The sequence below is a fragment of the Gavia stellata genome, chromosome 6 (genome assembly GCF_030936135.1).
Source record: "Gavia stellata isolate bGavSte3 chromosome 6, bGavSte3.hap2, whole genome shotgun sequence".
Classification (NCBI taxonomy): domain Eukaryota; kingdom Metazoa; phylum Chordata; class Aves; order Gaviiformes; family Gaviidae; genus Gavia; species Gavia stellata.
In genome coordinates this window covers 58,384,409-58,455,522 of record NC_082599.1, presented here as the reverse complement: position 1 = coordinate 58,455,522, position 71,114 = coordinate 58,384,409, and the positions used below count along the sequence as shown (strand labels likewise).

The following is a 71,114-nucleotide window of genomic DNA, read 5'->3' as shown; positions in this document are numbered from 1 at the left end:
AATGCACGTTTTTTCACATTCCCCTTTTAACGCAGCTTGATCCTACAGCTAAATCACCGCTCGCTGTTTATGTTATCACCGTGGAAAAGTTTGTGAAATCACAGATTTGGCAGCACGGTTTCACAAACATCCTCGAACAGGAGAGCACCGTCTGGGAAAAGTGAAACGTTTTATAACAAGTTGAGCTCTCAGCTTCGATGTCTGCAATATCTGCTGAAACGCCTCCACCCCCTGAGAAAGACGGGAGTTAGACTGATCTGCCGGCGCTTACGGTATCATCTTAAAGTCTCCTTTGCATTTTTTATTTCAGCCGTCGCCTGGGCTACTTTTGGCACCGTTAGCATAAAAGTTGGGTTTACCTCCCTTAATTTCTGGCGGTTTTTAGCCAGGGGTAGACGAGGGTATCAACCGCGCACGAGAGCGGTGTCTCGGAGCAATAAGGCCGTGTCGCAGGTGTAGCCCCGTGGGTCTGTCCTGGGGACACGGCGAAAGGGACAGAAACCATCGCCCCCCTCGTTAGAGCGAGCGGAGGCGCCAGCGAGAGGTTAGCAAAAGGTTGCAGAAGTTGTTGGTCGGGTGCGACGTGCGTTGCGCTGCAGAAATATTTTGTTGCTTGCTCCTTGGAAGCAGCCAGTAGGAAAGAAAAAAACCCCAGAATTGGTCAGTAGCAGCGCAGTGAATTTTAAAATGTTTTCGTCGACCAGTCTCGAAAACAGCTTTTTGTCTCCCTGAAACATGGGAGTGGATTACATACCACCGTGCAAATTATACCTCTTTAAGAAAGCCAATAATGAACAAAAAATTACGGTTCTGGTCTTCCACTTATCTCCCTCTAATTTCCAACCAGCAATAATGAACAAATTACTGCCTGTGGAAATAGAGCCTTATTGCTCCCCCTGGCCTCTCTGACCTTGCCTGAGACAACATTTGCATTTGGCTTACTGAATAAGTTTTGTTTTTCTGATAAATATTTGGTTGGGTTGGAAAGCAAAACCCCATCAGGTTAATGGTGGTTAATAGTTAGCCAAACAGTGACAGGTAAGCAAACAGAGCTTTACAAACAAGGTGTACAGGAGGCAGCACTAAGTATTTTCCAAGGCATTGCAGGCAGGTAATTTCTCAGGTACAGCTCATAGAGCCTCAGTGACACAAATATGACTGTCTGGGTTTTGGTTTGTTGGTTTTTTTTTTAATCATATTTGCCCTTAAAAATTAACTTGGATTTAAAAGACCAACCTTCCTTATTTCTCTGCAGAGGGTGTGAACGCCACAAAGTTGCCTCGATTAAGAAGGAAATGAATCAGAGGTTCACTCGAAATTGTGTCAGGTTGGATTTTGCCACCATGAAAAGGAGACACACAGGATGTTTAAGTGTACAGTAAAAGGTGCACGGCCAGGAGACTCTCTGTAGGAAAGTAATTCTCGTTGGAATTTCTCAAGCTTAAATCTTTGCTGAGAGAAATGTATCACCTCCAGTTTTCCCATCACTCCCCAGTCACAGCATACCCGGGTCAAGCTCCTATTATGTATAGTTTAGGAGTAATAAATACTTTATTTAAAAATCAAGCAATTTAATCTGTCATCAGGCATTCATGATTCTACTTGCCTGTGCAATAAAATGAGGTCCCCGTATTTTCAAGGGATGAAGAAAGCCACACAGCTATAGAACCTTTATTCTGCCTTTGAGGCGAGGCTTAGCTTCAGAAAGTGTTTTTTGAGGAGAGGAAAATAGAAGTTAATAAAGTAAATAGAAAACAGTCAAAAGCTTTAGTTGCGTTAGCGAAGATCAGTCCTACCACGTTGTCTCTCTTGTTGAGATAGTTGGGTTTTTGTGTTTGTTTTATTTTAGGGAGATAATTACTTACTTGGACTTCAGTAACCCAAGTAAAATAATGAAACGATGGAAGTTACTATGTATCTTGAAGGAGGTGAAGTTTAGTAGAAGTGTTTAAAGGTGGATGAAGAGCTGATTAAAGAGGACACAACAGATTGTATCAGAAAAGCTCTGGAGACAGGTGTCTACTGGGTATCCTTAAGGACTGATTTTTGGGACATGTCTAATTATTTTCACTAAGGATCTTGGCGTAGGAGGTAAGTTTGTCCCAGTGACATTTCATGACGGAGAGCTGAGAGATACTGAGAAGGAAGAGGAAGGTCTGGATGGCATTGAAGTAGAATTGGAGGATGCTAAGAAATGGAATAAAAGTTAGATAAAGTTGCGCAGAACCCAAACGTACATACTGACTCTGCTTTAAGCTGGAAGAACAGTGGAGCCCTTGTGTATATGCAGAAAATAAGGATACACTGTGCAGAATATCCCAGTAGGGATAAAGCATTAATACCATTTACTATGCACTGCTAAGTTCTCTCCAGGAATACTGTGTACAGTTCTGGTCCCCAGCTTAATGGAAGACGGATATTAACTAGAAGAGATATAATAAAAAGAAAATAAGGGAAAATACACTGTTTTACGAGACAGGGCTAAGCAAGTCCAGCTAGTTGAATAAATCGGGTTCTTCTGGGACTTGATATACGCATTGGAAAAGATAATAGCAGGCTGGGGAACAAGCTACTTTAACGTAAAGAGCAATGCTAGCGCAATTTATACAGGTAGTCTGAAAGGTAAAGCCCAAGTTTAGGCTGAACATTTAGAAGCAAATTTCGTAAATGTCGGAGGGATGAAGGTCTGGAGCAACCTCCCAAGAGGCGGGAGGGCCCTGCCCCCTCGCTGGAGCTCCAGCGGAGCATTACACAAGGAACCTACAGGAACATTATATGACCCTTTAGGCTCCAATGGATAAGTAATTTGCTTATAGCTATCACTGATGTCATTCAGTGCTATTAATCTACTAGTTGTTTCTAAATTAATAAATCACGGGCAAGTTAGGTCTCATTATAACCCAGATGTTTGTAGTGAAATATGATTTATGTTGCGTCTCTATTGAAATTGTTAGCTTTCTACAAAAAAGGAACACGGTATCATGTGCAGAGGGGATGAATAGTTCTCTGGGTTCGCTTGTCTCCCCCCATTGACTGCAAAGGGTCCAGCGACAGCTCATGTTGAGGAGTCCATTGAAAGCAACTGTGCCCGTTGCTTCCTTTTCCCCGGCGCAGGGTGATTCAGCAGCACCCAGTCGGTAGGAGCGGTAAGCTTGGGGCGTGACGTGGGTTTTCTGCCCTTGCAGAGGCAGGGATTGAGCCCTCCCGGCAGGGAATTGGTGGAGCTTGTGTATATTTGCAGTACGGTTGGACTCGGTATTTGTTTGTCCTATGGCCGGCGTAACGATGGGTGATCTCTTCCTCCATCTGCAGCGCTTTGCATATAGTATCGCATGTTACGATGTTTTGGGACCGATGTTACAGTCCCTTTGGCGCTTCCAGGAGGGGAAATACCTCGATAGCTGCCCTTGACCACTTAAAGTACACATTCATTAAGGCACTCTGTGCTAATGTAAAGTGGTCAGAGGAAGCGTTGATTTTTTTTAAATCCCATGTGAGTGAATCACTTTGAGAAATACCTCAGAGTCTTCAGGAATATTTGTAAGATTGCGAAATCGAAATGTTTCCTGCAATTAGAAGGCACTCAGAAAGCATATGTTATATGTCAAACCCATATCATAAGCTTACAGTGTAACTTTTGACCTCTTAGCCCTCTTGAGCAAGAGATTCCCAGGCTATTAAATTGTCTTTATTGCTCTGTCATATATTTGTAGCATGTGTTCAGTAGTAAATATAACAGAACTAAAGAAAATCCTGTGCTTTCCTCAACAAAACCCCAAACAAACAAACAAAAAACAAACCCTTTTTCTTTTTTCTTAATCAAGACAGGCGCGTGACCCTAGAGGAAAAAAACACTGGCTGAAGAATTCAAGCTTTGTTTTGAGTCATGGTATTGTGCCATAGAGGATAAAGTACATTTTTAAGTCACTGATAAATGTGCTGACTACTTTCATTTAGGGACACACTGTTACAATACTAGTGCTAAGAAATAATTATTGCACTAACTTGGGCGTTTGTCGTAGGGGGACATAAGAAAAAAAACCAACCTGTAATTTCCCCCCTTCTTTTCTTTCAAGCAATTGGTGAACAAGGGAAGAAGCTTTTCATGTCATGGCAAGGAAGCAGTTACTGCGTCTGGGTTATGTGATGATAAACTCCTGTGGAAATCGAGACGGCGTTGGTTTTCACTCGCAGCGGTGTCTGTGTTAGTATCACGTATAGCTGTAAAATATATTGAGTCTCTGTTCTTTCTGAAACTGTTCCAGAGCACTTCCTAGCCCGCTGCGTCTTCAACATCGGGATTTTCATTATACTGTTAGAGGGTTGTTTATGCATCTGATCTGGAACTTTAATTGCTCTGTATAAATTAAAGCTGATGACATGCATTCGTTGAAAATAAGAGAGAAGGAATGACAGCGGCTCCATGGGGAGACTCGTGTAAGCACGTGCACGACTGGGAGTGTTTGCTTGTTAAGGGGACTGCGCGTTAGCACCCGAGACTTTATGGGAGACTGGTAGGCACTGTGCATGCTCGGGGAGAGCTCGGAAATCAAAGTGCAATGCTTATACAGCCTGTCTGCCCCAGGCCAGCCCTGAGGAACATCTGCCCAGGCTGCTGGAGCATGGCTTTGGGTGAGCAGCACCGTGCTGCTACCACCTACCCGAGGCTGGGCTGGGGTGGGACCCTCCGGGGAAGGGGTACGGCACTTGGGGGTGTGCTGCCTGCCTCCCAAAAGCAGGCTGTTGGTTGCTGTGGGGTCAAGGAAGGGTTTGTGCATTCAGAAGATGTCAGCTTCTTTATGTGGGTCAGGACATGAAGCTTCACGTTAGGAATGGGAGACAGGGTTAGGATATCGTTACTGCGCTATTTCTTTTTTGGCACTGGGCTATTGGGGTGAGACAAAGTTTTTTCACCTTTGAGAACTGCAGTCCTTAAGATACATACATATATTGGCTCAACAGGATATAAATAGCCTGTTCACCTATTGCTGATCTTCACTGTTGCAAATTCAAGTCTCACCTTGCCTCTGCAGTCTGCTTATGCGTCATTTCCTGAGCAAGAGGTGTATTAAAATGGGATAAAGAGCATTTAGCACTATCTGGCAAATAAAAAGTGCCTAACAGTGCCTCTTTGAGAATAAAACATGCTTTTCTTTGGCCAACCTGACTCCATGGGAGTGGAGGTGCCATGGTGGGAGTAGGACTGTCGCGGTGCAGCAGTGGTAGCTCTGCAGCCCTGTGCCTTCATGGGGAGTATCGATGGGGTCAGTGAGCAGGGATGCCAGGGGCTTGCAATGGCTAAATGGAGCAGAGCTGACGTTCTAGCAACTAAGTTGTTTATTCCCCACATTCACTTTTCTATTTTTAATCATAATTAGGCAAGTGTATTCCCTTCATCTATGAAATAAGAATTTATGCTTATCTTCCAAGCCCAAGAATTGCAAGTTTAGTCTCACTTTTAAATACTTCAGGTAGACTTAGAGTGGCTTCAAGAGGCCACTTAATATACTATCTACATAAAATACATATATATGTATATGTGTGTGTATGCAATGCCGTGGAGGGAAGGCAGTGGCAGGAGTTGCTTCGAAGGAGTTCACAGTACATTTGGAGTGGGATTATGCATACCAGTGGCTTCCAGCCTCGCTCAATATGCAGGCACCTACAGTATTTCTAAGGGAGATGTGGCACAGATCTCTGTCTAGAGAATGTGAGCCTGCTTTTCATTATTTACGTTTCATGGGCATGAAAGTAGTGCAGGGACTCCCAGGGAGATGCAGAGCACAGGCTGAAAATCACTGGTGAGGAAGCACTTTAAATGATGCCTTGGAATGAATAAGATAATATGCTTTTGTAGTAATAACCCCAGAGACCTAATAACATCCCTCTACTAAAATACAGGCAAAAAATAAGTTTCCAGTCTGAGAGATGTGCATATTTATTCACTGCTTTTGAAATCCTGTTACCTCTCTGTAAGTTTTCACATAATGACCACGATGAAAAGCTTTCCATCAAGAGATGGCCTTCCAGTTCTGTGGTATAGGGTGTGATTACTTATAGCCAAGTTTCAGTCTAAAAAAGAGCCTAAACCCAAAAAGAACAGAGTAAGGCAGAAGTTTCAAAAGTGGCAGTATTGCCATCAAAGCTTCAGCAACATCATCTTTACATGGTCACTGATCTAGGCCAAGGCAGATTTTCCACCATGTGAGTTTTTTATTCTTGAAGCGTGAAACTTGTTTTACCTTGCTGATGGAAAGCCAAATTTTGAGATGAAGGCAATTAAATGGCAAAAGAAGAGCAGACAATGTTGCGTGCTTGAAGACACGTGTTATTAGGAGCAGGTAAGGCGACTGTGTGTGCTGTTTATGAGCATCTCCACAGTTCTGGGTAGGATTGCTTCCTCCCAAGAACGCGACCTCAATCCTGAGGTTTCAGAAAACCAGTATTTTGCTCTGTCCCAGTGTCCTGCAGTGTATGATGTGACATCTTGCAGTCACATCATGCGAAGTGCAGTTGCAAGAGTTGTGGGACTCCTCCGTGCAGCTGTCGGCTCCAACGTGAGGACAGAAGAGCAGCACCCTACAAACCACGTTGGAGTTGCTATTGGACCCACATTTTCTTTCTTGGGTTGTGTTAGTAGCACATTTTCTGGAATAGAGGCACACTGACAGAGCTTCTTCCCGCAAGGATAATCTGTATTGCCATTTATTGGGAGAGTTCAGTAGAGTATAGCAGAAACTTTCCACAGACTGTTTTGAGACTTTTAATGGAAACTTCTCTTGGCAAAGCTCTGAAAGCACTAAGTAATTTTGATTATGAGATCCGAGAGCTAAAACACAAAACCCTTTTATCGGAGGCTGCCTCATAAAAGCAAACCTGGTGACAGCAGAGACATCCCGTAGCTGTATAACATATTCTGATCATAAGCTAGATTTTCCCAGGGGTTTTCTCAACTCCTGTACCAGAACCTTTTGGGAGCTTGTAAGCTGAGTGAGGACGTAATGCATCTACCAGCAGCTGGTTTCTGTCTCTTCTAAGCCCATCTTTCTTTTTTATTATTATTTTTAAGGCTGTGTTGCGTTCTGCTTAATAACGAGGAGACCGCTTCAAGGTAGTGCAGCCCAGTGCAAGGAAGCGAAGTCATTTTGGAGTGAGACAGGCTCTTGAAATATCCTAATGCTGCATTGATATCAACACAGTAATTTGGTGTTTGGAGCAAACTTTGTGCTCTTGTTCCTTCAAAAAGTTCCTTCACAAAGACACAGTAGGTTTGGAAACTTTACTTTTGAGTGGCAGAACTTCCATCCTTGCTTGAACAGTATTGATCCACCTTAAAGAGGAGATTTTCAAAAGCCAGTTCTGATGTCTACATCCCACTGCATGCCGTATAATTTGCATGCCGAACTCCTATTCCTACTAGGGAAAACCTCCACCTAAATTTTGTAATGCAGACCTTTATTTCTACTTTTGGGATGAGGATTGTTCTGCTTTATTTTTCCGAGACTGGCCATACAATCTGATGTAGCACCACGGTCTCACATTCAGCACTGCAAAATTTATTTCCCAGCCCATGGAAGAAATAGCTTGATTTGTTCGAGATGGGTATTTCTTTCCAAGTTTGTTGGGAGGGTGAAGACGAGGGCAACACAAAGCTGCTAAAACACAAAGCTGCTCTGTTCTCCGGAGCTGGTAGCATTTCATCGCTTGCAGCTAGGTGATTTACTGGCCTCCCAAGAGCTGCTGCAACTCCTCCATGAAGCGATAGATAGCGATGGGAGACTGGCAAACGCATCAAAGGCAGCCAGACAGACCTACGGCTTTAAAAACTTGCTAGGTGTCATTTTTCCCAGATAAGATGGCTCTGGTTTTAGTAAGGCTTATCAGAAGTTACTTAAGGCAGGGAGCAGCTTCGCAACGGAGTGGGAGAGTTGGCGGGGTGACGTGCGTATTTGCTCAGAAGGCGACTCTTTTGCAATTTTGGAAACTTTCTGGGATGCAACGGCCAAAGCCAGATCCTTCCGAAGTTAATGTCAAGTTGTGGAAAACTAAGTGTGATTTATTCTGTTTTTTCAACTGAGGTTCATGAGTGCCTGCCTTGCATAATTTTTTTTCTAATATTTTTAGTATTCAGAAAAAGTCTTTGAAAGCTTAAAGATTCAAGCATGCAAATTCTTGGAGTGGTGGATCTCAAATCTTAACATCGCTTGCCTTTAATTTCTTCACAGCTTGCTACTCCACCAAGTCTTTCTTTCTGTGAATTTCCACATAAGAGACGGGCTAGGCAAAAACGTGGCACCTCCGCAGGCTGTACCAGAAATACGCCAAAATGCAATTTTAATTCTCCTGCTACAGAAACGTCTCACAACAAAAAGTTGAAGGCAAGGAAACGCCAGGGACACGGAGTGCGGTGGGTTTCCTAGGCAGATGCAGTTGTAGCGGGAGGCATCCTAGCAGTGTTTGGGTGGTAAGTGTGTACCCGGTGTATGCGCTTGCAGATGAGCAAGGGCCATCCTCCTGCCACACCGCCGAGACGCCCCGCAGAGGTAATTCTGGTGCTGGAGTTTACGCTGGGATGTTCCCAGCTCTCTTCCCCTCCGTTTTCTTCTAGAAAACCAAAAAACTTTGTGGAGGAGAGGACTAGTTCTGCTCCTCCCTGGCGCACCCCCACTGCACGCCGGGGAGGGACTGGGGTGCAGCAGGGCTTGCACGCCCGCTCTCACCCTCCCGTTGCCCGCAGGTCGGCGATCGCTTCGCTGCCCAGGGACCCAAACTCGTGTACAGCAGCGAGTTTCCAAAATGCTGTAATATAGTAAAAGACAGAAGTCGATTATTTCTAGTCGGAGAGTAGAAAAAAGAGGAAGAAAAAAACCACGGCGTATTACATAAAACCCTCCATCCATCAAAATACTTAAGCGCAATCTATTGCAGAAGAAACGCTGCGGGGACGGCGGAGCAGATGGGAACACGAGAGAATGAGATCAGTTTTACAGTAAGGCTTTCATGTCTCTACATGAATTCTGCTGCACTAGTAAAAAGTTTCTTTTTTTTTTTTCTTCTCCCCCCCTCAAGACAACTTTGGTAAAGATAAGCACAGTCCAACCGACTGCTGCCGATAACATTTTTACATTCTGGGCCGTAGCTTAGGTTGTAGCTAATTTACCAGCTTTTTGTATAAAGGGGGATGTTTATTCCCCCCTAAACTGAACTGGTGGAACAGTTTCTTTGTGGCAACTTTCTCTGCAGGGAGTGGAATGTGTTAAAGCAGGTTTGTGGCATTTATGTAAGGGTGGATTTTTTTTAATCCTTATCTGCATGTCATCTTCTGAATTTTCATATTTGCCTGTAGGTTTTTCAGTGTTTGAGAAAGCTGCACGGCGCTTTGCCAGCCTCGTTGCTTCGAACAGGTCCATGAGGAAGACAAAGCTGGTAATGTCCCTCCAACTTTGGGGACAAAGGAGTTACAAGATCAAGTTTAGCAGCTGCACTCATCTTCATGATGATTTTAAACAGCCACAAATTCTGAGTATGTTTGAATTGATAATTTGACCTAAACAGACTAGTACAGGATGATGGCACGGCTTTTGACAAATCCGTGCTTTTGTTCTTTTCAGGAAGGAAAACCCGTTTGTTAATGTGTTTCTTTTATTAGTGTTTTCAAAGACGAGATAAATAAAGGGCCCTCAAAAGCCTGCCTCAGTAACAGTGGCTTTACAGGCTTTTGCGTAGCCCATTGAATGTATGGGCCTCAAAATACTTCATGCAGAATCGGAAATGTTTATTTCAAAGAACTGGGGAAAAAGCAACACGAGGCAGTGGAAGGGCTATTTTGGCAAGGTCAGAGAAAAATAAAACCTATGCCTCATCTCTATTCTAAAACCAATCAAAAAAAAAAGATAAAACTCCATCATCTCATTTTCTGGGACCTGTGCGAGTGGGTATTATGAAGGTACAACCCTTGAGAGCATTAGCGGAGGTTTATCTAGTAGAACATTATATTTCTGGAGTTCAGATTGCAGCATTTCTGGGCTCAGTACTAAGCCGTGGAGCAGTTGCTTTGCTGAAGAGGGTGAAATAGTGTGAGGAAGGCTGCCTGCCTTCAAGCTCGCGTCGCATAGGTGAGGTTAACCGTGCAAATCAAGAGATCGAGAGGGAGCTTTTACAGAGTTTGAACAGCATGAAACGTACTGTAATCGTGCATTTCAAGTACTTTTTAAAATGTTCAAACTTGTTTACATTTCTTCACAGAAGTAAAATCTGGCATTAAATGTGGCTGAGATTCCCTCTTGCTAAATAAGACCGACTCTAAAAGCAATCCACTTGCTGTAACATGCAACTTTTATAGTACCGACGACTAAATTCAGTGTTTTTTCTTCCCAGACTTTTGAAGATAAATTGGTCTCCATCTTCAAAACTTACCCAGGTGCTGTTAAATCACTTTGTGGCTTTTGAGCTGTGCTTTCAAAACTTAATTGTAGTTCTCCTCGTTCCAGAAAAAAGGGCGGTAGAAAGTCTATTTACCTCATTTATTGAATTTCACACAGTTAAATTAAGTGAAATAAGAGCTTGATTCAGATCCCATTGGTTTCAATAGCAGTCTTTCCATTGAGTTTTAGTCAAGGCTTAAATGAAGATCAGAAGGTGATCCAGAGCTCATTTACATTTAATATGCTCTTCAGCTATTCCTTTTAAACTTAAATATTATTGGAGGCTTTTCAAACCCAGCAGCTTGTATTAACTTGCTTGCTTGTGAACATGTGCAAATATCCAAATTTCTGCTGGAAGCCCTAATGTAAGTGTTAACCGTAGCATTCATTCCCATGAAGCTAGAGACAAGCTTTTAAAGTTTTTTATCGGCTTTTACTTGTTCTTTGTAGTTAGTTGACAGGACCTTTGCTACTTTAGTACAGATAACTTAACAGTACCTTTATTGTTTGAAGCAGCAAATATTGTTTATCTTAGTCCCGTCTGCATTTTTTTGTCTTGTTTTAGCCTCGCTCGAGAAGGCAATCTCATTCCGAAGGGACACGATGTCTCCTGGGGCATTTTGGGGTATAAACCCTTCTTTCTGTAGCTTTCCAACATGAATCTGTATGGGGCTGGAACTTCCTATAGTTCCTTGCTGCGGACCAGCTTCAGAGGAAGCATCATGCGGTGATGCAGCTATACGGGCCCAGAGGTTTGATGCAGCATCCACTGTGGCTGCTGGCAACATTTACCGTGACTTCAGTGGGCAGAACCGCATGCAGAAGTAGATGCGGTTATCGTGGAGGTGGGCACGCATAGTTCAAGGCAGCGAACAAAACTTGCGCGGTTGCTATTGTGTTTTCAGCAGTTCTCCAGATTTATTGCAGTCTCTAGAGATGTCAGTCTAGTCATCTGGAAGACCCACCTATATATGTGTATGTGTGCATATATATATATTGGTAAAAAAAATAAGAATGTGTTGCATTTGTAATAGCAAGCTTTTAGTCTTCTACTTGGAATCAGATGCAAGTGGTTTCTCTTGCCCTCTTTGAGTTAGTGTGTGAGTGCTCACGTAGAATTTACACCTCAAGGGATTCATAAGTACATGTATGAGCACCACAGCTTATTTCAACATAAGACTTGATTTAATATATAAAGAAAAACACGTGATTTCTTTTCATTGGGAAGCACAAGTGAAAATATGCAATCACAGTGTCTTAAGAAATCCCATGTGGTAAAATGTTCATAGTGCAGTTTAATGCTTTTAAATCTCATTTCTCAAATTAGGTCATTTTGAAACAATTTTAAACAATTCAGTGCTGATGTAAGTAGAAACTGGTCCCACATTTTCATGGGCACACATCTTCAGTTTCTTTTTATTGTGCTATAAAATCCTGCTGCTCCGTAGATGTTGCCAGAACGAACAACAATGACGAATGTAATTTTTTTAGATCACAGAGCACAAGCTCACGTATCTGTTGTCATCTGCTTGTTTTCTCAAATATCCCAGTGTAAATCTTGAGATGCCACACCCCTGCCACATGTATCTCCCCAGATTAAAGGCTTGGTGAGCCATGCCTGTTGTTGGGGGTCTCTCGGCCGCTTGCTGCTGCGCTCTACACAGGCTTTTTACACCACTTGCGGCAACACGGTAATACAAAATTCACCGTGGATGCCAAGAACTGTTGCATTTCTCTGAGCTGTTTCCCAGGGCCTGAACCTTGCGTGGATGGGGTTGTATGACGGCCCTTCTCCCACTCCAGAGCTCTGCCCGGCAGATGCATACGGCTTTTTTTCTGATGGGCATAGTAGCTATGCCAGTGTGTGAAGCTGGAGGGCAGGAAGGCTGCAGCCATGGACTGTTAGCCAGAGGCTGTGCTACCTGGTGGGCCCATCCTTGGGGGAAACCATTGGAGGGCATGGAGCCTGCTGGGGCTGACATCGGGGTCTTTTGCTCCTTGCATGGTCTTGTTTGGGGCTGTCTTCCACACTACAAGACAGACTTACTTTGGTCAGTATGTGGATTTCACACAGCATAAAGATTACTGTCCTGAAACACAGGCATGGGCAACGCTTTCTCTTGGAAGACGCAGCGTAAGTGGGATGGCATGCTTCTATCCAGTGTTACCACCGACTCTGCCTTCCCCCCCTCCCCGATTTCCTCCACAGCGGTTTCCAAAGTCTCGTTCCTCTCCATAGCACTTGGAGGTGTTTCCCTGTGCTGTATGCCGCTTGGATGTCTAAGCTGCTACTGGCGTTTTGACATGAAGAGCCGCATTTTGCATCTTAGAGCATCCACCTGCAGTCGCTCTGCTGTATGTAGGGAACCATGGGCCTAAAACTGGCAAGCTATGGCATGAACTCATCGCTTTGCCCATCCTGGTCTTGATAGATTTGTAGGGCCAAGCTCATCAGCCTGCTCCGTCGGGCTCACGTGGAGAAACTTCGGGGGGGGGACCTCAAAGTTGATGTTGACTTCAAATAACACAGTCAGTGTGGCCTGAGTTTCTATAAAGATGGTTAAAAAGGGGGGGAAGGAGCCTGTGTGGTTTTCTGTACAAAATTTATTAAGTGGTGTGTATAAAATCTAGAAACTGTTATCATTCGTGTATATATGTATGCGTATGTTTGCATAGCAGTTGATAGATATGAAGTTCCCTTATTCTTGGGTTTTCCTCACTAATAAATCATAGGAACAGCTCATTATTTGAGTTCATTGGTGATTGCAATAGACCTGGCCATTAACCTTGAGCAACAGCTCAACAGAGAAAGCCCCATGCAAGCTCTTGGTTTCCTTTATAGCAGCCTCCCCAAAGGATGCCAGTGAGAGGAACAACCCAGCAGCAGCACCCCAACTGCTGGTGAGGACATCTTGGGGAGCTTGACTTTCCAGGCATCACTCTCAATAAATAGCCTGCAAAACTCAAGGCAAAGTCATACTGCACTAGCCATAGTCCGGGTGACGGGGACATGGGCTGAAATGCAACTTGGAGAAGGGTTGAAGCCCAAGTGGAGCATCCTGGTGCCGTTGGGAGCGGGAGCTGCGCCCGGTGGCACCCGCGTTGCTGGGGGAGGAGAGCCCTCTAGTGCAGAGGCCACCACTCTCGGGCATGCCGGGGCACCGCTGGCAATTAATGTGTTTTCTTGCTGATACACCCAATAGCTGCAGTTTTCTGTTGCGTCAAGCGAGGCACTGGTCACCTCTTACTATCCCCAAGTCCTTTTCAGGGCAATTGCATCCCAGCTACCTGTTTTCTGTCTAGTATGTGTTCTGCAGTCTTTGATGTAAGACCTTGCCTTTGGCTATATTTCAAATTAATGTTGTTCAGAGGGCTTATTTTCCTAAACGATACAAACCAGCCTGTGCAGATCAACTGTCCCTCTTTGTTATTTAGAACCCCGGCAATGTTTGTGTCATATGCAGGCATCCTCAGCAGAGATTTAATGTCTTCTTACAGACCACTGACAAAGCCATCAGAAGAAAACTGATCTAAAACTGCGTTATTTTTCAGTGCCTCGCTGAAACACCCCCTCCAAAGATTACGATCTATTATTCACCTTTAGAAATCTACCTTTTCCCAAACTGTAGAAAATTGCAAGGTGACAATTCCTATTTCTTTGAAATTCTGCTGGTGTTTTCAGAAAATATTGGTATCCCTCCCACAGTTGCATCCTAAGGCATTTAGAGGGTAAAGCTCAAAATCTGGGCTAGCCCACCATGTCATTGTAGTTGCTCCAAATTTACACCAGCATCCGTGAGAGAAGAATTTAATCCCCCATCTAGTCCGCATTGAAGCCAGGGGAAAGACTGATTTCAGCACATCCCGGTCTGGCCTTAATCTGGAGGATTAATGAAGATACATGCTGAATTAAATAATGGCAACAGAGAAGGAAAATAGAAATATTACTAAATGATATTGGGGAGGGGACAAAAAAAACCACCCTAGGGAATTAATAAGGCTGAATCCCTTGTTGTCAGAAATGCTCTGACTTTGGAGAGGTCTTCATTCAAGAGCAGGTTGGTTTGTATATAATTCTTTATTCTTTCGGGTGAAGGCACTTCCCAACAATCGGCCCATCCAGCTGTCATGCTGCCTTCATCCCTTGCAATTCAGGATGTGACTTTTGCCATCGGAGGGCGGGTCTCCACTCCTAACTGGAGCAAGGGAAACGTAAAATTAAATTTAGCTGGAAAAGTTGCTTTCGTCAAGTAAATAGAAATCAGAAGCCATCTGGGAAGGCTTTCCCTTAAGGCATATTCTTTTTCTCCGCTATGGCGTTAGTTTTGGGTAACTTTTGCAATTACAGTTTCCGTGTACGTATTTTTTAAGAGCTCTGTCATTGTTTTGTTCCCAGCGTGTCTAAAAGTTGGAATTAATCTCTGTAACTTCATTACTTTACACCACGCAGTTTGAGCAGGGACTTAGTGCAGCCACACGAGGCTGTTTTTCACAATGTTTTGAATTAAAGTATTTTAATATGTGCAAAAATTATTACCTTCTGCGGCAGCATTTCCAGTACCCGAATGCTGCTGTCGTTAAGCTGAAACTGGACTTTTTAGGCATCGTATGTGTTTGCAACCACTGTTCTCAAGGGAAAACATCTGCCTGCGTCTGAGCACTGTTTGTACCCCTCACCTGTTTTCTAGCTTTTCCTTTCCTTTTTGTGACTTCCCACAGCACGTCACAGCAGATTGGGTTTTCTTTTTGTATCGTGTGGACTTTCCTCCCTCTTGAAATTCTTACTCGGTATGTAAAACACACTCAACCCAGTAATACCAAATCTTCTCCATCACATCTCTCTCTAGTGTTGAGGAACTGGTTAATGTATGAAGTGTTTAAATGGTATTTAAATGCTTAATCACGTATAACAAAATGTCGCTTTCTTTTTCCGACCTCTGACATTTCATACCCTGTTTTCTTTAGGGAAAGCATTGCATGGTTCTTTTTCTTTCTATCAGAAATAAGGTTAGTCGTGATGACAAATGTCCTGTCTGCTCTAGTACTTCCTTGTAAGCTTAAATGCCGTTATTTTGATCATTTGACTGTAGTAGCTGCACTTTTCTGGTTTCCACAGTAGGGTATGCGGATCTGTTCGATAGCTGTGAGGGAATGCTTTGAGACCGGTTAAAAAAATACCAGATCTACAGGACCTGCCCTTATAGCTGAGGTACAGATTTGTGCTTCAATGACATGCAGAAAAAGTATATAAATTTATTACGCTAGGTCGTACGGAGTTATAAGTGATATACGAAGCATGGAAATGGGCTTGCGTGTCTCTGAAATTCCCTTTGCAAGTGATAATTTTGAGGGGTCTGTCAGAGCTGCAGGGAGACCACCACAGGCTAAGCAAGGACAGAAACAGCTGATGATTTGGGGATTGGTGGTAATTTGGTTTCAAAGCATTCTCTGGGGTTTTTCTCAAGTCTGGGACAAATACGCGTGACAGGATTGGGGCTTCAGTAATCAGATTTTCTGGGGAAAAGATGAAAACGGATTTCACTTGTATCAGGGCAATTGCTGTAGAGACCAGTTTGTTTTATCTGAGCTCTTATGGATTTGGGGGAATACAGTCGCCTAACGTTACGGCTGGACAGATGCATTCTCTCTCCCTACCATCACTCGTGGAAAATGCCATTTAGGAAATGCTTTGGTTTCACTCCACTTCTTCGGGCTGCACAAGAAAAGAAAGGCCAAGGAGCAGAGGGTTGCAGAGGGTGAACCCTTTTGCGTCGCCGAGAAATACTTCTCTAAGGCCAAGTTTGAGGCAGATGAAGGGGAGCAAGCACGTCTGTGGACAGAGAGAGGATTTTAGTATCCAGGGCAGCCAACCCTGCGCTTTTCAGAAGCACTAAAATTCAGCGAGTTTGCATCTATCAGTAGTGTGCGATCACTGCTGTCTTATACAGCACCTGACATTTTGGCTCATTTCAGCAATATCTGCCTTTTTTTCTAGGCTGTCTGCCAAGGTAATACCATAACTGATTCAAGATCAAGATTACTTCGGCATTTAGGAAGCACAGCATGTGTGCTAAGAGCAGTATCGTATAGAAATAAAATGCTCGGCGGTGGTAATCCCATGCTGCTGCCCCGCAAACTTTTTGGGTTGCCTCCGTGGTGCCGGGGTGATGGCTGGTGCTCTGGGGGTCCGACGGGTCGCCTGGGCTGGGGCGGGAGAGCCTTATGCTCCCGACAGGCAGCCCCGCTCTCAGCGCTGCTGCAAACGGCAGCCTCCTGGGACGTCCTCTCTGTGTCAGAACTTTCCAGACGGGCTGTGTTTTTATTATATTAACATCACAGATAAGAGCAAAGCTTTCTTCTTTTAGGGATCAGCCCATGCCCTGAAGTTCAGTTCTGGAACTCTGCTTTTCTACCGGTCAGGGACATTCTTACCCTGAATTTTCATCAGGAAACTTCTCTGGTTTTGTTTACTCTCCTTTATAGCTAAAATGTGCTGCAGCCATGTGTATCACTGGAGGTGTTCAACAAACGTGTAGACGTGGCACTGTGGGACATGGTTTAGTGGGAATGGTTGGATGGGGCATGGCGTTGGATTGATGGTTGGACTTGATGATCTCACAGGTCTTTACCAACCTTAATTATTCTGTGATTCTGTGAAGTGTTCACATGGGACATATATTATGTGGTACATACTACCACAGCCCCCAGCAGTACCATGTAAGTATCCATACCCACCATTGACTCCTAAACCTAGATAGCGCTGGCTTTGCTGCACATTGAAACAAAAATATATACTGAATGTATATGGCATCAAAATCTGTCCTTTGGAGGGCAAATAGGTCAAGCTCACTAGAGGTTAAATCGTAATGTAACCCATCCACTCATGCATGCACGTCCCACTTAAAACTCTGCGGAGCGAGGTGAGCGCTGCATTGCCTGTGCTTTTCCCTCTGGCCAGAAAGGCATTCACACTGTAGTGCTCTATACAGATAATTATAGCATGTATCTTTTCAGAACACGTTTTTTGTAAGTGAAGAAATTGCAGGAATGGTATTATTCATCAGCTGCAAGCAGGCCATTTTCTTTTCTTTCCAAATGTTCTGGTTGGACAATTATTCAGCACCTTTGCCCGAGTTCAGTAATACTGCTGCAGGGGTTTAGCTTGTTTTGTTTGATTTGGGTTTTATTTGCTCAGCATATACTGCTCGTGACCCAGGTTCTCATTTGGTCAATACTGCTGTGATGAAGTTCACTTTTTTGGAGGTACTTAGATCTCTTTGCGGCAAACAAGGATTTGGCTTTGTATCTCTTTGAGCAAACAAAAAATTGTGCATGAGGGGGAAAGCTCCTATAGGGTGGTCTGACTGATGCTAGCCATATACTGTTGAGATCTTAACAGAAGCAATCCATTTTCTTTTGCTTTCTGGATCTTAACTAACATCTCATCTGCTGTTTACCGTGTAGGGGATGTGATGACCCTGATGGAGGGATCAGGTGGTTTTGCATGTGGCTTAAGACACCTTTGGTAGAGAGCCATCAAAGCGCTCTTTACTCACAGAACAGGGGAAGAAAGTAGGTCCTGGAGGACCAACCTGAAGCCTCTTCAGAGCTCGTTATGTCTGGGTTTCCCTCTGAAGCTTAGCAAGCTGGCAAGCTCCTTCTCTTGACTATTTGCTCCTGCCTCCTCGCTGTCCTTGGAGCTGTTTCCAATGTAGCAGTTCATGGGCCACCATGAACCAAATCAATGAGCTTTCCTTGGCTAAAAAATACCCTCTGTCCATTTATTTATTTATTGTTCTGCATTATTTGTAGCTGGGATCAACTCTTTGGCATGGTTCACTGAGCAGCCCCATGGGAAAGGGAGAAGTGCAAGAGTAACCATGCTCTCTGCCTGCAGCGTCAGCCTTGACCTAGTAAGCAGTGAAGAAGTCTATGTTTCTCGAGGCGGCTGAGCCAAATTCAGAGCTCCAGCACTTGTCCGATCCCAAGGGAAATGCGTTCAAGCGTGTGCAGTTTCTCCTAGGGCTTGTTTCAGTGAGCTGGACTGTGCAATCCAACCAGTGCCAAGCCGCAAAGGGTCGATGGTGGGTATGGGTGGCCAGGAGGATGCTGCCGCAGACAGCTCCTCCTTCCACCCTTCCTTCGGTTCGGACGTAGCATAAACACTGCAGCTTTTGCGCAGGGCCTGTCTCAAGTACCAGGGCAGATCTTTGCTCTTAACACCAGGGATGCAGCGAGAGCATCAGGCCATTTGTGGACCTTGAAGACCAGAACGGGCTGACTTAACGTGTCTTCATCTCTCTGAGCAGTCTAAACTGTACCTGCTTCTGCATTGTATTTCAGTGCGTTTCAAAATCACACCATTTTATAGATCAGATCTGAGATGCCTAAACTGAGCATCCAAGCTGACGTTTTGAACCATCTGAGAATCTTTTGTTACTGGCCTTTTCCTTCGTTGGAGGAACGCAAATACTGATTTTAAGCACGAGCAGGTTGGAACAGTTAAGTTGGAAACTGGAATAGAAAATTCTGCTTAGGAATTTCTTGTCCATTGCAGAAATTCAAGACAAACGCAAAAAGGCTCATTTTCTACACTTGATGCTCATGTAGTAACAAGCGACTTAGGCGGTGTAATCACAACCCCTGTTAAACTGTCCCCTTTTACTAGCAGTTGCCATTCTGATCCCAAACACCATAATGTTTATCTAGACGTGTAGTGAGAAATTACTGAGGAATGTGAGTGAACGGCTTTTCTTTAAACATGGACAAAGAGCATTTAATCTGTTATCACTGTAGCTCCTTAATGGTGATGATTGTACTGAGAAGTAAGACATGCTCAGCGAATGGTTTTGACGATTGATAAGTGTGTCTTTCTCACTGCGTATTAAGTTATTTTTCCTACTAATAAAACATCGATTCAGTAAATCTTCAACAGGTGTTGTTTTATGTTACTAGCTCTGAAACTGATTTCCAGCTTTGTCAGGAGTCTTAGGTTTTTTGCTTTATAGCACCCCACACAATGGTGTTCCAGTTTGTGACTGGCGCTTCTAGGAATTATGGCTCTACAAAAATATCCTATCATTTATATTTTTTCTTTGAGTTAAAAGAATGCAGTTCTTTCGGTGTCTTACGGAAAGCTATGAGGTCAGGCTTGGGTTGCATTACAGCGACGATGAGATAAAGGCCTCCTTGTGCTCCTGCTGAAGAGCAAGGTTGGGCTCAAGCTTTCCACCTGGAAGGTGTTGTGAAGTCTTTTACCACGTTGCCTTCTGTATCGTTCTCCTTTCCTCTGTATTGGCATAACTCAGAGATGTTTTAATTTTAGCTATGTAGGAATAGGCCAGGGGATGACTGGGAGAGTACGGAGTTTCTAGGGCTTGTGTGTGATGTTTTTTTCTTTAAAGCAATTTGCATTTTGCTCTTTTATTGTAATCGAATACAGCGGTGATAACTTGACAGTTCCTCTAGGTTTGGTAAGGCCGAGTAACGGAACTTCAGGTGGGGACTCATTTTTCCACCATGCCATTATTCAATGTTTGTAACCTCAGTGGTGCTTTGTACGGCACTGCTTCCTTCCCCACCAGCAAAGCAGGCTTAGGTGGATTTGTGTGTCAAAGCTGAATATGCCAGGAAATCTCCTGACACCACTATCCTCCCATATGTCAGGGTGGCAAGAGATGTGTGAGCCCCAGGGCTCAGTTTGCTCTTAAAACCCAGACTTGTAGCTTGAGGGGTCCTGCAGGAAACGACCGCTCCCTCCCTGTAAACTTACAAGGAGACCAATGCCCCCCAAAGTACTGTAAATGGGTCCTCAGGGAAGTCGCCTTCGGTGATACCGGGCAGCATACCCCTTTCAAATAGTGTTTGATGGCATTGTATCAATGCCCCCTCCTCAGGAACTGAGTTATGTTTGTGGCGCAGAAAACTTAGTGCTACTTGTGTGCGAAAGCCTCATCTTGGAGTTTTTGTATATAACAGAAGGTGATGGAGGGTTATTCCAGCTCTTAATTCTGGTACATCTCTGTGCCTGGGAAACGTCGCATGCTCCCTACATTATTGCCATTAGGGTCATGCAAGATAACATTCTTGTTTCTTATTAATCTGTGCTGATGCTGCACTTTCTGTGGTGCTTGTAAAGATAGGTGGGCAACTTATTGTACTTGTTGTACTTATTCTTGCTTTCCTTCACGGGGCTTTCTTCTTTCCTCCGCAGTTTGTCAAGGGACAAATAACAAGTTGACCCAGCTGGGACATGTGGAAGACCATTTCACCAGCCTGCAGAGGATGTACAACAACTGCGAGGTGGTGCTGAGTAACCTGGAGATTACATACGTGGAGCACAATCGTGACCTCTCTTTCCTGAAGGTTAGTGTTCTTGGCCAATGTGGCCTTCCCTGCTAAAGGAATCTTACTGCGTTTTTTAAGTGCAAAGGATCAGCTACCTATAAAATCCTGTGGTGATCCAAAAACATAGCTAGCTAATGTCAGAGAAATTGCAGATCACAGTCTTGGCATACCTGTAGGCTGCAGGATACACTCAACTCTACTATACTAAAGCAGGTACTTTGAGAAATAGCTTTTCAAGCACCTGCCAACCTCTGCTGGCTGCCATGCAGATGGGTTTCTTCTTATTTATTAATACTGTTACATCCTTACCCATTGCCTCACTCCTCAGAGGGCAAAAGGCTTTGTGGTGCTGTTGGACAAAGCAAATTGCAAAGTGAGTGGCAAGCCACTGACGGCAGATTTTGAAGTGTGGAGGCCCATACCATGCCCTCCAAGCTGTGAGCCCTTCCCCTGCCGTGGTGGTGAGTGCCCCGCCAGCCTGCAGCGCCCGCACCCCAAGCAGGCAGGCAGCGCCTGTGCAATAACTTCCCACGTGGACGCTTCGAGCGGTCTTCACAATAATCCTCCGTGGTTGACGCACGGGCTACTCCCATCTCAACGTTTGCTTTGTGCACAAGTGCGTGAGCGACCGTGGGAAGCTGAGAGCTGAATAGACAGGGGATGATGTTAAAACGCAGCTGCAGCGTGGGGAGGAGCACTGTCTGCCATGGGGACCTCTGGGTTCTCCACCAGCAGAGACTGGGCAAGGGGTACAGTCTGCTGCCAGCGGCAATAACATCGCACCTTAGTTTGTTATGTTTTTTTTTTAAAAGAAGGTGTTTTAAATATATGGCTTTTTGCATGCCTGTTTATCAGATTAGGGGGTTTTCAAAGAAAGAGGCAGGAGAGGAAGAATTTTTTTTGACATGGTAAGTGTAAGTCTGGTATCAAGACCTCTTGTGCGGTAGCTTTGAATAAACAGGTCAGTCCTCAGGGTTGAGAGGAGTAGTCTCTTTGTGTGAGCTTTTCTTCTCAGGGAACAAAGAAAGGGAAAAAAACCCATTTCATTACAGTAACAAGCAAGAACATCAGAAAAGAGATGGTTCAGACATATGGGTTACAAATATGATGGTATTGCCATTTTTCTTTCCCAAGCACAACTTGACCATGGAGCTCAGTGTTCCCAGGAACATAACAGGTCTCTTGAAAACTCACTGGTGGTCTTCATAGAATAGGAAAATATCCTAAGTGGTAGCCTGAGGGTTTTTCATTTACGGTGATTTTTGTAAGAGATAGAAATGCACGCATTTCACAGTACAAGGCAGGATTTAACCTACATCCAGGGACGGTGCCTCACTTGTCTTAAGAGGGAGTAGGTTACCTGATCTTCTCCTCTGCTGAGAATTCGAGGATCCATAAGGGAAGTGGCACAGAAGAGAGAGTATAAAAGTCTCAATCAGATGGCATCTCTGTGCTGCCAGTGGTTGGAGGCTGGGGAAGTATTCAGGGGAATACTTGGAATGCAGGGCAGCTTTGTTGCCTTATCATACATGCTTGCCCTGTTCTCCTGCATCCCCTAGGCAGCCCCACTTGCCCTGGCCTGGGGACAGAACAGGGATAAGCTAGACCTTTAGAATGACCCCCTGGTAGCTGCAAAAAGGGTCAGTTTGTACCTGCTTAGACAGCAAAGTTTTCCACATAGTCCCGTCTTGTTCTCGGATTTATTTATTTTTTAATGAGATTAAATGGTTTATTGTTCCTTAAAATAGAAAGATGGTGGATTGGAGGGATGGGAGGAGGAAAGCGACTCTGTCAAGAGTAGAAGAGTGCTACGGATTAAGCACCTTGTTTCTTCTGTTGTTCTCTCAGACGATACAGGAGGTCGCAGGCTACGTGCTCATCGCGCTTAACATGGTGGATGTCATTCCCCTAGAAAACCTCCAGATCATCCGAGGCAATGTGCTGTATGACAACTCTTACGCCCTGGCAGTTTTATCCAATTACCACATGAATAAAACCCAGGGACTTCGAGAGCTGCCAATGAAACGGCTATCAGGTGAGACAAGGGCAAGAGGTGGAGGCATCTGTAAAGCAAACTTCAACTGTTAGGTTATTGGTGTCAAGATCCGACTGAAGATCTCCTCTCAAAGTCATAGGCCATCAAATCCTGCTTTAAAAACAAGGATCTGAATGTAGTTTCCCAGTTTCCTGATTGCGTTTCTACTAGCCAGCCCTCTTCAGAAGATGAATAAAGTTCATAATTTGTCATTGCAGAAAGATCCAGAAAATCCAAAGCATCAACAGGATGGTGAGATTTAGTTGTGTCCCCCAAAATGGCAAAGAAGTATCCACTCGTTATTTTGCATTATTTGATTCCAGCGCAGGCGCGTCAGTATTTTCTGTTAAATTCCAGTGGGAGCTGGTGGCGTGTGAGTTAGGGTCTTACACCATCTCTGGCTGACGGTCTCTGGCTGTGCACACCAGCAGTGCCATCTCTGCTGAGTGCAGGGGCCTCTGGAGGTGGCACCAGGCAGAAGGCCACATGTAGTGGCATCTTAGTGGCATTCAACAGCAGCCGACCCTCCAGAACCCCTCAGTCTGAGCGTGGTGTTAGTTGCACCATCAGGAGTGCTGGTGCCATGCTCATCGTCCTTTTCTGTCAGCGTAATGTGACTGAGGCGAGGAAACGTGTTTTATTTCCTTTTCTTTAGATCAGAGACAGAAGACTCGGGCAGTTTGCTACACTTACCAGTTTTTTTCCTTCCCTGGCAGAAATTCTCAATGGAGGTGTTAAGATCAGCAACAACCCCAAACTGTGCAACATGGACACTGTTCTCTGGAATGACATCATTGACACGAGCAAGAAACCTCTCACGGTGCTTGAATTTGCAAGCAACCTGTCTTCTTGTGAGTATTAACTTACCAAAAGTGCTATGCGCTCCCCCACTTCAGACAGAAGAACGAATATCCCATCTTCTGTGCAGTGGGTTTCAGGTCCACCAATTCCTGCACGCAGGGCCACCAAGCCCTGTTCCAAGGGAAGCCCATTCGTTTCTTCACCACTGGCCTAAGATGCAGTTTTTCATGGTGGTTAGGTCCTTAACTCATAAGCTCAGCGAAGTTCTTGAGAAAGCTTCTTTTGGTTTCAGACAGTACCCTACATATGTGGTTCTTCAGAGACAGCTCAAAATAATGTGCACTCATTTGTTTTCCAAATCTTCTGTTTACAATATAAGGCTCTGCTCTAGAAGACCCATATGGGTACCTTCATGGAGTTACTGTGGGACTTGAAGCCTTTTTAGCGCTAAGGCCCAAGTTGAGTGCCATAAAACCCCCGTGTTTTGGGCTGGATGGATTATCCTTGCAAAATTAATGATGAACAGGCAGATATATCTGATGCTTTAGATTAGCAGGGAGATGAGCGTCTATTTAAAAGTTTGTGTAATGTGTGCTTTGAGTGGGCTCAAGCTAATCCTTCAGCCTCACAAGTCCCTTGTAAAATCCCCAGTCATTTCACGGAAAGCAGAGTTTATTTTCATTTCTAAGCATTTCATTTCTGGCACTGTAAATTGGCGGAAAAACATATTTTCTTTATCTTCTTCCAGTTGCGTAATTGCCTGAGAGCTAATAGCCAACTTCTGCGTTGACATATTTTTCTGTGGAGCCCTAGCATAATCAAGGGGCTGCGAACGATACAAGTCAGCACAGGAGTTGGGCTCTAAACACCACAGAAATATTAACCTTTAACTTTTCAACTTTAAAAAAAAAGAAAAAATAGCTCTTTGGTCCCGCACTAAATCAATCAACTCTTGGACAAGTATTGGCATTTGTTCAGCTATTTGATATGGCGGGGGGGGAGGCGGAGGGAGAATCACGTGTTGTTAGCAGGAAGAATCACTTTAGTAGGAAGTGCCTCTTAAATGTAGTGAATTCCAGATTAATCTGCTTAGACAGGCATTTATGGTTTTAATAATGATCCCGTAATCTAAAATAAGTTGTTTCTCTGGGACTTTGCTTGTCATTAAGAGAAAGAAAAAGAAAAGAGTAAGGAGGGAGGGATGGGAGAGGGCCTGGCACTGAACCTTTGAGGTCAGGCAGAGTGTCCGTCCATCCTGCCGCCTCTCCATCGATTGTCCATCTGCCGCGTAGTCCTACGCCAAGGAGTATTTTTGGCAGAGGGCGGGAGGAGGGCGCAAAGCAGACAAGTCGGATTACTTTGTGGTCGGAGTAGCTGGCAGTTGCCTGCGAATCCAGTTGGGTTTGTTTTCTTTTTAGAACCACGTTGTTCAGAAACATCGATTTACATGTGGCCTGTAGCGAGCAGCTGGCACATACCCAGCCGCAAGCCGGCCGTGACTTGCTGTTGCATGCAAACTCCAGCAGAAGGGCCAGCCGGACAGTAGCTGAGATTCCTGTTCCTGGGAAAAATACGCCTCTTTCGTAAGCTAGGCTGGCTGGGTATTGCGCTTGCGTGCTCAAAGGTGTGGAGAGCTGCACGTGGGAAACCAGAGATGAGCAAAGGATAAGGATTTAAGGTCCAGCGCTCAAAACTTTTGAGCACTGGTATATAGGTGCTTCCTCCCCTGATTTATCGAGAAGGAAAGCTCAAGTCTTTGTTTTCTGTGACTCACGTGATGTTGTTGTCCACGTTTATAGAATATAATACTCTACTTTCATGTTTTAGGTCCCAAATGCCATCCGAACTGCACAGAAGACCACTGCTGGGGCCCTGGCGAACAGAACTGCCAGACATGTAAGCCTGCAGACTAATTAAGAAATATCTTGTGTTCTGACATACTAGATTTCCACCTGCCAAAAAACTAACCTGTCGAGTGCGAATTAGTGACACGCGTTTCACACCTGTCCTCCTCTGCATCCCGCGGCACTGGGGCGCCGTGAAGCACACCACGGAGGGACGTGGCTTGCAGAACGGCAGTCTCCCCGAGTTGCTCCATTTCTGGAGGGGAAACCTCGAGGTGGTTTGACTTGGGTCTGGGTTTCCCTGCAGATGTGCTGTTCCTCCAGAAAAAGACTGCAGCTGCCTCCCATCTGCACTTGAGAACACTTATTCTTTAAGTTATTTTACCATATAAGAGAGAATGCAGTAGCTGTGTGGTAAACTGTTTGCCTTCCTGCTGCTTCCCGCAGAGCCATTCTGCAGGCTAGTTAACGATACTTTGGATTCATTTCTACTATTAGAAGCAACAACATGACCCGATTGTTGCTGGCTTTAATGCCTCTTTTTGGAATCCCCGTAGGTTTCTTTTGAAAACACAAAAGATGTCACCTTCGTGTGGGTAATTACTCTATACACTGTACTCAGAGGACCTTTGGAAGGCTCTCAGAAAATGGATAGCCATTTTTTAATTTGTAAATGGAGATATTTGGCATTGTGACGTTGTTCAGTTTGGTTGCCTGTGCTTTACTGGAAGATTTTGCAGGGAGGATGCTTGCCTGATACTAAGAGAGCGGCAGAAACATCCATTTAGAAGTGCTTGAGAATTTGCAGGGCTTTGTTTCTCCTGAAGTAAAGGCTGAGGAGGAAGCCCATCTCAATTTGTTTTGATACTTCATTATTTCCTTTTTCTGTAATAAGTAGGGAAATGCACTGTTTCTGATTCTTCTTTCCTGCCGGTTTTGTGTAAAGTTCCGTGGAAAGACTGCTGATCTAGACACAACGCAAGTGAAAGCAACATCTATCTTCAGTTTTGCGTTGCAAATAATCACCTAAACCTAAGTTTCTTCCGTGCAAGTATCAGGCCAAATCTGTACGGCTTCTAGAGCTTAAGGAAACAGGAACATACAGCTTCTCTCTCTTCATTTAGCATAAGCTTTAGGGTTTTTTTGAGTCGGCTGTGCAGTTTGGCTCATGCCTTGAACTGCTCTTGAGGTGAACAGTGGCTGCGCACACAAAGCCCTTCCCAGGTTGGTCCCAGCAGCGGGGATGGCACAGCTGTGCCAGGGGCTGGCCAAACCTCAGGTCTCAGCCCTGCAAGCTTCCAGCATTTACAAACTCTTGCTGTCTTCGGGAGGATGAGTAGGAGTGCATGAAACGAAGCCATTCGCAGGCTCTGGCTCTCCTCTCGATGCATTTCAGAATCTGGCCAGCTGAAAATGTATCCCACATTTCCATATGCGGGAAAGTTTGGAGTGATATGTATCTTTCTCCTTCAACGAACATGAGATACTCTGTATGAAATATAAACATTTGCCGTGATATATCTTTCCAGCAGGAAGCTCTAGTCAATAGCTATCAAAGTGATGAGCTGGTTTACTCCCCAGCTGATGCTTATGAAAAAAATGATATCAAAATGCTGTTTGTGTAGAACAACGTGCCTTTTATTCCCCTGTTTCTAGTTGAACGGAGGAGTTGCTATCAGAGAAGCTATGCATTTTGTGCAAATAATCTGTTTCCTTGAAAATAGAATATCTTGCTTACAGGCCTACAAGAAAAATAAAATAATACAGTTTGGATATAAAAGTGTCTAATGGAAAAAGATAAGAAATACGATTTTTAAAAAATCAGTTAGATACCCTGTAGCAGGGTACATTTTCCAATAATCTTCTGTTAATTAACAACCATCTGCTTCAGACTTACAGGAATTCCCGGTGATATTGTAACTCATTTGTGCTAACTGGGAAGTTGATAAAAGTTACCATGCTGCACAGCCGAAATGCTCAGGGTGCTGTAATGCAGCAGATTAGCCATCACGTTTCTCTGACGCTTAATGCCAGGGTCTGTGGATCGGGAATTTTTTTGTAGAGAACAAACAATCCCATTTGGGGTCTCTGGTACAAACACATGCTAGCCATTGATTTCTGGTTTGTTTGTTTTTTTTTAATTGTTCTGATTATCATTTTCTCTGCTTTCATATTCAAATGGAGATGATTTCCAGATTCTCAACAAAATCATAGAATCATGGAATCATTTAGGTTGGAAAAGACCTTTAAGATCATCAAGTCCAACCGTTAACCTAACACTGCCAAGTCCACCACTAAACCATGTCCCTCAACGCCTCATCCACATGTCTTTTAAATACCTCCAGGGATGGTGACTCATCCACCTCCCTGGGCAGCCTCTTCCAATGTCTGACAACCCTTTCAGTGAAGAAGTTTTTCCTAATACCCAATCTATGTTGCAGGCGGTTTTTGCTTCCCTGCAAAAAGCTGAATCGGGGCCAGTTCTTCCTCCGGGTTGCTGCACTGGTGCAAACCCTGTGGGAGTTGAGTAATGAAGATAAAATTTGGCCATGGAATTGAAGCCTAAAGAAAAATAATACAATACGTGTGTGAAATCGGTTTGCTAAGTGGGTCTTCCCTCTCTCTGCAAATTTCAGAAATATTTTTAGTGCATTGAAGGGATCCTAACACCACACCAATGATGTACGGTTTCCCATTATAGTACAGAGTTCTGGCAGTTCTCCTGTCGTGTTGTTTTTCCCAAAGCTAGCACCAATAATAGCGGATTTTCTCAATGAAATGGAGCCAGATCCTGCTCTATTGCCCAGCGCTAAGAAGCAATGACTCCACAGAGTTTTTCTTGGTTGAGGCATTGATGCCACAGGGACCTGGATGCTCTTTCTAAGCAGGACATGGTTTGCTGGCTGGGACCAGAGTGCGTAGCACCTCGCAAGAGTCAAGATAATTAGGGGCTGAACACACCCCCTTCTCGATACCACCCACACTAGCTCTCACCCCTCCCGAGCTTTGGCCTTATATGCGGACAGAAAATGCATCCCATGGGGAAAACCTAGCACAGGTCCTGCACCAGACCTTTTCTTGGTATCATTGCAGCAAGTACAGCTGAAACGTTCTTCATTCCTGACGTTTTTCCTTTTTTCTTGTGTCTTCCAGTAACGAAAGTCATCTGTGCCCAGCAATGCTCTGGCCGGTGCAGGGGAAAGGTGCCCAGCGACTGCTGCCATAACCAGTGTGCTGCGGGGTGCACGGGGCCTCGGGAGAGCGACTGTCTGGTAATGATGCTAGACTACCACCGTAATTGTTTAAATCCCTGGTCATGGTGAGGCAGGCTTTCAGCTGCATGTCCTCTAGCCTTCTTTCATCTGAGAAGGCCTCTCAGAGATGCTGACCTGGAGGGTGCCCCGGGTGGTCAGTGGGAGGGAACAGGGCATGAACTTCACAGTACCCTTAGCTGGTCTTTACTGACTCAGGGCTCAGTTTTGGGGCTGGTCTTGTTTAACATCTTTATCAGTGATCTGGATGAGGGGATTGAGTGCTCCCTCAGTAAGTTTGCAGATGACACCAAGTTGGGCGGGTGTGTTGATCTGCTGGAGGGTCGGAAGGCTCTGCAGAGGCATCTGGACAGGCTGGATCGATGGGCCGAGGCCAATTGTATAAGGTTCAACAAGGCCAAGTGCCGGGTCCTGCACTTGGGTCACAACAACCCCATGCAACACTACAGGCCTGGGGACGAGTGGCTGGAAAGCTGCCCTGCAGAAAAGGACCTGGGGGTGTTGATTGACAGCCAGCTGAAGATGAGCCAGCAGTGTGCCCAGGTGGCCAAGAAGGCCAACGGCATCCTGGCCTGGATCAGAAACAGTGTGGGCAGCAGGAGCAGGGAGGGGATCGTGCCCCTGTACTCGGCGCTGGTGAGGCCGCACCTCGAATGCTGTGTTCAGTTTTGGGCCCCTCACTACAAGAAGGACATTGAGGTGCTGGAGCGTGTCCAGAGAAGGGCGACGAAGCTGGTGAGGGGTCTGGAGCACAAGTCTGATGAGGAGCGGCTGAGGGAGCTGGGGTTGTTCAGTCTGGAGAAGAGGAGGCTGAGGGGAGACCTCATCGCTCTCTACAACTGCCTGAAAGGGGGTTGTGGGGAGGTGGGTGTTGGTCTCTTCTCCCAAGTGACAAGCGACAGGACAAGAGGAAATGGCCTCAAGTTGCGCCAGGGGAGGTTTAGACTGGATATTAGGAAAAATTTCTTTCCTGAGAGAGCAGTGAGACACTGCAATAAGCTGCCCAGGGAGGTGATGAAGTCACCATCCCTCGAGGTGTTTGAGGAACGTATAGATGTGGCACTGCGGGACATGGTTTAGTGGGCATGGTGGTGTTGGGCTGATGGTTGGACTTGATGATCACAGAATCATTAAGGTCTTTTCCAACCTTAATGATTCTGTGACAATGCAGTTGGGCCTTTCTAACGCGTGCCAAACCAGCATTAGTGCCTTTGAGGGCCTAGCAAGCTCAAAGTTGTTGCAGAGCAGCTAAGTGTTTGCTGTAGGGTGACTTCCCCACGTAGGCAGGTCCCCAGGTCCTCAGCTGCTGCCGCGGTGCAGTGCCATGCCAGCACAGCTTTGCCATGTGCTCCTTAACTCTAGTCAGTAATAATCTTAGTTTACCAAAGCAAGAACTTGTGAGGGGAATATGGATCTTCACTCTTCTTGTGTTTCATTGAGCTTCAGACACAAAATCAAGGTTTCCCTTCCTGGTTTTCTCTTGCTGCAGAAGTGCTGTGTTTGGGGGACCCTGGGGCAGTGGAGGGCGAAGGAGCAAATGGAGCTTTTTTAGGAAAAAAAAATCCCATCGCTTTTCTACAAGAGCTTCAGGGAGTTGGTGCATGCTGTGTTTTTAAGTCTCCCCTGTGTTTGCACTACACTTCATTGTGAATTAAGTGACACTTGAGTAATTGCCACAGAAACCGTCCGGTCTGGGCTTTGTTGTTGTTGTCTGTAGTCCTGGTCCCCTTATAAATTGCGTGGCTATGATGCCTTTACTGGCTCACATAGAAGACGGTTATTCTCTCTCATCTGGAAAGCCAGGGCAGAAAAAAGGGGAAAAGAGAGTGATTATTAATTTAATGCAGAATTAGGTTTGAAGAACCAACTTGTCCTTCATAAATGCCTGCTAAATTGTTCATTACCTGCAGCCAAATATAATAGCTTCAGTTTAATATTTAGCCGGAAAAGTCAGTAATCGGCAGGAAAGGACTTGATTTGATTTAGGTTATTAAAAAGCGTCCAAGAAAAGTACCATTTGTCTTGATCTGGTTACTGCTTGTAGGGAAAATTCTTCTGTCTAAGGCATGCAGATTTGCTCCTGTTCCCACGTGAATCCCAGCAGCTCTCCACCGGAGTGCCAAAGTTTCTTGTTCAGAACAAGAAAACCTCATGTTCTCTCTTTTTTTTCAAATATTAAACTCGATTGCCCAACCTGAAGCAACCTTTCGCCTTCAAAGCACAAAGGACCATCCCTGTAGGTGCTTGGGGTTTCCATTAGAGCGAAGCAGGGAACAGATGAGCCCATCAGAGTGTTATTAAAGAGCTAATGTAAAACCATTGTCGCTTTTTAAGGAGAAGGTAGTTTAACGGGTGCTGTTGTTCAACGACAGGCATGCCGCAAGTTTCGGGATGATGCTACGTGCAAGGACACGTGTCCCCCATTGGTCCTGTATAACCCCACCACCTATCAGATGGATGTCAACCCTGATGGAAAATACAGCTTTGGAGCCACTTGTGTGAGGGAATGTCCACGTAAGTTCATTTCAGGTCGCAGCCACAGAGGAGGTGGGGGCTTGGAAGGGGGTGGGAAGGGACCTGTGTCATCCCTCTGCATTATGGCCAAGTACAAGAGCACTTTCTTGTTCTCCTCAGCTTCTGTGGGAACCGGGAGCAGGTGATAAAAAAATGAGAAAATAGCTCGTAAAGAAGACAGCCGCTTCAAACTGGCTGCATCCATCACCTTCCCTGATTTTTAACCATTAAATTTTGACTTCTGCAGATTTTTCTCTTGATGGGAAAAAACCAACATCTTATGCGAATCATCAAAACAACAGCCAAACAAGATCAATCCTGTGGATTACCAAAACGTTATCAACTCTTAACTGGTTCTTAATTAGGACTGATAGAAAGTAATTGGTTCAAGCACTCCCTCTCAAGGCCTGTGATCATTGCTTCCTCTACAGATGCTTGCTTTGTCTTTCATGCTATTCTATGTCCTTGTTTTTTTAACCCCTCAAGACTTATGTGTAAGAGAGGGTTTAGATTACAGAACTGATATCCCTTTCTGAGGTTGACCATTGCCCTGCCTGGCCCGTGGCCTGGAAGAGTGAGTGAAGGTGAGGGATCAGAGGTGCCACATATTGACCCCGATTATGACACTGCTGCGCAGCCTGACCTTGGCGATGTTGTTTTATCCTTCGGTGACCATTCCCCTCTCTGTACGGTGGTGATAGCATTGTATGTCTGTCTACCTTCAAAGGATGTTTGTGAGAATTAATAATTAATGCCTATACTTTGCCAAGTCTTCCAAAAGTTCAAAAACCCTTTTTCTTCCTGGTGTTGAAGTGCCTGTGCCAGCCCCCAACGCATCCCCCTCGTATTTCAATGACCTTTGTATCCTTGTTTTTCCAGACAACTACGTGGTGACAGACCACGGCTCCTGCGTTCGCTCGTGCAATACTGATACTTACGAAGTGGAAGAAAACGGTGTTCGGAAGTGTAAAAAGTGTGATGGGCTATGCAGCAAAGGTATAAAAAGCACGGAATAAACCAGTAAGGCTTTGAGATGATAGGTAACTTACTAGAAAAAGTACGTGGAGCTGGGACCTTAATTAAGTGCAAATTCAATAATAAATATCCAGTGGTAGTTTGGAGATCTGACAAGTGGTTTTATCAGGAAACATGGCTGCGGGGCATGCTCTCCAAATGGGATACACCGCAAGTACAGTAGATAAACTGTGCGTCGTGTGCATGTGTATCTTGCACATCAGCCTTCTCCTTCATTTGTCCTTCCCAGTATGTCATCAAGGGGAATAAAATGAAAATGGGACAAAGAGAGACAAGGGCATGTGCCAGAGCCTGTGTGCGGAGATGCTCGGACCAGAGCTGCACAGCTGGGAAAGCAGGAAGCGTTTGTCCTGTGGTGCTTTCTGAAAAGCAAAAGTAGGCAAAAGATCTATGAAACTTATCTTACAGAGATAGGCTTGACCATATGGGAGTACTTTCTGGACTAATGGCATCTTCATGTTTACTCTCTTCCATGTGATTGGGCTTCACTCTTCTCCCCCCTGACTTTTGTATCTCTCTTTTAACAGTGTGCAACGGCATTGGAATAGGTGAACTTAAAGGGATCCTCTCCATAAACGCCACGAACATCGACTCCTTCAAAAACTGTACGAAGATCAACGGGGACGTCAGCATTCTCCCAGTTGCATTTCTAGGGTGAGTTGCCCGCTGGTCATTTAGCACTGCAGGAGAAGGGCTAAGGAGAAATTCAGGCTGAGCCATTCTTTTCCCAATTCCTCATTCTGTGTTTTTCAGTGATGCCTTCACGAAGACACTACCCTTGGACCCCAAGAAGTTGGATGTCTTCAAAACAGTCAAAGAAATATCAGGTCAGCAATGGGTTTTAATCTGAGGTGGTCTCTGATCGGTACGGCCAAAAACACAAAGGGAGAGGAGGGAAATCTTTTTTAAGCACACGAAGAGAAGCACAAGCAAAAGGTTTCTGTCTCTGAGCTACCGGGGTCACTCTTCACAAAGGTGGTCAGCAGCTCCTTGCCAGCATTACACCCACGTAACCCATACTGGCCTCCCGTCCAAGGTGTGTCATTTGACCAGACCATCCCTTCTGCTGAACTGTCAGCCCTAGCGAAGAGTAAAAGCAGAGGAGATCCTCAGCCACCCAAGAAGAAGTATGTGGTGATGCAGAGGCGTGCCACTATGGCTAAAAAAAGCCAAGTGTGTTTCTATTTGTGGAAAACCTTTCAGCAGCTCCTTAAGGAAGCGTGCTCAGTGGCTTGCGTCATCCTCGTGGAGACACCCTCTCCAGCCTGAAGAGCTCTTCCTTGGGGTGAATGAGTCTTCACGAGCACAAAGTGGCCAGCGGAGCCAAGTCTTGCACCAAGTATCAATTAAAAGTAATTTTGTTCAGCCCATTATAAAATGAGTGTAACGTCAGAGCTGGGTCCACAGACGTGACTTCAGTTCTTTTCTTTCTGTCTTTTAGCTGTCTGGTTCCCTTCAGGGTAGCAATGACTAACCTCAGAGCTTCATATGGCGGCCTGCAATTTCCCAAATTCTCCCTGTCCTCCTGAGCGCCGCGGCTGAGCAGGGAAATCTGTTTGCCTGAGCAAATCCACTCTGAGCGGCTGTCTGTTCTGCTCCATTTCTGCTTTCTCTTCAGTTTTCCTTTTCCCTGAGGGCAGCTCATGAATGGGACGGAGCGATGCCTTTCTCCTGCAGCCTCTCAGCCAGGGTATCTGCTGGCAAGAGCCATCGTTGCTGGCAGCTCGGTGTGGCAGGATGTGCGCCTCACCGACACACTCGTCTCTTGCGCTCCTGAGCCCTCATGGTGGGCTAAGAAATAAACTGTTTATAAAACAGGGTTTAAAAATATCTCAGTGCTCCCTAAAATGTCATGTTTCACTTTGAGATTCTCAGATAAGCGTAGGGAAAGCACAAGTACCTTCCTCTGGTGTAGGAGGAGCTCGAGGGGGAGGTTCTGCTGCCAATACTGACCGCGGGTTTATTATTATTCTTATTTTTTAATTTTCTTTTCTACATTTCAGGATTTTTGTTGATTCAGGCCTGGCCCGATAATGCTACTGATCTCTACGCTTTCGAAAATCTGGAGATTATACGAGGCAGAACCAAGCAACAGTAAGTAAATCATCAGCCAGAGCGACTGTAAAAGACACTCTGTTTAGAGCTGCATTTGTCTGAGCGCACCAGGGTACCAAGCGGTGAGACGCGGGTGTCCCCAAGCTGATGCAAAATGGGGAAAAGCCTGTGAGGAGTCGAGCACCATCTTCGTAGCAGTAGAGAATGTGCCCTGGGGGAATGAGACCCTCAGCTTGGTGGACCAGCGCAAAATAATAGCGGCTTTACCTACAACTGCTGTTGCACATCATTTACTTGACAGAGTGCACGTCCTGCTAATTTTAGCTTAAAATTCCCATGCAAAACCAGATATGAGTATTGCAGTTGTTCTATGATGGGTATGTCGTGTACCAGGCGTTAAGCTTAGAGGGCTGAGCAATGTCTTGCTTGAACAATATTGAGTTCCCAGCAATATGTGTTTGAAAAGCAAAAGAAAAACGTGCTGAGTTAAACCCTGCTTACTAATTCTCTTTCTCCTGTGTTCTTTTCTTTTCGTCCATCTCCATTTTAGTGGCCAGTATTCCCTTGCCGTGGTTAACTTGAAAATACAGTCACTGGGGCTGCGCTCCCTCAAGGAAATAAGTGACGGAGATGTTGCCATTATGAAGAACAAGAACCTCTGCTACGCTGACACCATGGATTGGCGCAGGCTGTTTGCAACTCAGAGCCAGAAAACAAAGATTATACAGAATAGAAATAAAAATGAGTGTGGTAAGTCAGTGCTGCCTTCTGGCCCGCTGTAGAAGCTCATGCTAAAATGCAAGAGTTATTCGAGCAAGGTTTTTTTCTCTCTGTTCCCCTGGCTGCAATATTCTTCAGTGATACTGCTTTAATGAAGGTGGTGAGGGAAGAGTGGGATTTTTTTCGCACCGAGGGTGTGGACTTCATGGTGTCCAGCAGATGGGAAGGAGCTGCTTCACTACTATGGGCGTAGTGAAGCCACGTACGTTGAAGGACACAGAAGCTAACTTCAAACGTTGGACATTTTTGACAAGGTTGAAGTTGTTGTTCAACCATGCTGTTGAGTGCAGTGGTCCTTGGGCCAAAATCTAATTATTTCTCTTTGCAGCATATGAATTTGTTGTATTTTGGAAATTGATCATAGAACCACGAAACGGTTTGGGTTGGAAGGGACCTTCAAAGATCATCCTGTCCAACCCCCCCTGCCGTGGGCAGTGACTAGCGACAGGACAAGAGGAAATGGCCTCAAGTTGCGCCAGGGGAGGTTTAGGCTGGATATTAGGAAAAATGTCTTTACGGAGAGAGTGGTGAAGCATTGGAAGAGGCTGCCCAGGGAGGTGGTGGAGTCACCATCCCTGGAGGTGTTCAAGGAACATGTGGACGAGGCATTGTGGGACATGGTTTAGTGGGCATGGTGGGGTTGGGGTGATGGTTGTACTTGATGATCTTACAGGTCTTTTCCAACCCTAGTGATTCTGTGATTCTGTGATCTTTCACTAGATCAGGTTGCTCAAAGCCCCATCCGACCTGGCCTTGAACACATCCAGGGATGGGGCACCCACAGCTTCTCCAGGCAACCTGTTCCAGTGCCTCACCACCCTCGTGATAAAAAATGTCTTCCTTATGTCCAATCTAAACCTACCCACTTTCAGTTTAAAGCCATTGCCCCTTGTGCTGTCACTACAGGCCTTGGTAAAAAGTCGTTATAAGGCCCCTTTAAGTATTAAAAGGCCGCAGTAAGGTCTCCCCAGAGCCTCCTCTTCTCCAGGCTGAACAACCTCTCTCAGCCTGGTACTGGTTTAGCTTTATTACACAGCTGTCACAGAGAAGCTTGTTTTTATTTTGAAAAGCCAGAAGTCACTCTTAATTTCAGGCTTTGGGAATTAATAGAAACGTGCTTATTCATCTTCCACACTGCCAGGACCATTCACGTCTACTTTGGAACAGGTTGGAGAAACTGGCTGGTCAGGATGGAGTCACTTGCCGTGCTGTGTTTGCCCTCTCTCCTGCCTTGACATCCATGGCCTTTTCTCTTGTCTCTTTCTCTCCCAGTCACTTCCAGGCATGTTTGTGACCCGCTGTGCTCAGACGTGGGCTGCTGGGGCCCCGGACCCTTCCACTGCTTCTCCTGCAGGTTTTTCGATCGCCAGAAGGAGTGTGTGAAACAGTGCAATATCCTGCAAGGGTAAGGTGTCTGGGGGGTGCTTGAGGTTTGGCGACGATTTGGGGCTTTTGGGTTTTAGAACATGATGTAGCTAGGAAGAAAGGATTTCACCAGCTTTGCATAGATGTTGTATGAGCATAGTACCTAAAAAGAGGGAAAAGCCAGCAGCTGAGTTAGCTCTCCTTCCCCATTCAGCATTGCTTAGGAGTTTGCTCCTGCCACGGTGGCTGCCATGAAAACATCCCCTCAAGCCCATGAGGAGACTGTCTGGAGGCCCAAGGAGGCTAAGCCTTACGCTTCCTTCCCCTAACAAATAAAGGAGCTTAAATCCCCCCGTGAAAATCCAAGCAATGCCTGTCACGTCACGCACGTCGGGTGAGAGCCGGAGCCCATTGCGGTCAGCGGGAGCTCAGTCACCCCCGGAGCGAGGGCTTCACTGCTCGGTAGGCTTCCTTACTGCAAAGGGACTCGTATATTTGCTCAAATGAGCGGCTCGCCCTTGCCATTTGCAAAGTTGCAGTCAAGGGAGAATGAGCTTTCATCCGAAAAGCACTGGGAGCAGCAATTTCAGGCAAAATTATTGCTTCGGCTTCGCTCAGGCCGAGGAAAATGTATGGCTGCCTGTGTGTCAGGACATCGGCTCGGCTGGGGTTTTCAGTCAGTTCAACAGGTGATGTAGGCGGGAAAGGCACGGCTAGCACCAAAAATTACAGGGATTTTTTTAATACATCTTTCAAAGTTTGACTTTTAAAACTCACGAGTGTTAAGCAAGTACTTGACAGGGTGCCGATGCCCCTGATGTTTGTATTTGTCTAGCAACTTGCAGTTCAGCAGCTGTCTTTTTTGTAAGTGAATTCCCTCCAGCAGCTCTTATGACCTGAAGGGCAGATCTGGGCATTTTTTGTGTCAAATGATGAGTAGATTTAGTTTAATTAATAACACCATTACTTGAAGTGGAACAGCTTTATTGCTATTGAAACCATCTGTTCCCAACTTTCATATTTTAATGATTCATTGTGTGTTGTAGGGAGGGCATGAATTTAATTATCAGTGCCTTGCTGTTTAACTTTCCTAATTATTATTTGGAGCCTTGGAATCACTTGAGCTGTTTTTGCTGATATCTTTGCATCACTACCATTTAAAAGCCCTTGGAAATCATTGCAAATATTCTGTGTCGTTAGCATGAAAGGGAAAGTAAACCAATTTGTAGCGTGCAACCTGGAGTGCCATGTGTTTCACCATCAACCAAATTTCCCTTACCCTTGCCTCTCCCTGGTTGTGCTGAGCAAGCGCTACCGGTGTAACCAGGAGGGTCCCCCTGTACCTCCTTCTGTCTCAGTACCATCATCCCAATCCACAACCACAACTTATCACTCGCTAAGCAGTCTGGTGTTTAATTATTTCTCTTTTTGTCTTTGTTTTCCAGGGAGCCAAGAGAGTTTGAAAGGGACTTCAAGTGCCTCCCCTGCCACCCCGAGTGCCTGGTGCAAAACTCCACCGCCTACAACGCAACCTGCACTGGACCTGTAAGAGCAGATTCAGTTTAGCAAACCTGTGCCTCAGACCGTGTATTAATCCGTATTTCCCGTGTTGAGATAATCCTGAGGTCTCATTTACCCTTCTCCAGGACGGAGTGGAGGTGGAGGGGCGGTTAGAGGGCAAGATCTTGGGGCAGCAGAGCAGAAACAGGAGAAGGAACCTCAGTGTGTTATTTCTCTCTCGTGTCACCTGTCATACATCTAATCCACAGTCACAGGCGTCGCAGGGCCATTCTTTTTTCTGTCTTTTTACAGAAAAAAATGTAAGGCTTACTTACACATGCGACGATGCGGTAATTTGGTGAACATTCTGGGAACATGTAGTTACTGAACAGCCAACTTGGCGTGAACAAATTAGATTTCCTTATTCAGAGAGAAAGAACTGTTAAAAATAGTGGATTAAAACAGTAGCTTTTTGCCTTTTTGAAAAGCCATGATAAAATTGTGATCAAAACCAGATATTTACTGGAAAATATTCAGGAAGCAGTTTTTAGTTAAAAACCGTGTTCCCTCCTCTAACTAGATTAACATAAATACCTGTATTAAAGTAATTGCAGGTGTAAGTTATGTTCAAAGAAAGGAGATCAAAACAAAATGATTGGATTTTCAAACTTGTTTAAATATTCCAAATTCGTACAAAAGCTCCTTCTACAAAAGCCAATGCAGTGTAGTCTTGCTAGTCATCCAGAGTCTTCCTCAGTTTTGTTCTTCTTTAATTTTTAGAATACTCTTTTGCATTAGGAAATGTCCAGTTTGGCAGCAGTGCAAAATTATTTCATTTTTAATCAGCTCAAACTCATATCTTAATTGTAAAACTCTAATTATCTTTTTTTTTTTTTTTTTTTTTTTTTTGCGGGGGGGTGTGTGTCATTGAAATCAAATCTCCTGCTTCCATCACGGCTCCTCCTCTGTGCTCCTTAACCCAACTCTTTGAACACCTCTTGCCATCCCCTGCAGCCACTGAGTGTTCGACCCTTGCCCATCATCAGTCTGCAGAGTCACTGCTCAGTAATGGGAAGCATTTCCATCCTCCCTTCTAGCTTAGACCACCATGGCCTAAGGGATGTTATTAACATTATAATCTCCTTCAGGCAGTGACCACCCCCTTGTTCCATTTTTGCCCAGCATCTAGTAATCAGTCTATTAGAGTGACCCTTAGACATTACAGTAATTAAAATAAGCTTCCTATAGCATGTCTTACTGTAGTCCCACTGAAACCAGCACTGTGGATCTGGTCTGGTGTTTCTCCAGAGCAGAATTTGACCCAGAATTGCTGGTTTCCCTGCTTTAAAATATTTAGGGCATTCCTGGTGCTGTTACAGTCTGAATAAAAACAGTTCTGCCAAAAATGGCCAAAGGCAATGCCTTTAAACACAGACTAAGTGCTCTTCAAAGTAAAAAACTGCATGGACTCCTTGGGTTGCCTCCTAATCCCCTGCTTCTCCCTAACAGAGGAAAGAACCTGTGCTGAGACGCAGGAAAATAATGATTTGAGGCCAGTACTTCAGGGAGGTGTCAGCAGGTCCAACTCCGTCTTTTTAAATCGTGTGATGGTAGATCTCACCAGGCAGCAGCCTGGCCCTCTGCTTTGGAGCCTACCCCTTATCAAGATGTCAGTGAATTATTCCCCATTTTAAATGAAAAATGCAAACTTTCCAAACAGCCAGAAGGCAGGGGAAAAAAAACAGCAACACTGAAACTCAAGGAAATATTAGCTTTAAACATCAGGTACTGCCTTTTGTAGAGTCCATCCTACAAGAGCAAATACTTGCAAGAATATCAGGTAGCAAGGTGATGAAACCAAATGATGCTGAAAACTTCCAGCAGCGGAAGGCATTTAGATTTACCTTCTGAATTTCCTCCTGAATAGGCTAATGTAAGGGCATTATACACAAGCTGTTTCTCTTTGCAGGGACCCGACAATTGCATGAAGTGTGCCCATTTTATAGACGGGCCCCACTGCGTGAAATCCTGCCCGGCCGGGGTTCTGGGCGAGAACGATACCCTTGTCTGGAAATACGCCGACGGGAATGCTGTTTGCCAGCTCTGCCATCCAAACTGTACCCGGGGGTGAGTAAAACCTCGGACTGAATGGAAACAGGGGGGAAAAAATAGGGGAACAGCTCGTCTCGAGCTCTTTTCCTTCCTAATGGTCCCATTTCCAAATGCCAAGAAGAAGAAATAGCGGGGAGCGAGAGGGGTCCAGAGTACCCAGGTAACGTAAGCAGAGCGCAGCGGACTTGGTAAATAGGAAAAGTTCGGTGGCACTGCATCTTTACATAGAGGGCAAAAAAAGGAAAAATGTTTTAGAGGGTTTGAAACAGGTTGGTTTGTTGATTTAAGTAGGAAACTTCCTGAACTTTACAGAACTCGCCCACCAGTGATGCACTTTTATTTTTTTCCCCACTGGCTTGGTGCTGGGTCCTCTGGTTTTGGGAGGAACGTCAGTGACACCTCGTGGATGCTGGGCTCCCGGGGCCCATTTTTCTCTGCACCTTTCATTTTTTAGGAGGAAAATCCCAGGAGGGTACGACAGTGATTTTCTTTCTTTCCTTCTTTCCATATGCTAGCACTTGGTCTGACTTTAAAGCCTTGCTTGCCTCCTGAGTGTGGCTTTATTAATGGGCATCACAGGAAACCCAACCTGTATGGACCGTTTTTGTCCTCATTTGGGGGCACGCTTAAAGTGCCACCTGTAACGAGCTGCGAATCGAACCGTATTTAACCTACGTGACAATAAGTAACAGCTGTCTCCTCTCCTGGTTTCCAACCTGCAAAGGGTACGGGATGTGCAGTAAAAGGTTTTAGGGTTCCAGACTTGGTTGTTGGACTGTGATGCTTTCAGAGCAAAAAAACAGCCCACGTTTGGTGTCTTTGCCTTCACAGGCCCCTGCCCTGTACCCTGCGGGTCTGTCTGATCCCAAATCCTTCTGTAATACGCCTGTAAGACGTGTTGCAAGAGAGAAGTTATAACATATTCAGACCAAACATCATCCCATTGTGTATTACCTGATTCAACTGCCAGGTCATTAAAGAGCAGAGTGCCCAGGCCCCAACTTCACGGAGAGAAGGAGATGAAGGGTTAAACCAGCAAGTAACGGCCCTTCCTAGCACTCGTAGTGAATACAGTGCTCTGGTTTTCAGGTGGCAGTGGTAACAGGCACGTGGGTTTGCCGTGATTTACAGCGATGCCCTCTGTGTTTTGTTACAGTGGCGGGCAAGGCTTATCGGGGCTTCCCGTCACGCTCCTGAGAACAAATGATCTCAGTTGAAAAGGGATCTTAATAACTTTGCTCTCTATTAATGAGCTCAGTAGCTGCAACCGTTAGTCCCTACTGATACAGACTGGCCACAGGGATCCAATACCCTTCTCCTAACTGGCCACGTGAAAATGTGGCTGATTACTGGAGCAGCGTAATGGATAACCACATCTGAACGAGGCTTTCGACTGTGTGGCCTCGGTAGCAAGATCAAACGCTGGACTCAAATGAATGCAAACTTGGAGAACATAATCTTCCAGACGCGGATGCAGCTCCAAGCCACGCAGTGGCTCTTTGTGCCCAAGCAAATCCCCAGAGCAGAGTTCATCAGAAGAGTCCGCTCCTGCCTGGCTTTAGCCGTGGATGGGTGTACCACAGGAGTCTGGCAGGTGATGGGGATAGTGTAAGGAGAGGTTTTTGAAAATTAGGGCTACTCAACGTATGGCTCAGTATATTTGGCCCTGTGCTATTAAGGCAGAATGTAAAAATTAGTATCAATTTCATCTCTTAACGTGAAAGAACTGGGCTAAGTTTGCCACAGCTATATTGCAGACGTGCTCAATGGCCCCATTCGAGTTGCTGCCCGAATGTGGCAGAAGAAATAGGCTGTATCCCTGAAGGGCCCAAGAGAGCTAGGAGAAGGTAGCGGTACTGTTTTTGCTTTACGGATGGGACCAACCTGAGGCCAATGGCATTGATGGGCAGGGAGCCAGAGTCAGAGGCGTAATCTGGGAACGTGCAGTCTGGCGCAGCATTGTCCCCGTGAAAGCAATCGATCAGTAATGCCGTTTACTTCTCTTCACGCCTTTCCCTTGTTGTGCTGCGGGAATGGGATTTGTTCAGCAGTGGGTGGAAAACATCTGTCTCACAAAGTTTTTCCATCCTTAAAAACCACAGTCTCAGCAATTTCTGCATCACAAGAAACAACAACTTTATTTCTGTCCCTGTCCAATTTCACGGCTAGAGCCCACAAAATCTTATCAGTGTGATTAAGTGAGCTGACTTCAGTAGTCATTGAAGGAAGGGTTTCCAGGATCTGGCTCTATTTTCCTTGTTTGAAGAAGCTGCAAGTAAAGAGGACTTCTCTTCCCACCTGAGCTTTGTCACCAATTTTGGTTTTCTACTTCAGGTGTGCTTACCGGTAGCACATCGCTTCCTTTGCGTCGCTGTTAAGAAGCCCGTCTAGTCTCGTTTTCTTTGCTGAGTCGGTTTTTCAGCCTTCATTAGAAAACAGAATGGAGGAAGCTTTCTCCTGCTCAGCCCAAAAGACCCTTTCTCTCCCATTTCCTCTGTAACCTCTTGGGGATTTTGTACACGAGCTTCCTTTTGCTCTGCCTCTAGTACAGCTGAGAAAATACGCTCCGATAAAGACAGCGACGTCCCAAAAGTCCTGGAATTACTCCATTTATACCTCCAGCAACTAATGACACACAACCAGCTTGATTAAACTGCTCGGTGTTGAAGGATTTGGTTTTCCCTTGCTGCTCTTCCAGAGCACGGGAATTAAATTCAGTCACATTGGGGTGGAAGAGCAAGAAGGAGGGAAGCCACCGCTGTAGCTAATAGCACTGGCTGACACGTCCTGCCTCTGCAGTCTCTACCAACACTACATGTCTCGCCAGTCTTCATGTTAAATGCCAGGGAATTTTAGGGGAGGGGGGTGAGAAAACGGCCAGGAGGTCCGAGAGGGAAGGTTGCAGCAGCACAGCGCAAATGCGATGCCTTTGTCGCACTCTGAAGGTTAATGAGAAAGAGGGCAGAGAAAAGTTCTTGTAAGGCTTTAAAAAGCCTAATGGTTTTCCATTTCTTTTATGACTGTGAAGTAACTTAAGGTGTTATAGTGTGAGTTCTCTCTGAAAGGCCGTAAATCATAGCAACCTGGCTGTTTTATATCAAATTAGGAACTATGGGTCGAGGAGAAAGTTGTTAAAATCTTGATGGATTTGGGAAATAAATAGCTGTGTCTGCACTGGCATGAGTAATATTTACGTAGACAGATGAAATGCTGAGTTCAGGATGCAATAGTTTTCAGGGACTGTACACAGCACTAATTTTCCACTAAGTAGAGAAATATTTCAGAGACTACAACTGCTGCTAGATTCCATCTGATATATCCATAAGATCTTGAGGCAGTTCATAACACAAGGTCACATTTCTTATTTTGGTTTCTGTAAGTAGAAGAAAAACGATTGAGGAATGGAAAAAGTGATTGTTTAGATTCCATAAAACCTGGGTTACTTATGTTGGGTGTCATCATAAAATTCCACATTAAGAAAGATGGTTATATTTAGTCCTGGGTGGATATTTGTCGTAGACTTTGTTTCTCCTTTGACTCGTGAAATGAATCAGAAAATCACTTGGGATTTGAAAAGCACAAGCTGATCTGTCATTTTCTTCCCAAACACCTTTTTACTTTATCCCACTAGACTTGATATGGATGGATTTGTGTGGGAAATAATTTTATAAAAGGAGGGGGACAGATGAAAATCTACACCTCTCCTGCTTCTGCTTTCTGGTATAGGAAAATAACTGGTCAGTCATTCCTCAGACTGTAGATACTGTCCCCTCAGCCAATTTTTTTTGCTGTTAGGAAGCACCCGGAGGACTTGCCATCATAAAGTAGCATGGCAAATCGGTCTTTGGTCAAAGGCATCATTTGAGGGACCACAGTCACATTCTGAAATTACGTGAGGTCTTTTAATTTCACATCTTTGTCGGGAGAAGCTGCACATGCTTTGTTGCATTAGCATATAGAAATTCAGATCCGGGTGGTAGAGCGTGATAGGATGAGGTCTTGGGTCCTAGATCCATTTTCTGTTGAGTGCCTGAAGAGAGAAGCCCGGTGCAAAGTGAGATACGTCTCCGGTGACCGTAAGCAAGCTGGTGGTTCTGCTCTGCACGTGCAGCCTCTCTCTGCTTACTTACACAACTGAGCAAACAAACCAAGCCGTAGGCAGGCAGGGAACACTAACAAAGCTGGGCGCCTGGGATCCGGGAACCGCTATGCACAGCACTTCCAGCGTGTCCAGGACACCGGGATGCACATTCTTGCATGGGAGCCCAGTGAACTCACGAGACCTTCCAGATGCTGGGTCTTGGAGCGCTGTGCTGGCCCAGAAACAAGGCAAATACACGAGGGAAGATCAGAGTAATGAAAACAAACAAGCAAACAAAAACCCAATAAAATGAGTAGTTGCTTCACCTCTTCCTCCCCCAGACCTAGATCAAGTTATGAGATAAGATCTGAAACTCCGCCTGCCATTTTGAAATTTTTCTGCTTCTTCCTCTCCGCGAGAGGGAATTCAGAGCCGTTTTCCTGGCACAGGCTTGCTCCTTACCCCCTACTTGACCTCCTCTGGAGTTGTTTTGGGATGATCCATTTTCTTTAAGTCAGCGCAGGGAGCGGATACCACAAACTGGACTTCTCTCCTTTCTGTGCTCTGTTTTTCAGAGGTGATGTAACCCTCTCAGTAATGCTCTCCTTCCTCGGTAGACACCACAAAGACCACAATTCCCATGAAGAGCATACATCTTGCAGCCCAGCAGCACTTAGGGAATGCACAGTGCCTCTCACGCCTGTTAGACCATCAAGTGAATGCAGTCACTGTGTTTTCATCCGTGTTGTTTTTTGCATTGGGCTGCCAAAATGAATTTCAGGCATTTTAAACTCAAATGGAGGGTGAATGACTTGCTAGTAGAGTTTCTGGCTCTCTGGATAACTGTCTACCTGTTTACATTACCAGTAACTTAAGATCTGGGATTCTGAAAGAAAAGTATCATGGACACATACCAACAGACTATAGCCGAAGGGAGCGCTGTCAAATCCTGTTTTCTGATGGGAGCGTGTAGCTGCTACCCAAGTTTTCCTTTGCAATAGAAAGTCTGGAAATTGAAATCTTTTACTTATCAGGAAACAAGGATTATGCAGGAGGGTCTGCAGCAACGCGTTTCCACGTGGCTTTCCGCCCTTGTGCAGGGGAGAGGCTACTTCTGTCCTCCTCCACGGTCAGCCCTGAGCTTCTGTGCTAACGCAGATGTCCACGCAGAGCCAGGGAATCCAGGCCCATTTGAATTTTGTGTATCTATGTCCTCCCCCCATTCTACCAGATGACAGAAAGTTGTTTTAAAATAGTCTTTAAACTGAGTATGCAGCATAACTATGTCTCTAGATAAAAAATTTTGGAGCAAGGCCATTGACTGATATTTAGTAGTGTGTATGACTGTTATAAATTCCTGTGTTAATACTTGGACTGCTCTAAAACACAAACTTTTCAATCAGTAGCACTCTTCTTAGTTGGAATTATAGAAGTGTGTATGCCAGAGCTAATATGTTTGTAATGTTCATTTGTTTTTACAGGTGCAAAGGGCCAGGTCTTGAAGGCTGTCCAAATGGGTGAGTATTTAATCTGCTACAATTAACGACAGAGCTAGAAAGAATGCATGCGTGTTTACATTTCCATGCTGGACACGGCAAGGCTGGGACTAAAGTTAAGTGTTAAGCTCTGTACAGGGAAGCGACAGATTAGAGCAGGCTCTGACCTATAAAAATTATTTAAAGAACTGAGAAATATTCCTACTGGCACAAGACTCCAAAACCTTGTTCTGCTTAGCTTGTTTGTCAAGGTGGGACCTGGGATCTGTTACTGGAGAACAAAAGGAGGAGCTGGAAAAAGAAAGGATTAAGGGCTAGTGGCAGAAAGAGTTATGTTTAGGCTTGATATGGTTCCCTGCCTTACAGGGGATTCATCTCGGAGACCCAAGGGGGTCTTTTCCAGCCCTGTGATCTGTACATCTCCAACTGCTCTGTGCACAGATGGACGTTCATTCTTCACTCTAGATCTTACGTTGCACTGTTTGGCCTCATGACTTGCTCGAGGTCATGCAACAAGAGAATAGGCTTCTCTGACTAAGAGAGAGGGATTTAGTTTCTGGCCACAAAGTCAGGCTATGGCAAGACAAATTCAGTCTAGAAGCCGTGTTAAAAAGTTACTCTATTTAATAGTAATCCCTGGGGCAACTTAGAAAGAGCTGTGATGAATCTCTAAGTACAGACCAAAAAACCAACCTTTGAAAACAGGTTTTTCTTTTCAACTTGAATTTGAAATGACCCAGGCTCGAATAAAGAGGCAGCAATCTGTGTGTACAACGTGGATGGTTCACACATTACCTGGCCTCAGACATTTGTACTGGGGGAGGAGAACCGATGATCTGAAGTTCGTTGTGACACTTACAGCATGGGCCTCCCAATAACGGCGAGATGCCAGCTTCATTGCTGGTATCACAACTGCATATGCCTTCTTGATACTGCCTTCTCTCCACGTGCTTCGTGTATCCACATGTGGGCTGCCCATGGTTGGCATATATAGGCATCACAGATTTCATGCTCATGTGCTTGGTGGGTTTGTCAGAGGGAGGAGAAATCCCCTCGCTTAAGCTATGAGGATCAGCTCCAATTGTGAGTTTGAGAGAAGAGTGAAGACTTTGAGCAGGTTACACCTCAAGCATCATTACCGAGCGCTGGAAGAAAAAAAACTCAAGTGAGGAAGGGGACATAGGAGAACGTTGTCAACCTCCTCTCCTTCTGCCTCCCTGGACAGACCATCAACCTAACTTCCACTGTGCTTTGAAAAGAAGGTGTACAAAGTTGTCAATATCTCGTCTGTATGGAGAGCCATTTCTTTTCACTCCTGCTTTACGATGTTAAAATCACCAGTGTATACAAGCAGGCCCGTCTCTGCAAGGCTCAGTTCCTGCCACACGCCACAGGAATAGTTTTAAAAGAGAAAAAAAAGTGCTTTGATTTATTAAAGGGGGCTTTGCAAATATGGGACAAAAGTAGAAATCCAGCAAAGCAAACAGCACAAAAATGGTAGGTGCAGAAATGATCGGCAGAAGAAGGAGGAGATGGCTGAGCAGTGGAGCAGAAATCTTCACTGCCAAGCACAGAAAAGTCAGGATGGTCTCATACAATTCTTTCGATCATTCACTTTTCCTTAAAGGGAAAAAAACCAACCAATAAATGCAACCACTGGATGAGAAACTTAAAAATACAGATGCCCAAGATATCTGAAACGTCAGATAGGCTTAAGTGGATGTCCAGAGCATGTGTTTGATCAAAACCTAAGGCTTCGTGCAACCTCCGTAGGGTTTTTTTTTAAATCTTACACCTAAGCATTTTTTTTCCTCTTTCTGCATCCCCTCCTGTCCTGCAGCTCCAAAATCCCGTCTATCGCGGCTGGCGTTGTTGGAGGTCTCCTGTGCCTGGTGGTGGTCGGCTTGGGCATCGGCCTTTACTTGCGGAGGCGCCACATCGTCAGAAAGCGGACCCTGCGCCGGCTGCTGCAGGAGAGGGAGGTGAGTGCCGCCGGCACGGCTGCAGCACTGGCTGCTTTCTTTGGGGCAATGGGTGCCGGCCTCCTCGTACCAGAGAATTAAAGCACCGTGCATCTGCCTTGTAACTCAACAAGCCCTTGTGTTGGCAAACGCGTCATCTGCCGCGCCAGTCGGAAGAGAGGCAGTGCGCATCTAACACCGTCTCACTTAATCTCAAGTCTGATCCCTCTGGATATAACTTTCAAAAGCTTTAGGGGGTTTAGATGTCTAAATCCCATTGAAAATCATTGAGGTCATCTACTTGGAAAAAACTAAGCCTTCAGGGTGAGGTGCAATGTGTTTGCTGATCCATACCACCTTGCTCAGCCTCGAATCGTTTCTCCCTCCAGACAAGCCTTGAGGCTGCTGTGGCAACTTGGGCGCTTTTGAAAATTTTGCCCCCTTGATCAGGCCTATGTCTGATCCTGTGGAAAAAAAATGAGAGAAAAAGGAGAGGGGGGAAAGGAATCGAGGAAGTGTTTGTGTCTCATCTTTGGTTTGTTTTTAACACAAAAAACCCACAAAGCCATCAAAGTGAATGTTTCACCTTGTTGAGCATGAACAAGGTTTCTACACTGCTTTTTGTCTTCTTCGTGGTTTTGTGTGCATTGCAGCATTGCTTTCTGGGTACCTCATATAAAATAGCAAAATTCATTATCCTGGATTAAAGCCGCTCTTTCATGATTAGCCCCCTTCTCTTTCTAGTCCAATCCTAGTAAATAATTAGCAAATTGTATTTAGCATTCTGGTGAAAGCCCAGTTGCAGCTTCCTTCCGTGCTCGCTGGCTTTGTGGAGTCAGCTGATAAAATCCTTATAAAAAAAAGCTGTCCTGCTTTTTAATGCACTACCCAACAATATTTTATGTACCACTGTATTCTACAGTTGTGATAGTAGAGTTCAGTTTGTGCTCAGCTCATGTTGTACCCCCTGGACTCCTCAAAATGAGGCTATTTCATCACAACAGAAAGGTTGCTAGCCCACTAAAATCAGATTGTATCTAGCTAAATACGGTTTTATTCAAAGGAAAGGAAAAAGAAAAAGCACTAAGGGAAAAAGCTGGCTTATGCCTCAAGAAAGTGTTAAATATCTCTGTTTGGAGGGCATTACTGCTGTTTGCAGTAAGGCTTAGATGAAATTTTGAAAATGTCGATAGTCAATTCAACATCTCCTTTTTTATTGAGAAGAGAGTCACTCTCGGAGTTTCAGTTGCTGCTTGTAAACCCTGCGGTCTGGGGGAGCCACTGGTGCCATGGGAATTTCATCCAGTTAAACAAGAGCAGACCTGAAAGGTTGTGGGTGATTCTTGCCCAGTATTTAAAACATTTTTATAATTTATTTGCAAGTTCAAAAAAAACCCATCTTCTTTAGGCTCTGTGGTAATTACACTGTTCTTCATGGTAGGTGTTTTAAGGCTTTGAAGTCTTAAGTCTTCATTTGAACAGCAGCATTCCTTCATTCTCCTTCAAAATGGCAGTCGCCACTCTGTGATTGATTTTCCCTCTGAAATTAAGTCAGAGTGGAGCTGTCCTCCCATAAACTTCACGTGGAATAAAATGTTCATTATTTTAAAGGAAGGATTTATTTGCTTCCTCAAAGCGTGCTGCTTGCTGTCCTCCTAGACTGTATATCCTTCTAACGTCGTCGTCTTCTCTCTGTACCAGCTTGTCGAACCACTGACGCCCAGCGGGGAGGCACCGAACCAGGCTCATCTGAGAATTTTAAAGGAAACAGAATTTAAAAAGGTCAAAGTTTTAGGCTCTGGAGCTTTTGGCACTGTTTATAAGGTAAGATCACCATGTTTCTCTTCCATCTCGCTCCCTCATGCAGAAGCCACCCAAACAAAGCATGAACTGGGAACTGCGATCATTGTGTAGATTTTTTTTTTTGTAAACTAGATTCTATAGCATGTATATATTGAATGGTAGAGAGATGGCACAATCATCGTTAGTTGAGTTATGAATCAGGTAACACGGGAAGTTTTATGTAAGTTGTTGCCAAAGCCATACTGCTGAACCTGGAGGACAAAGATCTCGATTTAAGAACTACCCCAGCCAAATACACCCTGTTGTGAATATTAGGAAAAAAAGAAATGCACGTTGGTCAGCTCAGTGCCAAGCCATTTTTCTGTGTGGTCTGGGGTCTTGTTCTTATAATTGTCAAACATACTTTCATTAGAACTGCCTCAGATGTGTGGAAGTGTCTACACACCTTCAGTTGTGTAGGTCCACAAGGTATTTTTTCTCTTGGTGTTTGTTTATCCTCGGCGTGTCTTCTTCACCAAGTTCCACTTTTCCGTGCTCCTCCTTTTATTCAGGATACGTGTTTCAGGCTTCGCCAGTAGTGCTGAAATATTAACTGTAGATTCATAGATCTCTTTATAAAGCTCCATATTCTGAAGCAGGCTTCCAGCTATGGCTAGGAACTTCAGGGGCACAAATCCCATTGACCTCTAAAAATGTGTACCTACGTTGCTGGGTGCTTCAGCAGAGTGTCCTCGCAGTGCCACGCCGTTCACCTGCCACCTAAATGGCCTCCTGACACTATAGATGTAGAGGACTGAACCAGTAGGATATAAACCCACCTGCCACTGTATATGTTTAGGGAAAACATGGGAAAATGCCAATTCTTTTCATCCCATGATTTAGAAATTGGAAGTGGCAGGGTTTTGCAGACGCAGTTGCTGTGATGCGATGATTAATTAGATTTCCGTCTGCAAAAGTTGCTCTTTATGCATCTCTTGGGCTATTTGTACAGGGACAGTAATGAACAGGGTTTTTCAGAAAAATACAGTAGAGGTGACTGAAAGAGAAATACCACTCAGTCCGTTAACAGGATTTTGTTAATGCCACAAAACACGTTTTTTTGCATATTTTTGTCGTCTACCATGTCTTCCCATTGCTCAGAATATTTAAGTCTACTCAGAAGGTGTAAAATGTTTATGCAGTTCTGAGAATTAACCTGTTAGATAGGAGACTGAGTAACTCTTTGTACTTTTTTTTGGTAGGGACTTTGGATCCCAGAAGGGGAGAAGGTTAAAATTCCTGTCGCTATTAAAGAGTTGAGAGAGGCTACATCCCCAAAAGCCAACAAGGAAATACTCGATGTAAGTTTTCGTGTTTGTTTTGTCAAGTTGTCAGTGGTCTGTGGATTTTCCTCTGTAACGACTAAAGGGATTTCAGGATGTTGGTTGGGAAGAAATATTTTGCACCCCAAATTGCATTCTCCATCTAGAAATACTGGGCTTCGCAGCCCAGGCTGCGAAGTGCTTTTCTATCCCCTATGAGTCCCTTGCTCGCAGTCCAAATACTGATGTTATACTCATGGGGTGGCACCTAAGGAGAGGTCAGGACCATACATTTACAGCTAATTCTGTTTTCTTTATTCTGATGTTTCAGGCCTTAAACTGTGGCACTCATTGCCATTATGGCAGTAGAACTCAAACCAGTAATAACAGATCTAATGATTTTTGAATCCTGACATTGCAGATTGTCATAAGCTAGTTGCTTGGTTACATAGGATTAAATTAACTATAAATCCAAAAGAAAAAAAAATCCCAGCTGTCTGATTTCTCTGCCATGAACAGCAAGAAATTGTCTCGCTTCCTGGAAGAGGCATGGGAATTTTACTCTCCTGCGTGGATATAGCTCATCACTTCAGAAAACAGGGAAAAAGGCTATGGGGCACTGTTTCAGGAGTTAATAAATATGTGCGTTTACATCAGGTGAGCCAGAGTCCTAAATACAAAGTTCTCTGAACTTGGAATAGCTAAAAATCTGAACTCTGTTTGCTAGATCTGGAGCCATACAACAGCAAGCACCAAGGCTATATATTTATAGATGAGGAAAGGAAAATGCTGCGCGGAGAGGAGCACTCACATGTTCAGTAGATGTTCAGTTCAGCTTCCCTGGGCTGTGATTCAGTCCTCAGCGACAAGAAACACATTGCATGTGTGTCTCCTGTTCAGCCCTACCAGCCCTGAGCTGGAGCCTGCTGGGTCAACCCCGGGACGCCCCAAGCAACGTAGTGTATTTGGTACAGATGAAGTCTTTAAGCTCCTCCTTGCTATACCCGCAGGAGTGTGCCTCTAGAAAACGTAGGTTGGAAACCTGGATTTGGCAGGGGCTCATCTGTCAGGTGCTTGTTTGCAGGGACAGGGCACAGGTCCCTGGTACGTCCCAAATGGACGTGTGAAGTGCAGGTCCGCACCTTGGGACAGCCTGTTTGCATGGAAGTGATGGTCCTTCAGCCACGGGGAAAACTGTGGGGTTTTTTTATTTTGGTATGAACTGAAGCACTTTAGCAGGAAATTTATTTAAAAAAAAAATAATAATAATCCAGCTTTGGACAGCAAATGACACCTCAGGTAGGAGGGTTCATCTCAAATGGTTCAAGCTGGCAAAGATCTTAACAAAAGGCCAAGTCTCATAGTGAGAATTGTCAGGATGAATGGCTGTGAACAAACCTACCTGTGCTACTGATGACAATAAAGCACACTGGATTTTTCCAATCACCCTGAATAAGCAGTGTTATTCCAGTACATTACTTCAACAGATCACGTGCTATGTACCGTATTGATTTGATATGTGTATTGCAGCAATGCAAAAGAATAGGTGGTCCCTCTCAGAATCCATACATGAAGCAGTATCCATCCTGATTTTAGTTTAGTTAGACTCCAGGCCAGTCTCAGCCCTTCCCCAGGTCCCCGACCCCTGTGGCCCTGGTCCCTGCCCCTCGCCTGCCTGTGGGCAGGCTGCCGTCCCTCCCTTCGCTGGCATTCCCCGCGTTGAGGAGCTGGCAAAGATGCTGCTCAGCTGCTTGTCCTGAGCTCTGCCCCTCGTTTCCCTCTTCACAGTGGTAAGAAGCATAACACAGTCTTCGCAAAGGATGCTTTGGACTTAACTGCATTAAATTCCTGTGCACTGAAGGACGGGTTAGTGAATAAGCCTACAGTACTGCATCCTGCCTTCAGCAGATCAAGATGTTCACACGACAGAGCAGTAGATGCAGGGACTGCGCGCTCTTCTATCGTATCAAAGTACTTTCTCTTTTCAAAGAAGCTTCTGTATCATATCCCCACTTTATCTTTTCTTTTCCATTGAATTAGGACGCTTAACAAACAGCTTTTGCTTTTTTCAGTCCTGTTCATTCTTCAGTTTATTTGGTTGGTGGAATTTGTTCTATATTTCAGAGGAAAATTTAAAAAAATACAAAACCAGTGAAAGAAGTCAGACAGATGACTCCAAAAGCTCCTCCCCAAACAGTTTTTTGCTACGCAACCCACTTTTCAAGGTCACCGAAACCTCAGAGATAATGATGTCCAATTAAAGATGATTTGTCTTACAGAAAGACGCTAGGTATGGAACAAGCACAGCAACTTTAGCTCATATAATCCAGGCGAGCTCTCGCTGGCTTTATTAGGGTAGGGCTAATTCAGAAGATTGTTGTCGAATACCAAGCATACTTGGAGCAGGTCAGAGCGTACCGCAGAGATTTCCAAGATAAACAGTTGAAACAAAGGCCCACTTTAATGTCTTGGGCTACTTAGAGGGACCAACAACCGCACAATAGCTCCCTTCTGCTCCCTGCGAGGAGGCAGTGGCCTATTTTACTTTGCAGTATCAAATGTAATAGGCAACGTCAACGCTTGGACGCTCTCCGAAAGCTGTGTGGCCCGTACACCCACCCCGCTCTTTCAGCATCCCGGTTCTCAGCCCCCAGGTCAGCCCTGCATGGGCTGCACGGCAGATGGGTAGTGAGAACGGCTCCGACTCTGCAGATTTTTTTTCCCCTGCCTGCTGAAATGAATACAATATGGATCTGAATCCCAGCGGGAAGCAAGGAAAGGAACAGACGCCCTTCGTCGGTACAACGGCTCGGTTTGGAAGCCTAGGGAGATTTAGCACGTTTTGGTCTCTGCTTACATCTGAGCATCGTATAGTGGATTCGCAAGGTTCTCTAAAAAACACTGCCACAAATATCTACGTAATTGAATAGCACATTGTATCCGTGCTTTATCTTTCCTCGGGCTAGCCTACAGAATCAGTGTTAGCCTTGACGGAGAGTTGTTTTTCAATGCCCTGCTCACATCCTGCAGTAGGTTGAGGAGCCCTTACCCAGTTCTTCCAGAGATCTTCTTTAACCTGGCTGCCTGCCAACAAGGATACCAAATGCAGAATTAGCACCTCAGAAGAAAACTGCATTACATCATGTTTTGCTTAGGCTGACACGTCAAACAACAATACCAAGGCCAGAATGTATTGCTTAAGAATTGGGGTTGCTTATTTCTTGAACGTCATTGCTTTAATAACTTTGTTTAATAATAGTTCTTACCAGCTACACAGCTATGTGACATCTGTGGAAAGCTTGTTAGATGATGAGTAAAGTGCTATGGTATTTCATTTCTTAAGCTCTTCGAAAGTGCAGATTTGCTCCTTTCCCTGGCACAATAGTAGCCTGACTATTATTTTAGGCTTTGGGGGGCAGCTAGCCTAATGTTGAATTGCTAAGGGATGATTAGTTGGTGTCGCTCCAGATGCTGAGTTAAGATGCTGACCTAAAAGCTCACTGCGTGGAAAAATTCCCATTTATTTCCCATTGTGTTGGTTTTCAATCAAATGGCTTTAAAAATGTCTAGAAGTGAAACACTGTAAATCAGACACAAAGTTAATTTAAAAAAACCCACAACTTCAGCTCTTATTTTTTCCCCCTATTGGAATCTATTCTTTGAGCTTGCATTTGACAGTGGATGTCAGTGTAAATATAGATCTCAAATTTAAATCTGTAAGTAGTTTTTGCATACAAAAAACATGAAGTCGGGCGTTTTTACCATGTTGAAGGATGTATTCAGTGTGTCTGGAGCATACTGCACCAGCCTCTGAAGGGGCCTCTCCCTTCCTACAGAAGAGCAAAGGAAGAGGAGGTATCTTGGGTACCTTAGATAGGTACTTAAAGCTACATAGGGTGAACCCAGGCTTGAAAGAAGAGTCTTTCACATATTTATGAAACTCGAACCCAAAATTCCAGTTGACCAAAGGGTTTATTATGCTTAGGCTCCCACATTAGAAGTACCTTCCTGGTATCAGTTGCATTGCTAAATGGGTCTAAAACAGCTTTTCCAATTGGGGGAAATATTTTCACCAGTGTTGCTTAAAGACAGACATGTATTCAGTCTTCTAGAGAGCTGAACTGATCGTTAACCTGTTTGGTTTGACATGGTCTGAAGAACAGAAGCCTTGTCTCTTAGAAAGCGAAACTGTCAGTCCCATCCTAGATGACAACTTTTGACTTTGTAGGTTAGTACTAACCCTGACAGAGGGACAGAGGTCTCAAAAGTACGGATTTGCAGTCAGTTTTGTGGAAAGATTTGTGGAGGTAAAAAAGCCATATGACGCATGTTCACCAGATGTGTGCCCTTGCAGTTAGGTGCTCAAAATGATGAAATCCCATCAGCTTCCAGTTGATGTTCAATTTATTAATACCTCCTAGGACTGTAAGTTTTGTCCCCAGGATTTTATGTCCCATGTTTGCTTGGTGTACCAGGAGCATGAGACTGGCTCTTCTGCGGCACATCAGTGATGCTTCAGTGTTCAAAATCCACCGAGTGGAAAAAACTTGGTCCACAGAGTGGGAAATACAAGTATTTTGTGTATGATACAGGGCACAGAGTTTGCATATAGTATTTTAGCAACCTCTTGAATGACCAACTTATTTTATACTGCCCCCAAGCATTTCTGTCATGCCAAATGGAGTGTTCCACATTGCTTTTTTTCCTTTCTTCTCAGGAAGCTTACGTGATGGCTAGTGTTGACAATCCGCATGTGTGCCGCTTGTTGGGAATCTGCCTCACTTCTACTGTTCAGCTCATCACACAGCTGATGCCTTACGGCTGCCTCCTTGATTACATCCGAGAGCACAAGGACAACATCGGCTCCCAGTACCTTCTCAACTGGTGTGTGCAGATTGCAAAGGTAAGCGGACCGGCACGCCGCCAGATCAGCTAGAACTCAGACTCGTAACACGGGGATCTGACAGCACGTAATGTATTTATTTACTTACTTCTCTCTGTAAGTCTTTATATTTCACCACATGGTTCCTAGATAGCTCATACATGACAGTAAGCGGTTACTTTGTCTTAAACAATTTACCATTTTCAAGCTGCTGTGCAAAACTTAACTATTATTCAAAATGCTCCTGGGCAGCGTAATATTATCACCAAGGCATTTATGTCCAAACCAAACACCCTGTAATGAAACAATAATGTGATGCAACGAAGCTGCGGCAGGGAAGGGAGTAGAATTTGGCAATTACCGTACCAAAGTGCTGCTTCCATCAGGGGATTTCTTTGAGCTGTGCCATGGGGCAAACAGCGATGTTGTTGAAGGCACCTTCTTGTGTGCCTCGGAGAATTTCAGGCTGAAATCCCTGAGGCCTGGGGATCGAAACTGCTGATTAATAAATACCGGCTCCATTTAGCACAGGCTGGCTGTGACCAAAAGATGTTCAGGCACCCCAGGGCTGTTCTGTAATTTATATGCACTGAGTTGGTGCCTGTAATTTAATTGCAGTGGCCATAGTGCCAAGTAAAAGACTCGGTATCACACCTGGCACTGTTTGCCAAAGAGAAGAGCAGCTAAGGAGACTGAAGTAGAGCCTCTAGCCCTTAGCAGCAATATGCTGTGTTTGGAAGGTGGTTAGCCATTTGCAAGCATGGAAGAATGGAGCAAAACCAGCCAAAAAAAATAGCTGCAGTTTGTTGGAGACTTGTCGTATGAGATGGCAGTATCCACGAAGCCCCTCTGCTTTAATGCTGCTTATTTCGGGAACGCCGGTCTGCAAGCTAACCACACACTTACAGCCTTATCGGTCCCTTGAGACCTTGTATACATCCCAGGCTCACCCGGCCGTGGTTTGCTCTCAGGAAACATGCTGAGGACCTCAGAAATGTATCCACCAAAAGTATACAGAGCACATTTTTCATCTTGGTGTGTGTACTTTTTTACAGCGCGCTCCACAGCAAGTGAGTTTTAATTTATGCGTCCACCTGGGATGTGAACTGCCTTTTTCTGACTCTTTTCGTCTCTTCTTTCAAATCAATTACTGCTCTGTCCTGGTTTCAGTCCCTTTGGAGGATGAGCTGGAGGCCACATTTCTCTCCTCCTCCTTGTTAATTTTTAAGGTGGCAAAATCAGTCCCCAAATTGATCCTTGGGGCATCGCTTGCCCGAAAGGTTGCCATTCACAATTGTTAGCTTCTGTTTGATTTTTTTTTCATGTTGGTTCAACATTCGCCCACAGCAACCTCTACCCTCTCCAGTGCTGCCTGACCTTCAACGCACTCCTTTGTGCCGCTCCGCACTGAAGTTCTCCTCAAAGCGCTCGTAAATCACACGTACAGCTTTTTCCCACCAATGTGTCTGGTGTTACTACTCTGATAAAGTCGTGCCAGATTTTTGGGCATTCTCTGACTCCTTAAAAATGTACTTTTGGAGAGGAAAAAAAATGGGAACAAATATATTTATGTCTGGTAACTAACCAGCAGGAGGCAAGTTCCCTGGGAAGCTTATTTTTGTTTCTGTTTTCACAGCTTTGAATGAAGTTTTCTTTGCATCTTTTACAAACATTGTCTTTCACTGAGGCATGGAGTCCTGTCTTTCAGACAAGATGTTATGACTGAGCATAGACGCTCCATGTGCAGAAACACAGTGAAGCAACTCTTTGAACACATTGGTCTCAGGCTCAGTGATGAAAAATGGCTTAAACCCCAGGCCTGCACACAATTAAAGATCTGCTGAACTTTCTAGGCCAGCAGTTCAACGTCTTCGGTGTACGGTTATGCACGTGCACAAGTCTTTCAGCCATCAGCGTCCTAAACAGCTTAGTGTGAAACTGATGTTCTGCCTTTCAGCAGCTTTGCGTCTTAATAAGTCTCTGCAGCAAGAGACATTTAGCAGGAAATTTTTTGTCCTACTGGGGCTAGATTATGTGATTCTTATTATTTTTTGTTTTAAGATAGTCTGTTTTCTGTCGGCAGCTCGAGATTCTTTTGTTTCAAGAGCTCTGCTCGCGAAAGATCTATTTGTGTAGTCAAACGCACGCTCGTAGTGGCATTGCGCCAGTTTGTTTGGGTGGTTTGTTTTGGCAACATTAGCAGCGCATGGGTGAAGTTCTGCTGAGGGACTGGGGTGGAGGATTCGATGGTGGTCCAGGTTAGCAGTGGGCTTAGGAAGGGGGTGGAGGCTGGAAGGGAATAATTCCCTCCAGTGCTCTATCGCCACATCAACTTGATCATTTTGCTGCTAACTTTGTAGGTTAGAAGTACTTTTTTATTCATTCTCTCTTCATAAAAACACAAGCGCCTAAGCCTGGCCAGCAGAAACCTCGGGACTGGGAATAATTGTGGGTTTTAGAAAAGATCTTGCAGGAAACTTAGAATTCATGAACTTTTTGATTCCGTACACCAAGAGACTGGTGTTGAGGGAAAGGGGAATAATCTCTGTGGTCAGAAACACAGCTGTTAGATTTATGCTTTAGAAGTCAAACCGGCATAATTAGCCTTATTCTTCCTCGAGAGGCAGTTGTAACAAAAAAGCACGTATGCTATGGCGAACCCAGTCTAACCATGGGAGGCAGTGAAACCGGAAGAACTTGCCTTTTCAAAGAGGACTTGAAAACAGATGCATCTCTGTGCCCAGCCATAAAATGAATTTTTTGATTTTTTTTTTCCTTTTCTCACCTTTGCAGTGGGATGCCTCATTGTTAGCAGGGCGAAGGCAGAGTACACTGTAACGAGACGCAGGACCGGCCACTTTGAATGATTAATTTATTTTTGCTTGGACTCTTCTCCTAGGTCATTAATGTCTAAACACTCTCTGTAAGGTTGGCCTGTGCACTTATGGAAGGTGATAGTTAAATTCTGCGCTGAAGTCACTGGCGTTGCACAAGTGCAGCTGAAAGAAGGGTTTGCCCCCTTATTTGCAAGTCCTATCCTGATTTTATATTTCTTGAACTAAATCCCAAAGGAACCGCATCCCTGCTACTGTCCCTGTTCTTCTCCGTCACTCCACCGACACACGGACCCACAAAAAGGTTCCTGGAGGATAATAGTTGCTTCTCCGTGTAACCGTGCAAGCGCACATCCTCTCCCTGCAATAAGCATCACGTAAATTGAAATGGCAAACCTTTTTCTGAAAGGGGGATAGGTTACCACGCGTTTACGGTGGTGTGCGTACAGTTACCACAGAGCAGCTGAAGTTTGGTAACTCGTTTGCACATCCAAGCCCAAAGCGCGCGATGCCTACCGCCGGTCTGTCGTATTGCAGGGAATGAACTATTTGGAGGAGCGTCGCCTGGTGCACCGTGACCTTGCTGCCAGGAACGTCCTCGTTAAGACTCCTCAACATGTGAAAATCACGGACTTCGGGCTGGCAAAGCTGCTCGGTGCCGATGAGAAGGAGTATCACGCCGAGGGAGGCAAGGTAAAGCGCATCGGAGAAATGAACCGCTGCGAATTCGTCGGTGTCTGTGCTTGTGCACGAGCCTTAAACACGGTGTAGGGGGGGGAAGAGAGGGGGTTTTTCAAAGCACTCAGCTGCCGTCTCAGCGTGCTGCCTTTGAAGCCTGTGGGAGTCCTCTGAAATCAGCCGAAGCAGCGTCAGGCCAGTGGGACTGCAGTGGGAGCGGAGGTAGCAGAGCAGCGAATGCTTTTGAAATTCCCACCCAGAATGTCTGGGAAAAAGCAAGATTATTAAAAAAACATTAAAAAAGAAAAAAGCACAGCTGAATTCATCAGTGTAGCCAACACCAATAACACTGTGCAGTTTATGAAGAGAAAGGGAATGCTGTATATTTATAGCAGAAGAAAGACCTGTCAGACTTGGTTCAACACGCCTCTGTGTTGTACTACGTGCTGATGGAGGGGATGTGTCCTGCTGAGAAATTAAAGAGAAGCTGCTTGCAAATATTGCGGAGACCATAAATGGAAACCATATGAGCGCAGATCAGTCTTTGTCGTACAGCCTGAAATTGGATTTGTGTCCTGTTATGACAGGAGAAGGTTGAAAAAAACAGTAATTTGGCTGTTAAAAATATTGTAAAACTAATTTGTAAGAGATATTTCTAATAGGCCTAATATTTCACAAGTTCCCAGATTCAACATAATAAACAAAAATAATAATAAGGGACTCCAAAGTTGCCTGCTCTACCACTCAGATAGTTGTGTTGTCTGTTGGTTGTTTTTTTCCCCTTCTGCAACCAAACTATTGGTTTAAACACCACCTGGTGGTAAATATTGCTGATAAATTTTGGGTGAGCCTCTTAAGATTTATTTGTGATTTTTCCTAGGTTCCTATTAAATGGATGGCCTTGGAGTCAATTTTACACCGGATTTACACTCATCAAAGCGATGTCTGGAGTTATGGTGAGTCTAAAACCGGCTATAATTATTGCAAATGGGTTGGGAAATTGCAGGATTTGCTAGTGACTCTACACAGACCCTTTTTTCTTCCTATTATCCAAAGGTGAAAGATTAAAGAGAAACAATGGGCCCAAATCACCTATTCAATAAAGTAAAATTCCCTTGAAATTGCATGCCAGTAAGTTATGTTTTGCAGATGATGAGCCCTCCCCTGAAAGGGGCTGCAGGTAGGAGACTCTGCTCCATTTGCTGAAGTTCTGCTGATGCTTTTCTTCAGCAACTTCGCGTGAAATAGAACTGGGCTGGCAATAAAGCCACGTAACTAGAGGGAGGACTTAAAACCATCGGCCACGCTGTCGGCCAGTGTCAATCAGTGTAACTCTGCTGTGGCCTACAATGTTTGTGCTGTCCTGGTATTGAGAGGACAACGCTAAAAGGGAAGCAATGGGATAACCTCCTTAGAGAGTTCATTTTATATTCGGTGTAGTTCATAAGCCAGCTTCAAAGAAAGAGGAGCAGAAAGGAAACTGTTCAAAACAACTTATTCCAAAATGTCCACTCCGTGGGCTCTTACATTCCTGGAAAATATTTAATGCAGATGGTCAGATCCTGTGTCCTTTTAGAAGAAGTACAGCCTCTGGTCCTCTTAATCCGTTTAAGTATCTTGGCATCCAAAATCTTGTTTTGTATCCTAAGCTACCAGACAATCACAACAGCTACACCACGAGAGTACGTGGTACGTCAGCAAAGGACACTGAGGCAGCTGGTTTACACATCTGTCAAAAACTGCTCTTGTTTGTCTCCAAAGAGATTGTGTTCAAACAAAAAGGCAACTTCAATTTTTAAAACCACTTGCTGGGTTGGAGTCAGGAGGCAGTAACCTGCGTTTCCTTTCTGTGGGGCTGGGAAGTTTGCGGGATGTTCAACACTGAGATACTAGCTGAGATTTAAAAAAAACAAACAAAAAAACCCAAAAAGGAAATCAGAATGGTTTCAACCTGTTTTTCAATTTGTCTCTGTTCCAAATCATGGCAGAAAATGCTTTTCCTGCATGAGGCTCTGGCAACGCAGTGCCTCCGGGAGAGCCCTCTCTGCTCACCGCCTCTCTGCGCCCAGGCCAAGCACCCCGGCTCCCAGCAAAGCCTCTCTCACGGTCTTCTCTTCCCACCCTGCAGGTGTGACAGTTTGGGAGCTGATGACATTTGGGTCCAAGCCGTACGACGGGATCCCCGCCAGTGAAATCTCCTCTGTCTTGGAGAAGGGCGAGCGTTTGCCCCAGCCCCCCATCTGTACCATCGATGTCTATATGATCATGGTCAAATGTGAGTGCACATTTGGGGTTGTGGGTGCTCACCTAAGTCGAATAAGTAGCAGAGTTGCCTTCATCGCGTCACATTTGTATATGCTGCGCTCTTGGTGATGGCACAGAAATAGGGTTATGCGAAAAGAGTGTTGACGCCAGATTGTGTTCCCGCACCTTGAGCTTTGGCTAGGAGCGTGGGATGTGGCTTCATTAGTCGCTAATTCAGCCAAACTACTATTTTTTTCACTAGTCACACCACTGGCTGATATTGTCAATTATTTTAAACTGATATTGTCAGGCAGTATAAATTAGCATAACGCCACCCACTTTACATGATACTCTGGGTTTGTATGTCTAGAAAATAAAATTAGCCCAGCCTTCTCCTCCAGGCTCCCCCTCAGTTCAGTAATATGCCTCCCCCTGCAATCACCCACGTGGATCACGTGCTCCTTTTGCTAAAGGAGTGCCGGGAGCACAGGCACCACCATAATGGCAGATGCACATGAGGATCCGGAGTTCCTCATCCGATTTCTTCCTCATTTTTGGATGGCCCCTTTTCGGCACACAGCCGTTGCTGTAAAGTAGCACAGGAGCTGGGGGTCTCTGAAGCACTTTTCGGCCATTTTTAGGGCACGTCAAAGGGCTTCTGAACCCCAAACCCCTTTTCCATCTGTATCAGCTGCTAAAATGTCAGATTATTACCTGGTTTCCCCGCTCACTCCCAGTAGTGTCTGTGAGGATGCTGGTAAGAAGCCCACTAGGTGGCATTTAAGACCTTCTCACTGGAGCAAAATGTACCTGTTCCTGAAACAGGGGCCACGCTACCATGAACACCCCGTAGTGCAGCACTTTTGGGGAGTCCTGAAGCGCCCCAGTGTTGCTTTGTCAGGACAGGCACCGCACAGGGAGAGCCTGATCCTGTGTTCAGCAGGGCGAGCAGGAACCGGATCCAGATGTGTGCACCTAGCCTGGGAGGTGCGCAGTCCCGAAAGCAATGTCCTGGAAACTCCTCCTCGGTGATGCTGAACCCTACTGACACCTCAGCCCTGCCAACATCTCCGCTTGCAGCAGTCATCCCAGGTCTTCGAAAGCGCTGCACTAGAGCAGGTCCTCAGGGGCTGAGCCTTCGCAAAGCTCAGCAGCTCCATCCGTTGACCTTCCTTTGGGTCAGTCCAGATGTAGAAAGCAGGCATTTTTCCAGGCACCTGTTGCTTTCAAAACACCACCAGTGGAGTGTCCCCATCCCCTTTCATACCATTACGCTAAATTTGAACGCAAGAGCCTGAGGATCTGGGGTTTGACCCTTCTTCCTTCTGCCGCAGGACTCGGTTGCACATCTTCCACTGCTCTGATCACCCCGTGTTTGCAGGCTACAGCACGGACCCTGTTGAAGCCATGCCATTTTTTCTAAAGGAATTCAGGATTCCCAGTCATCTCTTTTATAAGCAGAGAGCATAAACCGAAATGTTCAAAGTTGTGGCACAACAATCTTTATTATTTTTTATTTAAGGAGCAGTATTTAAACAAATGCAACTCACAGGTAGATTCAGAAATAGCAGATGCTACTTCTGCAATAGCAGCAAACTCCCAAATGCTCCATTCGGTCTAAAAGCAAGAAGGGTTTCTTCTTGAATTAGCAGGGGATCACATTTCTAGCATGGTAAAAAGTCACTGGCAATGATGAGATTTTGTCTAATGCAGATTTCAGATGGCATATTATCACTTCATTTCTCCATTACTATGGATAGGCTGTTTCTTATGAGTTCCTCCAGACACACTAAGCTTGACCTTTATTATTTTTAAGCACAAGAGTCTCTGCATCAGCTCATCTGTTAGTTGATAACAGATAGTGTGGGTTTCCTAAGTAATCTCACATGTTAAGCCACCAGTATCTATATTTGAAATCTCTTCTAGCATTGATCCACACTAAGCTGTAGGACTTGTTTTTGTTGAAGTCCGTTTACTAATTAAATACAGCTTAGATACGGTTCATCTGTCAAAATGTCCCCAGCGAGGATGTTTTGAATTTTAGAAGACATCTGGTACAGCGGGTAGCTTCTGCTTTAGGCTCCCCAGGATTTCACGAAGCAGCGCAGTGAGGTCTAGACAGCCAAATCACCGTACATCTGCAGGCACACGCTGAAGTTAGTTTGCTTCCCCTCCTTCAAGAGCTTTTTCAGAGCAGCCTAATTTGGACCGACCCAGGCTGGCCACCCATTTGGTACCCTCAGGAGTGATAGGTTATTGTCACGCGGGTAGGACCTCCCTGCCCAAGCGGAGATAGGCCAGCAGGAGAGGAGACAGGCTCAGCCTGGAGCTTTTCCGACGTGGGGTTTTATTACCTCCTTCATTCTTCCCAAAACGGCCAAGATGTGCATTTTAAATGCTGAAAGTCACAGCAGTGGCTGGTGAATGAACTTTTTATGGTGGTCCCTTACGGGTAGAACCTTAACAGCATGTATGGTGCTGTTCTTTTCACTGTTACGTTTTGTTTTAAGCTCTGTGTTTGATCACCAAAACAACTTTATTTGTGTGTTGCTTTCCCTGTCATCCCTTCAGGCTGGATGATCGATGCAGACAGCCGTCCCAAGTTCCGCGAACTGATCGCCGAGTTCTCGAAAATGGCCCGTGACCCCCCACGCTATCTCGTTATACAGGTACTAAACCCAATGGTAGGAAGATGTCTGATAGGCATTTAATATGAGGCCCTAAATCATTAGTAATGCATATGAAAATATATAGTATGGATAATTTAAGGCCAGATTTACCGTTGCTTTCCAGTTCTTAACACATTCAGCTAGAACCACAAACAAAATTTCAAGACCAGTCCCTGTTTTCTTAGTACTGGTCCCAGTCTAGGACCGGTAATACTCCATACTGCAGTCCTGAGAGGAGAAGAGTTTGATCTTCTTCAAAACACAGATATTTTACAGCAGCATAGACAGAGATTGCAGGCCCAAATTCCCCAAAACTCTAGGTAAATTTTGTTAAGCACACAGATCAAGATTCTGCATCTCAGACCTCTTGCTAAATTACATTGTCTCTCAGAGAAGGGGATAATGAGGGCTTGAAGGGAGTCTGCGAGTCCTCTCTCACGCCGCCTTGTCTCACAGGGAGACGATAGGATGCACCTGCCCAGCCCTACGGACTCCAAGTTTTATCGTACCCTGATGGAGGAGGAGGACATGGAAGATATAGTGGACGCGGATGAGTATCTCGTGCCACACCAGGGCTTCTTCAACAGCCCCTCAACATCCCGCACTCCGCTCTTGAGTTCATTGGTATGAAACTTTCCCTGTGTGGAAACATGACAAGCAATTTTCAGAGTGATCTGCTTCTCATAATGTCTGTATTTTCTTTCTCTCTCTTTTAAAAAGAGTGCTACTAGCAACAATTCTGCTACAACCTGCATTGACAGAAACGGGGTAAGTGGGATGACCTTTAAAAAAAGAGCAACTTCTCCTCTGTGCGTCAACTTCTACAAAACAGTCCCTTTAATATTGATTTTCTCTACTTCAAACCTAGCAGGGGCACCCTGTGAGGGAAGACAGCTTTGTCCAGAGGTATAGCTCAGACCCAACGGGCGCTTTCTTGGAGGACAGCATAGATGACGGCTTCCTGCCAGCCCCGGGTGAGTACCTCTCCCGTGTTTCTATCCCATAGCCACTCATTCACAAGCCATTTGGTTGTGAATATAATCGTTGTCCTTCCTTTCCTGTAGAAAGGAAGCAATCCAAATGCTTCCGACCTGTTTTGGTCGGTAAATGGGAGTGAAAATGTGTGCACATACCCTTTTCCTAGACCTTTTCTGGCTGCTTCTGACCGTTTCTCATGTCGGTTCCTTCACCAGCCAAGTTCCTCATGTTTGCCACGTGTGCCATCTGGCCGGGGAGTTTGCATGCGTGGTTACACGTTTAAAGCTTTCTACCACCCCTGCACTTCGGAAAATATCCTCTAAAAACCGGGTTTCACCCCTTAAACCATTTCAGCAATATAAATAGCCTTCCGGCAGTTTCACTGCTTTCAGATGTTGATACACAGAAGGCAGCTCACAGTTTCACGTGGACTTAACAGTGTAGGCGGTCGGAGAGGGAGCCAGCAAGCACCGAGGGAGCTGCCGCTGGGTTATGCAGCCGGGATGCTTTGTGTCCTTAAAAAAAACCCAAGCAACCCTTCCAAGAATACACCACAGCTAAAAAGGGTGAAAGACCCTGCAGGGGATGGCATTTAAGTGAGATGTGGAGTCTCTGTTTCCGCCAGTCCTGTATTTTCTAGGCACTTCCCTCATCTCTAAACATTCTTCTAGGGAAACAGCTTCTGGCAGCAAAGCTCCCTGACTGCAATTTCAGAACAGTATCTGGGACGTAGCCACCCCCACGTCACTAAAATCAGCAGCAGCTATCTCGCTGTCTCGTGGTCCAAGCTGTCTTTCTGCTGCTTTGCAAACCGAATTCCTGAAGGTGAACTTTGGGGCAGCCACGGCAGTTTGGTGCCACGGCACGGCAGTCCCTGCCTTTGGCTCTCGTCCGCTCCGGGACGTTCAGTGAGAAGCTGTGCACGAAGAGCAAGTGGCAGCTGGGTTGAAACTGCACCTCGAGTGATGCAAGAGGCTGCATGGGTTATGTGTCTTCATTTTCATTCCTTTTGATTTTTATTTTCTTTTTTATTCCAGAGTATGTAAACCAGTTGGTGCCCAAGAAAGCATCTGCCTCAGCAGTCCAGAATCCAATCTACAACAACTTCTCGCTCACAGCAAACTCAAAGGTCCCCACGGACTCCAGCTACCAGAATTCACACAGCACAGCTGTGGACAACCCCGAGTATCTCAACACCAACCAGTCTCCGCTGGCCAAGACGGTCTTTGAGAGCTCTCCTTACTGGATCCAGGCAGGCAACCACCAAATAAATCTGGACAATCCTGACTACCAGCAGGACTTCTTACCGAAGGAAACCAAACCTAACGGTCTCTTGAAAGTTCCCGCAGCAGAGAACCCGGAGTACTTGAGGGTAGCAGCACCAAAAAGTGAATACATTGAAGCCTCAGCATGACCATAGAGAATTTCTTCTTGCGGCGAGGCAAGCCAGACTCTCGGTGAATCACCTGGCTGCTGCAAGAACGGACTCTTGCTCGTAGCGAACAGCGACCGCAATGCATCAATAAGCACACCTTCCCTTTTCGGCATGGGGGCTGAAACTGCGAAGCCTGTCTGAGGGTAGTTTGGGTCTTTTCCTGCCCATTTCCACGTAATAACTGAGGCCCATAGCCTGCACTCGGATGCATGTTGGGATGGAGCGGGATCTTCCTGGACAGAAGAAATACGGATGCATTCCTTTCATTTTCAAATGGTAGCATGGTAAGAAGCCACTCTGGGATGAACTTGAGAGCTGTACACATTGTACAGTCAAATTCCTTTCTACAGTCTGTATTTTTATAAGTGTTTCTAACAGAATTTTGGGATCTTTTACAAGATCAGACGCTTGTACTGCTGGTCTGCTATGTGGTGCTCGGATCACCAGCAGGAAAAAAAAAATAATGTTACTAAATAGCTTTCCAAAACTCCTGGAACAGAAACAGTTATTCCAAACCACCGGATTTTTACAAATTGGCTCCATATACTGCTTCTTGGCACGAAGAGGAGAAGTGCATCTGGGGGACATATGGGAGATTCTGCCCAGGGCAGTATGGAGCGGATCGCTCCGGGGAAAACTAGCACAAGGAGCAAAATGGCACGATGCATCACCTACTGACCACTACTGCTAAAAACTGACAGGAGGAACTCACCTCAAAGTCATCTGTACATGGTTATAAAGTGCTCGCTAGTCTGCTTTCTGATGGTCAAACGCAAGACTTTTTTTTCTTCTGATCCCTTACGCAGCTGTCGAGTTGTCAAAATGCCTTTCTTCTTCAACAAAACTGTTAAAGATGTTGCCGTAACTGAAAAATGAAGTGTCAAATAATGTTTAACAGACTTTAATTAAATGTCAAGGAAATGCAAATAGTGGCAAATTGGAGCATTCACGAGACAGACTGGAAGAACTATACTTAATTAAACTTGACTAGGGCAAGAAACACAGGTAGCTCTAGCGAAGCAGTTTTATTTCCCTTCCTAAAGGGGCTCAGAGCAGAAATCATTTTCCCTTACACATTTGGCAAAGAAAAGGGGTATATCAGTGTTACGCTTTACTCACTTCAAGGCACAGTACTGCCAATTGCCGTACCACGCACGCTGGGGCGGAGGCTGGGGCTGGTTGCCTGTCCCTTTGGGGTTACTTATCCTGGCAATGCAGGAGGGGCAGTGAGAATGAATTTAAGGGAAGGAAGAATAATCTGGAGTGATGGAAAATATTATCTGCCTCTTCTGAAACACAGGGCTGCCTAGTGCTTCCTTAAAATACCCATCATCATCTTCTGTTACCAGTGCAGAATAGGCAGACTAGGCAAGGCGAAGATTTTAGCTTCGTAGTATGAATCAATCACGGCAGCAAAAGCAGCTACTCTTTCCGGGGGCCCCATGATACAGAACTTCAGATTCTTCCATCGTTAACGTTTCTTATGAACGTAGGAGGAATAAAATGCCTAAAGTGTGAATTTAGCCAGTAATTTAAACGCATCCCACCAGCAGCTGGGCAGTGCTATTTTAATCGCACCGCTACATCAGAAAGCAAATGCACATTTGGTGATTTTGGTACAAAGGCCCTTAACTAGTTGAAGATTGGCAACTTGCTTGAGGGTAGCATAAGCAGCTGAGTTGCAGAGGAGATGTAGTCTATATTAAGTAGCAAGAAATAGTCAAATTTATGCCACCACTGTGTCTTGAATATATGAGTTTCAGTTTAAGTATTGCATCTGGAGTCCAGGATCAAGCAGCAAATCCCCAGAACATTGTTTTTACAGATTTATGGAGGAACGAAGGAGAAGAACGGTCATGTGAAATGACCCCTTTTATAAGTAACACGGCATAGAATGCATTAGCAGCTCGTGTCTACCCTAGCTGCAGTCTAGGGTAGAGCAGTATATTGGGTCAAAATCCAAAGATTGTCCCATTTGGTACATCTGTGTCACTATGACCAAGTCCCAGGCACAGCGATATGGAGGATGCAATGTTTGACTTTGCTTATTACTGGCTTGTATTTAAAACGCTAACCAACAGCCAGTTCCCACGTCCAATTAGCGGCAGATTTCTCTTTGCGTTCCTGAGAGCAGATTTGTTGTGTTGCTCTCACAAGCGTGCAACATGTACGCACAGGCAGCGCTGCTTTTCTCCACCCACCGCCCCGGGAGGAATGTACATAAAACCAAAAAATGATCTTAACAGGAATCAGAGATAATTTCCAATTTGCTAAATCTGTTATGTCTCCGGAGCAGAACACTAGAAAATCACATAGTGCACGTTCTCCTGCAGAATCTTTCCGACACTATTGCACAAAAGAATTTATTGATGTTTTGGTTTAATCTGTTAGTTAAAACAAGAAAGTGACTAAGACGTAGCAATATGTATCACCAGCATTATGTAGCATGAACATTATTTAATAGAGGTTAATATGCTTGCCCATAACAGTTTAGGAGGGATTCAGTAGCGACTCATTGCTTAGAAACGGAGATTCATCTAAAAATGAAGTAATGTAAATTTGAAAGAGCATCACTTTTTTAATGTATTGTTTTTAATGAGAAAAGTAGGAAAGAGGATGTAGGACCACAAACTCTCGATACAAATCTACAGATTCCGAATTAGGGGGATCAGCTATATTGTAAAGTAGTTCTGCTAGACTGTAAGCCATGATTTGTAAATCGGCAGCTCAGTAATGATTCAAAAGCCAGCAAAAAATAAAAACTGGGCGGTGTGCTGTAGTCTGTGGGCAGTGCCTGCAGGGGCAAATACAGCGGCAGTGGGAGTGGATGGGACCGCGGGTGCTACACGGGGTGATGCTCGTAGGGTAACAGACATTAGCGATGTACCAAATGATTTCCACCAAGATGAAAAAAAATAAATTAAAAATCAGTAAGCAGCTGAAATGGTCTGGTTTCCCCACTGCAGCTCGCTGAGCATGTAACTGCAAGGAGCCCCGTGCAGATCATAGGTGCTCATGAAGGCAAACATGGTTAGGCAGCGTTTCATGGGGCCTTGCTGATGCCGTGTTGCGTGGGGTTTAGGCTACTGGATGGGACATAGAAGTTGTGTTTTTACAACTATTAGAAAAAATAAATACACTGCGTCTTGAGAGCTTACATGAATCAGCATCCAAAAATAACTTGAAGGTTCTGCCGTTGTCTCTCAGGAGGTGTGGGTAGAAAATGCTGATTTTTAAAACGCAACTGAATAGGGAGACGTAGCATGCCTCAGCCACTTTTAAAAGCTAACAGAGTCTTAACAATCGAGAAAATTAAAATTTCCCTTTTTACTGTATTTCTCGTGGAAGGCAAAACAAAACCACTCACAAGTTAGCGTCTCTTAATCATAAAGCAGCAGTTAATACGGAACTGCTTTTGCAATAATAATTTAAGACTTTTAATAACTGCCAAGTATATGAAGAAGTAAGTTAAGTCAAGAGTCTTCATCTTACTTTGATGTTTTCCAGTGATCTGTGTACAGTGTCAGCGCTCTTGACTTCATTTGGGCCTTGGGTTGTTTTCTTCTGCTGCAAAGGGAGTTGGCTTGGGAAATTTCCTTCATGTTGCAATTGGTCCTGTCGGGCAAATTCATCCGAGAGGTCAGGGGCTTGCTTTTATTTCCAGCTGGCAGGCAACAATGCAGTGAGTCTTCTAGAGAGAGCAGTTGGAACTAGATGGTGGTTTCTGGAACGCCTCAGGGCGATGCCCTGTCCCACCAGCGTCACTGTCAGATGGCCACGTGAAGCCCCGGCATTAGAAAATATGGTCCCGTGGTTTATTTGAAAGGAAGGGGCTTGTGTAAGCAGAGCAATGCCAGGGAAGGGGTGCAGCCTGCCAATCCATACCCGAGACAGCTGCCGAATTTGCCCAGGGATTTGCCAGGCCCATGAGGCCATTGACTGTTCCTGCGGCTACGGGTGGGAATAGACACGTGGCTCCCGTCCCTGCTACCGGCTTGAAGCGACGCCCTCTTGCAGAGATCGCTTGTGCGAAAACCAGCGTACACGGCATTCGTACTATGGGGTGAATCTCTTCTCTTCCCTGGGAGACGCAATGAGGGCTACAACAATGTCACAGGACCCCAAACGGCTTAAAGAGGTCCCATCACAAGGTGCCTGGGGTGTCCTCGGTGTGTCTGGGGGTGCTCCAGGGTGCCAAGGAGAAACTTTGCATTTCCAGACAAGCACTCATTTTTCAGATTCAGAGTTCAACATCTTCTGGTAGTACGACCACTGCCTCTCCAAATAAGCAGTTACGGTACTCAGGCTTTTGTTTCCCCCTGCGTTTCTCTGTGAGAAAACATCTGAATCAGGACAAAGTATGGAAATGTACCTGTGTCCCCCTTCCTGATGGAAACCATGAAATGTCAAATTCTGTGTATAACACTTGGCAAGAATGCTTTGTAATGTTTTATCACCACTGTTTCAAATGTTTATATTGGGACCCCATTTTCTAGCTTTCTTTTTGTAAGTGTTATCTCTTTGTTCTGACGAACAACTTTTAAGGAGCCTTTTTAAAATAATAAAATAATAGGAAAAAAAAAAAGTTTATACAAAAGAAAAACACAACACCTTCAAGTAGCTTGTCAAATGGGCTGCATTAGGACCAAAGATGTAACGTCTTTTTTT

The 71,114-nt window shown here is 45.0% G+C and overlaps 1 protein-coding gene across 2 annotated transcripts; it reads left to right on the top strand.

Moving 5' to 3' along the window:
- Window positions 1–20,693: 20,693 nt before the first annotated feature.
- EGFR (epidermal growth factor receptor) lies at window positions 20,694–66,425 on the top strand. 2 transcript variants are annotated; one of them, XM_059818968.1, is made up of 27 exons: window positions 20,694–20,789; window positions 22,620–22,806; window positions 23,523–23,657; window positions 25,435–25,503; window positions 28,605–28,723; window positions 31,096–31,237; window positions 32,117–32,233; window positions 32,800–32,926; window positions 33,026–33,099; window positions 34,276–34,366; window positions 34,878–35,077; window positions 36,380–36,512; window positions 37,918–38,017; window positions 39,942–40,099; window positions 45,647–45,682; window positions 47,502–47,643; window positions 49,324–49,446; window positions 50,667–50,765; window positions 55,444–55,629; window positions 58,980–59,135; window positions 60,001–60,076; window positions 61,249–61,395; window positions 63,936–64,033; window positions 64,490–64,657; window positions 64,754–64,801; window positions 64,902–65,007; window positions 66,049–66,425. In XM_059818968.1, the coding sequence occupies exons 1-27, from the start codon at window positions 20,709–20,711 to the stop codon at window positions 66,423–66,425; spliced, it is 3,495 nt and encodes a 1,164-aa protein (XP_059674951.1). In that variant the 5' UTR covers window positions 20,694–20,708. The 2 variants fall into 2 exon arrangements, with proteins under 2 accessions (XP_059674951.1, XP_059674952.1); XM_059818969.1 differs by lacking the exon at window positions 23,523–23,657.
- Window positions 66,426–71,114: the final 4,689 nt, after the last annotated feature.

Excerpts from the sequence above, each read along its gene's own strand:
- EGFR (XM_059818968.1), top strand. The coding sequence starts at position 20,709 with ATGTACAACAACTGCGAGGTGGTGCTGAGTAACCTGGAGATTACATAC. Across the intron at positions 20,790-22,619 it reads GTGACCTCTCTTTCCTGAAG|ACGATACAGGAGGTCGCAGG; the intron begins GTTAGTGTTCTT and ends TTGTTCTCTCAG. Across the intron at positions 25,504-28,604 it reads CGAACAGAACTGCCAGACAT|TAACGAAAGTCATCTGTGCC; the intron begins GTAAGCCTGCAG and ends TGTGTCTTCCAG.